Source organism: Ranitomeya variabilis, chromosome 3, assembly GCF_051348905.1.
Source record: "Ranitomeya variabilis isolate aRanVar5 chromosome 3, aRanVar5.hap1, whole genome shotgun sequence".
Lineage (NCBI taxonomy): Eukaryota > Metazoa > Chordata > Amphibia > Anura > Dendrobatidae > Ranitomeya > Ranitomeya variabilis.
This window is the reverse complement of record NC_135234.1, coordinates 400,109,372-400,181,460: the sequence shown is the minus strand read 5'-3', so window position 1 is coordinate 400,181,460 and position 72,089 is coordinate 400,109,372. Positions and strand designations below refer to the sequence as shown.

At 45.3% G+C, this 72,089-nt stretch overlaps 1 protein-coding gene across 1 annotated transcript; it reads left to right on the top strand.

The window, feature by feature from the left end:
• The first annotated feature begins 28,491 nt into the window (after positions 1-28,491).
• Positions 28,492-54,891, top strand: LOC143817700 (protein kinase C theta type-like). Its single transcript, XM_077299188.1, has 11 exons — positions 28,492-28,735; positions 38,500-38,512; positions 52,151-52,280; positions 52,428-52,598; positions 52,787-52,878; positions 53,012-53,074; positions 53,231-53,369; positions 53,466-53,657; positions 53,771-53,899; positions 53,993-54,180; positions 54,394-54,891. The coding sequence occupies exons 1-11, from the start codon at positions 28,492-28,494 to the stop codon at positions 54,458-54,460; spliced, it is 1,428 nt and encodes a 475-aa protein (XP_077155303.1). The 3' UTR covers positions 54,461-54,891.
• Positions 54,892-72,089: the final 17,198 nt, after the last annotated feature.

Here is a 72,089-nt window from a genome sequence, read left to right as displayed (position 1 = left end):
ACCAGAATGATGGAAAGAGAAATGTATGGCGAAGGCGTGGTACAGCTCATGATCCAAAGCATACCACATCCTCTGTAAAACACGGCGGAGGCAGTGTGATGGCTTGGGCATGCATGGCTGCCAGTAGCACTGGGTCACTAGTGTTTATTGATGATGTGACACAGGACAGAAGCAGCCAAATGAATTCTGAGGTATTCAGAGCCACACTGTGTGCTCAGATCCAGCCAAATGCAGCCAAACTGATTGGTCGTCGTTTCATCCTACAGATAGACAATGACCAAAACATGAAGCCAAAGCAACCCAGGAGTTAATTAAATCAAAGAAGTGGAATATTCTTGAATGGCCAAGTCAGTCACCTGATCTCAACCAAATTGAGCATGCATTTCACTTGTTAAAGACTAAACTTCAGACAGAAAGGCCCACAAACAAACAGCAACTGAAAACCACCGCAGTGAAGGCCTGACAGAGCATCAAAAAGGAGGATACACAGCGTCTGGTGATGTCCATGAGTTCAAGACTTCAGGCAGTCATTGCCAGCCAAGGGTTTTCAACCAAGTACTAAAAATGAACATTTTATTTAAAATTATTGAATCTGTCCAATTACTTTTGGTCCTTTTAAAAACAGGGTGGCACATGTTAAGGAGCTGAAACTCTTAAACCCTTCATCCGATTTTAATGTGGATACCCTCAAATGAAAGCTGAAAGTCTGAACTTCAACTGCATCTGAATTGTTTTGTTTAAAATTCATTGTGGCATTGTCTATAACCAAAACTAGAAAAATGTCTCTGTCCAAATATATATGGACCTAACTGTATATATATATATATATATATATATATATATATATATATATATATATATATATATATATATATACACACACACACACATATTTCACCACACCTCCCTCCTTATGAACATGCATGGGGGTTAACTTACAGGTCAGCTCCCGTGCACATATCTGGTTCTGCCCCACCTTGGCGAGATAGGCCATCAGCATTGCCATGATCGACTCTCTTCTTATGCTGAATTGTGAAATCATATTGCTGTAATATCAGACTCCATCTAAGCAATTTCCCGTTGTCCCCAACTACTCTGTTGAGCCAACTCAATGGGTTATGATCTGTTATCACGGTGAATTTGCGCCCATAGAGGTATGATTACAGCTTCTGCAGAGCCCACGCAATTGCCAAACATTCCTTTTCAATGGTGGCATAAGCCACTTCTCTGGGCAGGAGTTTTCTGCTTAGGTAAAGAATTGGGTGATTCTCTCCTTGTTGGTTCACCTGGCTGAGAACCGCACCTAGCCCATAGGTGCTGGCATCTGTCTGCACTACAAACCGGCGAGTGAAATCTGGGGCCTGCATGACTGACGGGTGAACTAACCAATGCCGACTTTAGGGCAGAAAGTGATTCCTCACACTGAGAACTCCAGGAGACAATTTTGGGAAGTTTCTTCCTGGTCAGATCAGTTAACGGTTTGGCCAGAGCACTGTAGTTTGGTACAAACCTCCTATAGTAGCCAGCCATACCCAGGAAGGACAGTACCCGCTTCTTGGTTCGTGGGGTGGCACAGGCTGTAATGGCTTCTACCTTCCCTGGCTCAGGTTTTTGCAGTCCTCCTCCCACCCGGTGTCCTAGGTATTGTACTTCCTGCATGGCTACCTGACACTTCCCTAGCTTAACAGTAAGACCTGCAGTTTTAAGCCTTTGCAACACCTGAGAAAGATGTACGAAGTGTTCCTCCCAAAAATCACTAAAAATGGCTATATCATCAAGATAAGCGACGGCAAAACCATCACATCCTTCCAATAAGTTATTGACCAACCTCTGGAAGGTGGCAGGGGCATTCTTCATATCAAACTGCATCACCATAAACTCAAACAGCCCTAATGGCGTTATAAAAGCAGACCTCTCCTGAGCTTCTCTGGTCAGGGGTATCTGCCAGTATCCCCTACTTAGGTCCATGATGGTGAGGTACGATGCTTTAGCTAGCTGCTCTAACAGCTCATCTATCCTCGGCATGGGGTAGACCTCACATGTAGTCAATACATTTAATTTCTTGTAGTCTACACAGAACCGGGTAGTACGGTCTTTTTTTGGGACAAGAACCACAGGCGAGGCCCAGGCACTCTGGGATTTTTGTATCACCTTGAGGTTCAGCATCTCCTCTACCTGTTCCCTCATGTGTGCCTTCACCTCTGCTGACACACGGTATGTAGACTGCCGTACTGGGGGATTAGTACCAGTGTCCACATGGTGAGCTGCTAAGTGCATCCTCCCAGGCTCCCCTGTGAAGACTTCGGTGAACTCGCTGAGCGACCCATCAGCTCAGACCGCTGACTGTGGTATAGCTCCGGGTTAAACTCTGGTGACTCCAGGGACTCCATGTACTGAGTCCCAGTCCCCACATCTAGTAACAGATCGGCCTCCCCCTCATCAGGCAGGCTACAGACAGGTAAGACACAGGTCTCCCTGTCATGATGAGCCTTCAACATATTCACATGAAATACTTTCTGACGCTTTGCATGTTCACCTCGGTCACCACATAAGTAACATTATTTAGCCGCTTATGTACAGTGTATGGTCCCTCCCATGCAGCCTGCAATTTATTCTGTAACATAGGGGCCAACACCCAAACCTTCTGCCCCTCCTTGTATGCCCTCAGTCTGGCATTATGGTCGTACCAGACCTTCTGGTTGATTTGGGCCTGGGTCACGTTTTCATGGGCCAGGTTGCTCAGTTTTTGCATTCTCTCTCTGAGCCGCAGTACATATTCAACCACTGAGACTCCAGTAGTTCTGAGGTCGTCCTCCCAACAGTCCTTAATCAAATCAAGTGGACCCCTGACCCTCCTCCCATAAACCAGTTCAAAGGGGGAGAATCCAGTAGACGCCTGGGGTACCTCTCTGTAGGCAAACAACAGATGGGGGAGGTACCGCTCCCAGTCTCTCCCTTCAGTCTCCACCAGCATTTTGAGCATTTGCTTTAATGTTCGGTTAAAACGCTTGCAGAGTCCATTGGTTTGGGGATGATAGACGCTGACCACAAAATGCTGTACGTGTATTTTTTCGCAGAGGCTTTCCATCAGATCGGACATGAACTGGATTCCCTGATCAGTTAACATTTCCCTGGGGAAACCCACATGAGGGAACACAGTCTCGCTCCTCCTCCAGACCAGGATACCTAAAGTCTCAGGAAGCTCCCCTGAATCCAGGTCCTGAGCTCCCCCTCCTGGCCTAGATTCAGATGTGTTGAATGTGAGTGCCTTACCAGATAGAGAATCTCCCCTTGCCTCCAAGCGTGACATCACCCTCCCCAAAAGGAAGGCAACATCACTGCAACAACCGGTTACCTGGGGTGTTGCAGTCCCCCCCTCCGTTAATTCCAGTACTCCCAGACTGGAGAAAGAGAAAACATGAACAGCAGGTTACAATAAGACATGCAAAAAAAGGATTTTTGGAATGCTTAAGAACAAGTATAACAAATTAGTATAACTTTGACTTCACTTTATGGGAGGAATTACTTACTTTAACGTTGCAAACATATTTGAACCAATATCTTAAATTTCAAAAATATAAACATGCTATCACAGACTATGCATGCAATTACCCTCTTAGGGTACACTATCATCTCAACTAAAGTGCTCAACTTTTCTCATAACCATCAACTACCTTTTCAGGTATGCTACATCACATGTACTGTATATATTTTGTTCAAAAGTGCAATACTTTAACAGGTCAAAAAGTGCATAGTTTAATCTACAAAACTCTCTAGCATATCAAAATTAATTTTAACTTTCAAACTTTTCTCAACCTTGAGGTAGTGCAATTGTATTATTCAAATTTACATTCAAGTCTATCAATAACATTCTTGAACAGCAGCAACAATGCGAGGGACCCGTTATCAAACATAGGCTTGGGTGGGCTACAAGGCGTGTATCCAGACCCGGTGTTCTGCCACGCCAACGGGTTTTTCTTCAGGTCTCTATAACGAAACTATATTTTAAGGCAACATTTTTTTTTAAACCGTCCCTTTAAGAGCTTCATGTAAAACCAGTAGAAAGCACCTTAAAAAGTACCAACTATTCACAAGAAAGTTTTTGGATCATACATTGTCCATGATCTCACTCTCTCTTTAAATTTTCAAACTTCAAGGAACGGTCATTTCAACATTCAAAAACAATCAATATAACTTTCAAATGGAAACCTGGCCAGGTTGAACGAAAACTTTTAAACTTTCATAACAGTCCACAGTCACATTATTTATTCAGATTTATGGCTTTTTCTTCCAAGGTAGTACCTGTGCATTTGGACGTTTGCCAGGTACCACATAGAGTTTATCAATACTCTGGATAGGAGTCTGGGTACTCCTGGAATTTTGTGCAATTTCAGTTTGTGTGGCTTTTGAGCACACGATGATTGGTGCACTGCTGAAGGCAGGGATAGATGTCACCTTGCCAGGTGAGGATGCTCGTGAGCGAAGCAGGGCTGCTTGTGGTGGCTCAGGGTCACGTGCAGGTGACCTGGTTACCTTTGGAGCACATTTATGCACATGCAGGGCATACCACCCTTTGTCTCCCCAGTGCCTGGTGTAGGTGACGCGTCACTGGGGTAAAGGTCCCTGTCTGGGTGTCCCTCCATTAGATGGGGTTCCACATCACGCCTGATGACAAAGATCTCCAACTGCACACATTGTTCTTTAATGAACCCCCAGCCAGTGTTAATGCGGAAGGCTACCACAGTCCCAATCCTCCGTAGGCCCCTGACCTCATGGCTAGCTCTCCTATTCTGCGCTTTAGCCTGCAGGTCTTTCTCTTTTGCAGCTCTGCGCTGGAGATCCCGCTCTCTGTCCTCCTGCTCCTGCTTGCGTGCCTGCTCCTGGCAATACTCCCTCTGGCTGACAACTTCTAGATGTTCTCCCTCAGCCTGGTTCTCCCTGGTGAACCCAATCAGGTCAGTGCCGACGTGCTTCCACCGGAAGGTCACCCATTCCCCGTACCCATCCTGGGCTCCCCTCGTCGGCTGCATCGGGGCTTCGGCAGTAGGTACTGTCTCCCAGGGCTGCTCCCACTCGAGCAGTCTGCACACCCGGCCAAGTGGTAGGGGTGGTGGAGCATCTACGGACCCTAGCAGGGTGTCCTCGGCTACCGGGGCAGGGTTGGTGTTCTTACCTGCCGCTGCGGCGTCTCCGGTGCTGGGCTCCTCCGCTGCAGGTTGGGATTCCGGAAGCTGGCTGCGCTGCTGCTCTCAGATGTTTGCTGCTGCGCGAAACCAGGGCTGGCGGCACAGCTCCTCCACTTCCGGGCTGAGAACCTCCGGGTTCATCGGTGACGGCGGGGACTCTTCTTCCTCCGATTGGCTGGGACAGCTGTGGGCTTTCTCTTCCTCCTCCGGGTGACCTCTGCTCTCCATCTTGCCAACCAGATCCCCCTTGGCATCTTCCTGTTGTTTCTCTTCCGCCTCCCTCCGTGGGCGGGTTCTTCTCTCTCTCCCGCAATCCCAGACTAGGAGGCGGACCTCTTTCATTGATGGGCATATCTCTCGGACATAATAGCATCTGTGAGGGGTGGCCATAATTTCCATGCTGTTTTTCCAAGCTCCGCCCACGATAACAAGCCCGACTCCTCCTGCACGCCACATAGTTGTTATGATCCGGTGACCTTGGAGCCGCATGAGACTTTCTCTGGAGTAGGTGGAACCTGTACTGACCGCAAACCCTAAACTGACACCGCAACTAGAAGTAGCCGTGGGGTGTACCTAACACATCCTAGACACCTCGACACAGCCGGAGGACTAAATACCCCTATAGATGGAAATGGGAATTCTATCTTGCCTCAGAGCAGAACCCCAAAGGATAGGCAGCCCCCCACAAATATTGACTGTGAGTATAAGAGGAAAGACACACACAGGCAGAAAACAGAATTTAGCAAAAGAGGCACCTCTAGCTAAATAGAAAAGGATAGGACAGAATACTAAGCGGTCAGTATTAAAACCCTAAAAATATCCACAGCAGATCATGCAAAAATTCCACGTCTAACTAAAGACATGGAATGTATATCTGCATCTCCTGAGAATCCAACATGACTGAAAAAATCCAAACACAGTCTAAGCTGGACAAAAAAACCCAATGAATTGCACTGAATTGTAAAGCACACAGCATGTGTGCTGCAGAGACAAAAACCAGAAACTTATCTTAGCTGAATTGGCAGCAGGGCAGGGGGAACCAGACAGAGATGCAAAACCTCCAAGAACAATGGACAACTGGCAAGGGCTAATGGATCCTGCACTCCTAAATACCCCAGTCCGAGCAGCAATCAGCAGAAACACCTGCCCAGGATTGCAACCCAGAGACAACTGCACTACCACAAACAACCACCGGAGGGAACCCAAGAGCAGAATTCACAACAATAGTGCTGTAATGTCGGCGTTTTTGGCGGTATTTCACAATGCACAGTCTCTCAGTAAAGTACAGTTAGGCACTGTCTCTTAGGCGCACATGACCTGATTCCCAGGGTCGGTCCATGCTGTTCGTGATGCCAAAATGAGTCGCCCGCCAGGGCCATGGGGCACTCGGTACTGGTGGTGGATGGTATGGCAATGAAAGAGAACACAGGTTTGCAGTCTTTACCTGGTTTACTGATGGTAGTAGTAGTCCTCAGTCCATTGTACCAAGTGCAGGGATAGCTGTGGTCCGGCCGGCTTGGAGGCACTAGGAGATCCCTCTGCCAGGTGAGGTCCGTAAGACTTTCCAACTTGCGCTATTTAGTTGATTAGGTCCCTGCCGCTTGAAGCTATTGCAAGTCCCCTCTCTCCTGTCCTAAGACAGATGTCTGTATAACAGGCAGTTAGAGCCTGTTTATAGGATCTCAATCATGACCCGGGCTCTAAGGTCACTGCTTCACCTCAGACTCGATGAAGGCAATTGACGTACAGTCCTGTGCCCTCCGGCTCTGTCGCGCGTTCTGGAGAACAACACGACCACAGGCTCCCGGTACCCGGTTTCTGCGCTCTGGCTCCTAGGGTGTACTTCCGCTGTTCCCCTCCTGAGCCTCTTCCCCCTCTGTGCTACTTCCCTCTAAGCTCCTCCACTATTCGACTCTGCTTCATATTCTCGCTCTTTCCAGGGGTAGCAGCTCCCTCGTGGCTGCTCGGCCCCTACTTCTGCAGACGTCCTACTCCTCTCCTCTCTGACTGGCTCATTCCTCCTCCAGACCAGGATTGTTATGAACTGGTGGCCTAGGAGCAGCATGGACGAGCTCTGGAGTAGGTGGCCTCTATACTGACCGCAGACCCTGAACTTAACACATCAACTAGAAGTAGCCGTGGGATGTTCCTGTCACTCCCTAGACACCTCGTCACGGCCGGAGGACTAATTACACCTAAAGAAAGAAACAGGAATACTATCTTGCCTCAGAGAAAATTTCCAAAGGAAAGGCAGCCCCCCACAAATATTGACTGTGAGAGGAGAGGGAAATTACAAACGCAGACTGAAAACATAATTTAGCAAAGGAGGCCACGCTACCTAGAAAGAAAAGACAGGAAAGAGTACTGTGCGGTCAGTATAAAAAATACTACAAAATCCACCACAGAGAATACAAAAATCTCCACACCTAACTAAAGGCATGGAGGGTAACTCTGTGACTCCAGAGCTTCCAACTTGGCTGAGTAAATCTTAACACAGACAAGCTGGACAAGAAAAAACATAGCAATTCACAGAACTATTAAGTCCACCGCATGTGGACTGCAAAAACAGAGCCAGGACTTATCTTTGATGATTTGGACAATCCAGAAGGAGAAACCAAGCAGAGATGTGGATCCCTAGAAAACAATGGCCAACTGGCACTCAATAAAGGAAGGAGCCAGACTAAATAGCCCCGTCCAAAGTGGAAGCAGCTGATGACTGTTGTGAAGGACAAACAGCAGCACTACCACTTATAACCACCGGAGGGAGCCTAAGAGCAGAACCCACAACAGAATACACAACACAGGATTAGTGTTGGGCGATACCGTCTGATACTTGAAAGTATCGGTATCGGAAAGTATCGGCCGATACCGGCAAAGTATCGGATCTAATCCGATACCGATAACCGATACCAATACAAGTCAATGGGACTCAAGTATCGGACGGTATCCCTGATGGTTCCCAGGGTCTGAAGGAGAGGAAACTCTCCTTCAGGCCCTGGGATCCATATTAATGTGTAAAAGAAAGAATTAAAATAAAAAATATTGCTATACTCACCTCTCCGACGCAGCCTGGACCTCACCGAGGGAACCAGCAGCGTTCTTTGCTTAAAATGCGCGCGTTTACTTCCTTCCGTGACGTCACGGCTTGTAATTGGTCGGGGGCCGCCCATGTGGCCGCGACGCGACCAATCACAGCAAGCCGTGACGTAATTTTCAGGTCCTCAATGCCTAATTCTAGGCATTCAGGATTTTAAAATTACGTTCCGGCTTGTGATTGGTCGCGTCGCAGTCACATGGGCGACGCGACCAATCACAAGCCGTGACGTCACGGGAGGCAGGAAACCCGAGCATTTTAAAATTACGTCACGGCTTGTGATTGGTTGCGTGCCGCCCATGTGACCGCGACGCGACCAATCACAGCAAGCCGTGACGTAATTTCAGGTCCTGTATGCCTAATTCTGCATTCAGGACCTGAAATTACGTCACGGCTTGCTGTGATTGGTCGCGTCGCGGTCACATGGGCGGCACGCAACCAATCACAAGCCGTGACGTAATTTTAAAATGCACGCGTTTCCTGCCTCCCGTGACGTCACGGCTTGTGATTGGTCGCGTCGCCCATGTGACCGCAACGCGACCAATCACAAGCCGGAACGTAATTTTAAAATCCTGAATGCCTAGAATTAGGCATTGAGGACCTGAAAATTACGTCACGGTTTGCTGTGATTGGTCGTGTCGCGGCCACATGGGCGGCACGCGACCAATCACAAGCCGTGACGTCACGGAAGGAAGTAAACGCGCGCATTTTAAGCAAAGAACGCTGCCGGTTCCCTCGGTGAGGTCCAGGCTGCGTCGGAGAGGTGAGTATAGCAATATTTTTTATTTTAATTCTTTATTTTACACATTAATGTTGTTTCGATACCGATACCCGATACCACAAAAGTATCGGATCTCGGTATCGGAATTCCGATACCCGCAAGTATCGGCCGATACCCGATACTTGCGGTATCGGAATGCTCAACACTACACAGGATACATAAAGTCTAAGGAAGTTCCCTTGAATCCGGGTCCTGAGCTCCCCCTCCTGGCCTAGATTCAAATGTGTTGAATGTGAGTGCCTTACCTGATAGAGAGAATCTCCCTTGCCTCCAAGTGTGACATCACCCTCCGTGGAAGGAACGCAACATCACTGCAACAACCGGTTACCTGGGGTGTTGCATATGTCTTCTATTTTCATATTATTGCTCCCACAGTTGATTTCATCACACCAAGCTGCTTGCCTATTGCAGATTCAGTCTTCCCAGCCTGGTGCAGGGCTGAAATTTTGTTTCTGGTGTCCTTTGACAGCTCTTTGGTCTTCACCATAGTGGAGTTTGGAGTGTGACTGTTTGAAGTTGTGGATAAGTGTCTTTTATACTGATAAGTCCAAACGGGTGCCATAACTACCGGTAATGAGTGGAGGACAGAGGAGCCTCTTAAAGGAGAAGTTACAGGTCTATGAGAGCCAGAAATCTTGCATGTTTTTAGGTGACCAAATACTTATTTTCCACCATAATTTGCAAAATAAATATTGCCAAATCAGACAAGGTGATTTTCTGGATTTATTTTCTCATTTTGACTCTCATAGTTGTGGTCTACCTATGATGCCAATTACAGGGCTCTCTCATCTTTTTAAGTGGGAGAACTTGCACAATTGGTCGCTGACTAAATACTTTTTTCCCCACTGTATGTGTGGCAAAAAATAATTATTCTGAACCTTGTGAAAACAAATACAAAAAATTAAAATTGTTAACATTTTAGTATTTTGCTTCAATGGAGCTTTCTGAGGGCTTGTGCATTTTGCGGTCTGAGTAGTGATTTTTATTTATATCATTTTAGGATACGTACGTTTTAATCACTTTTTTCTACATTTGTTTTAGGCTTGGCGACAAAAAAATATCAAGGTTAAACTTTTCTTTTTTTTTTCTTTATGGCAATTACTGTTTGGGTTAACTAATTTAATATTTTAAAAGACTGGACTTTCACAGATGCAGCAATAACAAATATGGTTATTTTTATTGTGTTTATTTCTGTATATTTTTTCTTTCTTTTATTAGAACTCTTAGGAGACTTGTATGTATATGAATGTATAGTGAAAATGATAGCCTTCTACAAAGCCCTACCTGTTTCTGGATTTGAAAGCAGTACCAGGATAGCAGTGACGTGCCCCCAGCTGCCATTACAACCCATCGGCACCCTGTGATCACGTTGCACTTAAAGGGGATGTGCCTTTCAGAAAATCTGAATGTGTCTGTATATCATTTTTACAGTGTATGATAGTGGCAACTCGGCATCGCATTGCTGTTTAGGCAATTGTATGAAAGTGTTAAATACCTTTATGTGGCACTGGTATATGGAAGCCCTACTAAGAATGTATGATCATTTTATGAAGGTGGAACACAAGGTTTATCAATGTATAAGGTCAGTCAATTGCCCCTTTTGCCTGCCCTGCTTCCAGTCTTCTTGGTATCCTTCGCAGCTCAGTGTCTTTTTTGATCCGATACAGATGGGAATATTTTTCTTCTTCTGGTAGGATAAAGTTGACAAGCGAGTGGCACCAAATTTGTAGGAGTTTTGCAAAGAGCGACTTTAGACTTCAAATAAACCATCACCACAATCTGTACAATTACCTATACCATCCAGTCACCTGCCTCTCTCGCCCCAGCTGGCAGGAGGCACAGATTAACAACCCTGCAGCTGACATTATAGCAGTCGCATGCATTAACATCAATTTGAATCTTATGGGTCCTGGGGTAAAATAAGGATCTGCACAGCGACGCAAGCTGTGGGCCACTGATAGACTGTGCCGTATAGGTATTGGGGCGCTAGAGCTCTCTGCACTGCAATAGTTTTCAACTTGAAATACGTGTGAGGGCACGTAACTTGCCGAAAATAGCGTTGGCCATAGGACAGCCCCACAGCCATTAGGTCCTGGTTGCATCTTCTTCTGTCACCACAATACATCCCACTATTTAAATCCCTCTAAGTATTCTGGTGGTGGCGCATGTGCCATGACATTCCCGACATCCATGACATGCGCATGCGCCACCCCGGTATATGTGGTGGAGAGTTTCATTAACACTAATGATGATGTCATAATTTTACAAGTCACGGTGTGCTAGGGACAGCTGAGCCGCTCCATAGAATAAGGGACATGCTGGACTTTCAGTATTGTGAGTGACAGTCCAGCCCCCCAATGTGGCCAGGCCTGCCGGGTTTCCTCCAAGTATCACCTGTTCAGGGTGATTACCAGGCTATTTAGCTGGCTAACAATTGTTAGACCATTGCCAGTCGTAGCTTTGCTTGGTTTTGTGGTGCCTTGTGCTTAGAGTCCTGTTATTCTGATCTTTTGGTGCCTGACCTCAGACTTTTGATCGTTCTTTTGTATTGCCTCTTTGCCTTTGACGTACTCTGACCTTTGCTGTTTGACCTCGGACTTTGCTTCTGACCATACTTTTTGCCTTTTGTCTTTCTCTTGCTTTTGATGTGCTCTCCTGGTATTTGACTACCTTGTTTCAGGGCATGAGTAGTGACTCAGCATCAGAGTTGACTGACAGTCGAGGTTAAAGTTCAAGAATTTCTGACTTACAACCAGGAAACTTTCCTGGCAAGGTAATCCCCAGTTTTCCTGCACCAAGAACGGCAACTTAGGCCAGTTTTAACTTTTTAACTTGTTTTTTTGTGTCGAATATCCAGTAGTATTAAAGGAATATTAGCCTGGAATGTGCTGACGGACTTCCTATAAAATTTCTATGTGCAGAATGCCATCAGGATATTATACCCCTATCTCAGGGCACGTACAAAATGCCCTTTAATGTTTATTAAATCAATTTCTTGATTGTAGTATTTCATATAGAAATTGTAGTGAAATCCATCCTGGGGCGGACACTGTACTTCTGGCTCTACTGCCTTCCTCCCTTTTCTGTGCTCACTGCCGTCCTCCAGTCTCTGATGGACAGGTCACTCTTCTCTCAGTGGAGAAAACACCGTGTGCACTGCTATAATAGGTGCAGAGACTAGGTACCCAAATCCTTTACAGATAGAAAGAAGAAGTCTCGCACTCAACTTAAGTATTTTTGCTGATTTTATTTGGTGCTAATGTAGCACTGGGGAAACGTTTCAGCCTCAAATAGGCTTTCGTCAGTCACTACAGTCACATAAACAAAAAACAAAATATAGTACAATATAATACAGTGTATCCAAAAACCAGGTACATTTTAAACAAAACAAGGTATATACAATATAATCAAGGAGCCATTTAGGAGAAATAATGGAGAAAACATTGTATCAGAGCATAACCGTATGCAGTATTCTCGCTCAAAGTACATGATCAACTGTGAATGAGACACATTTATGGGAGAAACACATACCGTATTGTGTCTTTTTTTCTTTTCTTTTAGACACCTACAATTGTTTGTATACCGATCAATGTTGTGCCTACATAAGTGCAATGAGAGAAAGTGAGAGAAACATGGTGTATAACATAGTGGACCGAAGTGATGCGCCGGGTAACATACCAGGTGGAGCAGTGATACTTACAGCAAATTATTGCTTGGTTAGAGCATATGTAAATAGCGGGAACAAAACCACTCAAAGGATTATATAACTCTAAATGGGGAAAGAGGGAGGAGGAATGTGAATACATGCCTATAATTACGTGTTGGATATGATATATTAGAACTAGGTGACCCTATATAGGTAATTGTACCTTTAATGGGCAAGCCCATGTAGAAGGAGACATATATCAGATATGACCGGCTGGGAGATCCGTGGGCTGGAGAAGACATAAGTGAGACTCAGTGGATCTATGAATACCAGGAGCGGTGTATCTGGGGCCCATAGTGTGCACATACCTGAGGAGACGCCGCTGTAGAGTGGACCTGATCCAAGCAGACGCGGTATCCACCGCTTGTCTGGGGACCGTGTTATGCGCGGCGCTGTTTTATCTCCAGTGTGCGTCTGACCGGAAGTGACGTTCTAAGATGGCGGCCGGACCGGAAGTGCCCGGCTCTGTATGTCAGATAGATGCATGCGTTCCACGGTCACCATGGAGATGTGTGCCAGTAAAAACTAGCGGTATTACTACTAAAAGGAACCGTTTGTGTTAGTCCATATCATAAATAGTATTATTTGGAGCTTTCTTATTGGGTGATTTGTATATGATAGGATAATAGATGGAATGTTTTGGTGGTAACGTAGTCTGAGGGCAGATCTACATATAGGAGTAGTAGGTAACCATGGGCTATAGGTATAAGTGTATTTAACCCGGCTAAGAAAGAAAAAGGACTAAAAGGGGGGGGCAGAGGTGATGGAAAAATGGCCTGTTGGCAAAACCTACTGCTGTAAAAGTGGGATACTGTTGGTGTGAAAAGAAAAAAAGACACAATACGGTATGTGTTTCTCCCATAAATGTGTCTCATTCACAGTTGATCATGTACTTTGAGCGAGAATACTGCATACGGTTATGCTCTGATACAATGTTTTCTCCATTATTTCTCCTAAATGGCTCCTTGATTATATTGTATATACCTTGTTTTGTTTAAAATGTACCTGGTTTTTGGATACACTGTATTATATTGTACTATATTTTGTTTTTTGTTTATGTGACTGTAGTGACTGACGAAAGCCTATTTGAGGCTGAAACGTTTCCCCAGTGCTACATTAGCACCAAATAAAATCAGCAAAAATACTTAAGTTGAGTGCGAGACTTCTTCTTTCTATCTGTAAAGGATTTGGGTACCTAGTCTCTGCACCTATTATAGCAGTGCACACGGTGTTTTCTCCACATAGACGTTACCTGTACGTAGTAGCACGCTATAGAGCCATGTCCAATCTTCCCACATTCTCTTATAACGCGGAGGAAACCGCCAGTATCCTCGCTCAATCTAAATTATCAAGTGACTTTCTGCTTATTCCACCTCGTGAGGTTCGTGGACGGGATCTAAAACGAGAACTCAGGTCACACACAAACCTTGAGCTTCATTGTGCTACTCTGTCAGAGTATATACGTGTACAGAGAATCCCGAGGGGACTGAGGGTCCCTCTACGCCCTACGTTATTTAAAGATTCACCTGACTTTTGTACTAAATTTGAGCACATTCTGAATAAGTGTTCCCTAGATCTAATTACTCTTACAGTGGAGCACCTACAACGTGCTATTACGGATTGCGCTGAGAACATTAAAACCATTGAAATTCAGTTGTCTGCCACAGGTTCACCTGAGGATCTAACTTCCCTCAAAGCTGAAATCCAGGACCGGATTACTAAACACAAAAGGGACATTGAGGCCAGAAAACGTAACAAATTCGCAAGGGACGCAGAGGACTACAAGAACAACCGCGTCTATAGATGGCAGGACAACTCAAGGCGCACCAATACTCGTCCCAATCCACAAACATCCTCAGATCCATCCACCTCGGGGTCAGACCACGAATCAGTACCATCTACAGCAGTGTCAAGCTTTCCTTTTTTAGGACAACGACGTTATCCTACAAGAAAACGAGACGGGGACAGAAACACAAGAAGGAATCAAGAAACCCACAGAACCACCCAACCAAAGGTATGGACAATCTAGTTATAAACATCTCCTCCCGCACTTTAAGCGTGGCTGAACACTCACTCTTACAAAAGGGACTATCATTTTGCCCATCCTACAGGTGTCGCACCTTCGAACTTGACATGGACCTTCAGAGGTTTTTTCGTTCCATCAGACTAAAAGCTTATTTCTCCACTATTCCACCAGGTGTGGATACTACCCCTATTGAGAGTGATCCCAAATTGTTATCCTCATCCAGTCTGGGTCTGAGAAATAAAAGTCATTTCAGACCTCCACAATCTTCTCATGCGGTCGAGACCTTTATCCACTTCATACAGGATGCATTTACATCCCTTAGGGGGGACATTGAGAAAGGTAGTCTATTTTATCCACCAAATTTGACAGTAGAAGAGAGGCATTCTTTAAAAAACCTCCAGGGGGATCAGTCTATTATTATGAAACCGGCGGACAAGGGCGGGGCCCTAGTGATCATGGACAAGTCTAAATACCTGGCAGAAATCATGAGACAACTAGGGGACAGCTCTATTTACCAGACATTAGAGAGAGATCCCTCACATGAAATCCGCCACACCATTGAAACCATCCTTCACAAATATACTGATCTAGGAGTCTTAGATGACAAGACGTGCAGTTTCCTGATGAACCCTAACCCGATCATACCTGTGTTTTATACACTACCTAAGGTTCACAAAAATCTGGACAATCCACCTGGAAGGCCCATAGTGGCCTCCACGGATTCGATTCTATCCCCCCTGGCCAGGTATGTTGAACGTATACTTACCCCTCTAATTCAGGCGTCCAGATCCTTTCTATTGGACACAGGATCATTTTTACAATTGATCCGAGAAATTGACACAGTTCCAGTAAATGCTCTTTTGGTGACCCTTGATGTGAGGGATTTATACACCTCAATCCCCCATGAAGAAGGCATCCACTCTGTCCGTCACCTTTTGGAAGGCAATAATAGTGACATAGATCACACCTCATTATGTATCGACCTCCTAAGGGTCATACTCACCTCTAATTTTTTTCTTTTTGAGGATACATTTTTCTTGCAAAAACGGGGGACCGCGATGGGATCGCACGCAGCCCCACCATACGCAAATGCCTACATGGTCCATTTTGAGGAGAGTTGTATTTACCCCAACCCCCTGTTTAAAGAGAATGTCATTATCTGGAAGAGGTACATAGATGACGTCTTCTGTCTATGGCGGGGCTCTGAGGACGTCCTCCATACCTTCCTATCCTTCCTCAATACCTCATGGCCAGGTATCACCTTTACCATGAACAGTCACATGTGGGAAATGAATTTCTTGGATACTATGGTAGTGAAGGATCCGAATGGTTGCCTCAGTACAGATTTATATACCAAAAGCACAGATAGGAACAGTCTCCTACACTACCAAAGTCTCCACCCTCCATCCACTAAAAGATCCATACCTAAGGCACAATACCGAAGAGTAGAACGCATAGTCTCCAATAGCAATATAAGAGAATTACGCACACAGGAAATGACTGAGAAATTTAGGGCCAGGGGTTATCCCTCATCTCTGTTAGAAACCTCCAGAACTACAGTGAGCAGACCTAGGATGGACACATCCCTACGCATCCCCTTCGTACATTCATTTCATCCGTACATGTACAAACTCCACAGGGCAATACGCAGTAACTGGTCTATACTTTCCCAGGCCTTTCCCAAAGTAAAAGAGTTCCAACAACCCTTTCTCCCGTGTTTTAAAAGGGCTCCCAGTTTGAGGGACAATCTAGTAAAAGCGGACATTGGTACCAAAATTACTAAGAGACAGAGCTTCTTTGGCACCCCAAGGGAAGGCACCTTTCCATGTTTAAACTGCGTTCAATGTAACAATGTATTGAAAGGGAATGTTGTTAGACACCCATACTCCGGTAAGGAGTTCAGAATCCGGGGATACTTCACATGTAGCTCGACCTACGTAGTGTACGTCATCAAATGCCCCTGCGGACTTTTATATGTAGGGGAAACGACGCAACCCATCAGGGATCGCATATCCAAGCACAAATCTACCATACGATGCAACAATCTCTTATTACCATTACCCCACCACTTCCATGCATCAGGACACAATATTTCACAACTACAGTTTCAAGTTCTTGAACATGTTCCCATACAACGCAGGGGGGGTAACAGAGTACTTATGCTCAAAAAACGTGAAGCCTATTGGATTCACTCCTTGGACACACTATCCCCGAAAGGACTTAACAGAGACTATGAGATATCGGCATTTATTTAAAAGGTGTTATTCAATAGATTAGGACGATTACTGCATTGTTGTAACTTTTTATGATCTGTTTGGATATGTACTGATATACCTTTTTCTCATTTTATAGAATCGACTATATTGATGATGACTGCCACAGCACATGTCTTCACTGGATCGTACACCATTCACTAAGCCACTTTTCACCTATGTCTACGTTGAAATTCATCTAATCTATCGACACCCTGGTTTATGTATGTGCCACTCATAACACTCGGTTGGTCTAATATGTATCACCCATACATCTGTATGGTCACAATACCACCTTGGCACACCAACAGTATCCCACTTTTACAGCAGTAGGTTTTGCCAACAGGCCATTTTTCCATCACCTCTGCCCCCCCCTTTTAGTCCTTTTTCTTTCTTAGCCGGGTTAAATACACTTATACCTATAGCCCATGGTTACCTACTACTCCTATATGTAGATCTGCCCTCAGACTACGTTACCACCAAAACATTCCATCTATTATCCTATCATATACAAATCACCCAATAAGAAAGCTCCAAATAATACTATTTATGATATGGACTAACACAAACGGTTCCTTTTAGTAGTAATACCGCTAGTTTTTACTGGCACACATCTCCATGGTGACCGTGGAACGCATGCATCTATCTGACATACAGAGCCGGGCACTTCCGGTCCGGCCGCCATCTTAGAACGTCACTTCCGGTCAGACGCACACTGGAGATAAAACAGCGCCGCGCATAACACGGTCCCCAGACAAGCGGTGGATACCGCGTCTGCTTGGATCAGGTCCACTCTACAGCGGCGTCTCCTCAGGTATGTGCACACTATGGGCCCCAGATACACCGCTCCTGGTATTCATAGATCCACTGAGTCTCACTTATGTCTTCTCCAGCCCACGGATCTCCCAGCCGGTCATATCTGATATATGTCTCCTTCTACATGGGCTTGCCCATTAAAGGTACAATTACCTATATAGGGTCACCTAGTTCTAATATATCATATCCAACACGTAATTATAGGCATGTATTCACATTCCTCCTCCCTCTTTCCCCATTTAGAGTTATATAATCCTTTGAGTGGTTTTGTTCCCGCTATTTACATATGCTCTAACCAAGCAATAATTTGCTGTAAGTATCACTGCTCCACCTGGTATGTTACCCGGCGCATCACTTCGGTCCACTATGTTATACACCATGTTTCTCTCACTTTCTCTCATTGCACTTATGTAGGCACAACATTGATCGGTATACAAACAATTGTAGGTGTCTAAAAGAAAAGAAAAAAAGACACAATACGGTATGTGTTTCTCCCATAAATGTGTCTCATTCACAGTTGATCATGTACTTTGAGCGAGAATACTGCATACGGTTATGCTCTGATACAATGTTTTCTCCATTATTTCTCCTAAATGGCTCCTTGATTATATTGTATATACCTTGTTTTGTTTAAAATGTACCTGGTTTTTGGATACACTGTATTATATTGTACTATATTTTGTTTTTTGTTTATGTGACTGTAGTGACTGACGAAAGCCTATTTGAGGCTGAAACGTTTCCCCAGTGCTACATTAGCACCAAATAAAATCAGCAAAAATACTTAAGTTGAGTGCGAGACTTCTTCTTTCTACTCTTCTCTCAGTGACCTATCCATCAATGTGCACTTTTTCACTAATTATTTTATTGTATTCTTTTCTTAGTTTTCACAGCTGTTGTATTTGTGTCACTTCACATTGAATTCAATGAATCTCCTTTTTCAATTGGCATCTCCACTATAACATGGAACCTCACTTGATGTCATCTCATTTGTAGTTGAATTAGTTGCTTTTACTTTTTAATGCACACATTTATTTATATGTATATCACGGTTTTGTATATTGTTTTGTGTAAATTTTAGTGTACTTTAGTGTTTAGCACAAATATTCACACCTTATAACTATTATATTATCACTGTACGAGCCAATTAGTGTCTTTGGATATGATGCCTGCTCTTACAGTGGCTTGTGAAATTATTCACCCCTTAGGCTTTTTACCTATTTTGTTACATTACAACTTGTATTTAAATATTTTTGTAATTTTATTTGTTTGAGATGCATCAGCACTACATAGTCAAAGTTGGTGAAGTGAAGTGAAAAAAAATATAGGTATAAATTAAATTTATGGGATCAAATACCGTATATACTCAAGTATAAGCCGACCCGTTTATAAGCCGACACCCCTAATTTTGCCACAAAAAACTGGGAAAACTTAATGACTCAAGTATAAGCCTAGGTTAGTTAATGCAGCAGCTACTGGTACATTTCAAAAATAAAAATAGATACCAATAAAAGTAAAATTAATTGAGACATCAGTAGGTTAAGTGTTTTTGAATATCCATATTGAATCAGGAGCCCCATATAATGCTCCATACAGTTCATGATGGGCCCCATAAGATGATCCATACAAAATACGCCCCATATAATGCTCCATACAGTTTATGATGGGCTCCATAAGATGCGCCATATTAAAATATGTCCCATATAATGCCGCACAAATGTTGATTATGACCCCATAAGATGCTCCATACAGACATTTGCCCCATACAATGCTGCACAAATGCTGATTATGGCCCCATAAGATGCTCCAGACACATTTGCCCCGTGTAATACTCCACAAATGTGGATTATGACCCCATAAGATGCTCCAGAGATATTTGCCCCATATAATGCTGCACATGGCCCCATAAGATGCTCCATACAGATATTTGCCCCATATAATGCTGCACATGGCCCCATAAGATGCTCCATACAGATATTTGCCCCATATAATGCTGCACATGGCCCCATACAGATATTTTCCCCATATAATGCTGCACATGGCCCCATAAGATTCTCCATACAGATAATTGCCCCATATAATGCTGCACATGGCCCCATAAGATGCTCCATACAAATATTTGCCCCATATAATGCTGCACATGGCCACATAAGATGCTCCATACAGACATTTGCCCCATATGCTGTTGCTGCGATTAAAAAAATAAAAAATGACATACTCACCTCTCAGGCCCCCGGCACTTGCTATACTCATCTTTCCCGTTCCACCGCCGACCGCCGCTGTGTCTTCCCCGTCCTCCGCACTGACTGTTCAGGCAGACGGCGGCGCACACTAATCGCGTCATCGCGCCCTCTGACCTGAGCGTCACTGCAGAGGACACGGAAGACGCACCTGCGCTGACGGTGGAATGGGGAGCAGGTGAATATCGCGCACTGAGTTATACTCACCTGCTCCCGGCGCGGTCCCTGCACGTATGTTCCCCAGTGCCCGCAGCTTCTTCCTGTAGTGAGTGGTCACGTGGTACCGCTCATTACAGTAATGAATATGCGGCTCCAACCCTATAGGAGTGGAGTCAGGTCCATATTCATAACTGTAATGACCGGTACCATGTGACCGGTCACTGCAGGAAGAAGCTGCCGGCGCCGGGGAAAATTCGTGCAGGGATCACACCAGGAGCAGATGAGTATTATTACACAGCTCCGCTCCCCTTCCCCTGCCGACCCCTGGGTATGACTCGAGTATAAGCCGAGAGGGTTACTTTCAGCCCAAAAAAGTGGGATGAAAATCTCGGCTTATACTCGAGTATATACGGTAACTAAAAATTGCTATGTGCTTATGTATTCACCCCTTTTGCTATGAAGCCCCTAAAAAATTCTGGTGCAAGCAATTATCATCATAATTCACATGCTTAGTGACAGGACGTCCCCTGTGTGCAATCTAAGTGTCACATGGCTGTTAGTATATGCACTTTACCTTTTCTGAAAGGTCACGGAGGCTGCAACACCATTAACAAGACGCACCACTAACCAAACACCATGAAGACCAAGGAGATCTCCAAACAACACCACGAAGACCAAGAAGATTTTCAAACAAGTCAGGGACAAAGTTGTTGAGAAGAACATGTCAGGTTTGGGTTAAAAAAAAAAATCTCAATCTCTGATGCTCCCTTAAAGCACCATCAAATCCATTATCATTAAACAAAAAGAACATGATAGTACAACAAACCTGCCAAGAAAGGGCCGCCTACCAAAACTATCTGCCTGGGCAAGGAGGGAATTAGTCAGAGGGGCAGCACAGAGACCAAAAGTAACCGTGAAGGGAATGCAGAGTTCCCAAACAGTGACTGGAGTAGCTTTCCATATGACCACAATCAGCCGTACACTTCATAGAGGTGGCCTTTATGGAAGAGTTGGCATAAAAAAGACTTTACTTACACATAACAATTGTAAGGCCATGTTCACACTTTGCGGCGTCCCTCTGCGGGTTCTCCCGCAGCTGAATTGATAAATCTGCAGGGCAAAACCGCTGCGGTTATCCCTGCAGATTTATCGCGGTTTGTTCCTCGGTTTCCGCTGCGGGATTACTCCTATACTATTGATGCTGCTTATGCAGCAATATGCAGCATCAATAGTAATGTTAAAAATAATAAAAATTGGTTATACTCACCCTCCGATGTCCGGATCTCCTCGGCGCTGCACGCGGCGCTCCGGTTCCAAAGATGCTGTGCCGAGAAGGACCTTCGTGACGTCACGGTCATGTGACCCGGGCGTCATCACGGTCATGTGACCGCGATGTCACCGCAGGTCCTTCTCGGCACAGCAACTCTGACCGGCCGGCCGCGTGCAGCGCTGAGAGGTGAGTATAACATGATTTTTTATTTTTATTCTTTTTTTTACCCCAAATATGGTTCCCAGGGCCTGGAGGAGAGTCTCCTCTCCTCCACCCCGAGTACCACCCGCACATTAACTGCTTACTTCCCGCAACGTGGGCACAGCCCCATGCGGGAAGTAAGCGGTTCAATGCGTTTCTATGGGTGCAGAATCGCAGCGATTCTGCACAAAGAAGTGACATGCTGCGGGTTTTAAACCGTTGCATTTCTGCACGTTTTTTCCCGCAGCATGTGCACAGCGGTTTGCGGTTTCCATAGGGTTTCCATGTAAATGGAAACGCTATGGAAACTGCTGCGGACCCGCAGCATCAAAATCGCCGCGGTTCCGCGGTAAAAACCGCAAAGTGTGAACATGGCCTAAGTCTTGTTTTGAGTTTGCCAAAAGACATGTAGGAGACTCCACAATTATATGGAGGTTAGCTGAGGCCAAAATTGAACTTTTTTGCCACCTAGGTAAATGGTATGTCTGGCACCAAACCATTACCCTAGGAACACTATCCCCACGGTAAAACATGTTGGTGGTAGCATCATGCTGTGTGGATATTTTTAGGTACAGGGAAAATGGTCCGAGTCGAGGAGAAGATGGATGGTCTGAAATACAGGGATATTCTTGAGCAAAACCTTTCAGTCTGTCAGATACTGAGATGGAGGTTCACCTTTCAACAAGACAATGACCCAAAGCATACTGGTAAAGCAACACTGGAATGGTTTAATGGATGTGTTAATGTTTTGGAGTGGCCTAGTCAAAGCGCAGGCCTTAATCCAATTGAGAATCTGTGGTCACATTTAAAGATCACTGTTCAGCAGAAGAAACCATCTAACTTGAAGGAGCTGGAGCAGTTTTGCCTTAAGGAATGGGCAAAAATCCCAGTGGCAAAATGTGAAAAGCTCATAGAGACTCATCCAAAGCGACTTATCCAACTATAATTGCGGCAAAAGGAAGCTCTGCAAAGTATTGACTTTAGGGGGTGAATAGTTATGCACACTGAAGTTGTCAGTTATTTTGTCCTATTTGTTGTTTGCTTCACAATAAAAATAAAACCAAATGTTTGTAGACATGTTTTTTACATGAACTGATGCAAACTATCCAAAAAAGAAACAAACAGTGAATTTCCAGGTAGCAAAATACCAAAAATGGCAAGGGGATGAATACGTTCGCAAGGCACTGTATATGGTATCCCTACAGATTCACCTAGGATTGCTTATACTATAGGCTGTAACCAATCAGATTTGTATGTGAATGTTTTTATTTCATCCTATGGCACGTATCTAATATTCAGACAATTTTTGGCTATTTACATTGTATCTATTATATTCATACATTTTATGATCTTATTTGATCTCTTCTGTCTTTGTCCTATATAGTCGGTATTTGCCATTGATTGGATGCTTCTTTCATATATTTATATACAAGCATTATCTCCAAATCGGTCCTATATTTTTCATACAGTTTTGTACTATCCACACAGCGTTTGCTTTGTGTTCACTTTATTTTAGTATATACTTACCTCCAATATGGTTGCTGTACTAATATTTATACCTAATGGTTCACATTATATGCTCTTTAGGGTTTGTCCTTTTACATATATGCTAGAGGTTCTTGAATTGTAAGTAGCGCAGGAATATCTTGCGCATGCACCTGCTCTCATCTAATATATCGCCGTTATCTTGTGCCCTTGCTTGTGTGGTCACCTTGCTGTAGATCTTAACAAGCACCTGCTTGCGCGCTATTGAAATTTAACAGGGCATTCTGTATGTAATGTATCGGCGTGTGCGTAATGATTGGTTACCCTTTACCTAACAGCTTCTGAGTACTGACGCCTGCGCTCAAATTAGATGCTGTCTAGTTACGTGTCGGCATCTGTGCACTGATTGGTGCTTACTGTATGATGCACTAGCGCCTGCACGATGATTGGTTTATATCAACTTTATTTATATTCTTTGTTTGCACATGTGCTGTTTGCACTTCCGAACGCCAAATCCCTCCATAGATCCACCACACCCTATGTCCTCCACACTTAGTAACATTTATTTACATTATTAAATTATTTCTAGTGATGTATTACGGACAACCTTTGACTATACAACTAACTTTACCCCTGAGGAAGCCACTGAGCAGGTGGCGAAACATGTGGGGACTTTTCATACTTTTTTGCCTTTATTCACAGCTCCTTTTTATATTCGGTCCTCACTTGAATTTGTGTATTACAGCAGTGACCATTATGGTTCTTATTCTGATAAAATACTTGCATTAGTTATTTGTAATGAGTTGCATATCAAATGCATGATACTGGTTCCATTGTTGGTGTACTGATGCAATTTATTATTAATTCATTCCTTTGGGAATAGATATTTTTATTGTTTCTCACTTATTTGCCAGCTTTTTTCTGGACATCTATTCTTTGGTAATTTTGTTGTTGGTCATCAGTAGGCAGATAAGGTTAGATGTTTGTCCTATTTAGACACACCTATTCCGTATCTATATAGACTATTGGCTGTGTTATATGTTTTTAATATTTATGTCTATGATTTGTCCCTTGTAATAAAGATTACATTTTATCGTGATCCCATTGTATACACACTTCTTGTTCTCTGGTTTCTTTACGGCATAGTAAGTGTGTGTTTGGTTGATCCCAATATATCTGGTAGTGCCCTCAGTATTCTCTCTCTCACAATCTTCTTCTCTAGGTCTAGTCTTCTTTTTGGACATTAATAAAATCCCTCCCTGAGGCAAAGTAATCACTGACTATATGTTATGGCTATTAAACCAGCCATTGTCAGGAATTGAAAGTCCTCCAACATCCTGACCAAGACAGAAGTTATATCAGCCCTAAATATAACTATCACATATGGGAGAATATTTGCCTACAAACACCATAATGCTCCTCAGTTCCAGAAAGACTGGTATTTATGGTTGTCACGCACCTAACTCTTTGGGTATGTTTCCACGGTACGTAAACGCTGCTTGTTTGACGCTGCAGCGTCAAACAAGCAGCGTCCAGATGTTCCAGCATAGTGGAGGGGATTTTATGAAATCCCGTCTCCACTATGCGTGGAAACCCGCACGCGGCGGCCCTGTGACTACGGACATGCTGCGCGTCTTTTCAGAACGCAGCATGTCCGTACACCTTGCGGGGACGCAGCGTCCCCGCAAGGCATATCACAGGGCCCTATGGCGAGGGGTGCGATGATCCCGGATGTGTACTGTACACATCCGGCATCATCGCGTCCCAGAAAGGGGGCGGGGCTTAGCGCCGAGCGGCGATAACGCTGCCCCTCCGGACCGTGGAGCCATACCCTTAGGATACTTTTTTGGCAAACTCAAGTTTAGTCCCAGAAAATACAGTATATCTCTGTGCCCCCTTTCCTTATTCCCTCCCCCATTGCTATGTTTTGTCTCCCATTACATTTTTTATGGTTATTTTATACCTAATAATCCTGATTGTAAAGCAGCTATTGATGGTATAATTCATTGTGTCTTTGTTATAAAAAAAAAAAGTTACAAATATTTTAATTTGAGAAAAACAAATAAAATTTCAACTTTTGTAGCACAAGTTATGATGAATTTGTCTTTAGGTCATCTAAAAGCTTCAACTCATCCTAGCTCCACACACCTATCTAAAAGTAGATGGAGCTGGTTAAGACTGGTGTAAAAATGACAGAAATTGTAAAACTTTTGCGCAACTTTGAGTTGCCTAAAAATGTAGCAATGTTTCATGCACAAAGTTCTTGATGAATCCGGGTCCAGTGTGTACAGATTTTCATATTACTGAGATAGAAGATGATAGTTGGTGCTTATATAGTTCTATGGAGATGGGAGGAGCTAGAGGCTGAGACAGACATTTTGCTGCAAGTCCTCCTAAAATGACAGTTTCAGTTTAAATTGCTCTGCTAGAATGACAACGGCTTTGTGATTGGCTGCTATGGGCAACAAAGAGTTTCTGTTACAAATATTTTACTGTATTAACAAATATTTTAAATATTACACTGAGACTGCCCTGACCAAACTTACGAACGACTTACTTACAGCCAAAGTTAACAGCCAAATAGCCAAAGCTAACAGACAATTCTCTATACTCCTCCTTCTAGACCTGTCCTCTGCCTTCGACACAGTTGACCACTGCCTCCTACTACAGATCCTCTCTTCCTTTGGTGTCAAAGACCTCGCCCTATCCTGGATCTCCTCCTAGCTTACCAACTGCACATTTAGCATTTCCTACTCCCATACTACCTCTTAATCTGGCCTCCTCTCTTTTGGTGTCCCTCAAGGCTAGGACCCCTTCTCTTCTCAATCTGTACCCTTGGCCTGGGACAACTTATAAAGTCCCATGGCTTCCAGTACCATCTATATGCTGATGACACTCAGATCTACCTCTCTGGCCCAGATGTCACCTCTCTAGGCTACTACTAGGCTTGCCTGGATGCTGTGCATCTCCATTGTGTGAACAGCGCCACATACAAGTCTTTTATGTGCAGCAATGTGCCAAGCAGCCACCCCCTCCATTAATTTGGTAGGTTGTGAGTGGCTGCTTCATCGGTTATGCTGCACCTGTGTTTTTTCTACCACATGGGTCCACTGCATCCTGAGAGTGCATTTGTTTGGTGGCCTAGGCAGGTAAGCATCTCTGCCTTGTTTTGCTGTATTTTCTATTTTTGGAGGATCTTTGAATCCTCTTTTTGTGCTTTTGCTGTTTAGAGTTAGGACTCATGAGCATGGGGACCCTTGACGCGGGTCATGAGCTTCCGTATTTTGGCCAAAATATTAACTAATACCTCACATAGAGATTTTTTTTTTTTTATGTGTTTTTTGCACTTTTTTTCCAGGGTGCAGTTGGGCCCATTTTTGTCTTGTAAACTGTGGTGTCTGTTCACATGGGGTGCATTTGGATAGCGCTGGGCAGGCCCGCCTGATCTAATAGAAGGGTGTCACTACTAGGCTTGCCTGGATGCTGTGCATCTCCATTGTGTGAACAGCGCCGCATACAAGTCTTTTATGTGCAGCAATGTGCCAAGCAGCCACCCCCTCCATTAGTTTGGTAGGTCGTGAGTGGCTGCCTCATCGGTTATGCTGCACCTGTGTTTTTTCTACCACATGGGTCCACTGCATCCTGAGAGTGCATTTGTTTGGTGGCCTATGCAGGTAAGCATCTCTGCCTTGTTTTGCTGTATTTTCTATTTTTGGAGGATCTTTGAATCCTCTTTTTGTGCTTTTGCTGCCCAGATGTCACCTCTCTGCTCTCCAGAATCCCAGAGTGTCTATCAACCATATCCTCCTTCTTCTCCTCTGTCTTCCTCAAATTCAATGTGGACAAATCTGAACTAATTAGCTTTCCTTCATCTCGCACAACTTCCCTACCTGATCTATCTATCACAATAAAATAATTTACGCTTTCCCCTGTCCCAGTAATCTGCTGCCTCAGAGTAACTCTTCACTCTGGCCTGTCCTTCAAACCGTACATCCAAGCTCTCGCCACCTCCTGTCGCCTCCAGCTCAAAAATATTTCCAGAATCCCTCCTTTCCTCAACCCTCACTCTACCAAAATGCTTGTGCATTCCCTAATCATTTCCCGCCTTGACTACTGCAATATCCTCCTCTATGGCCTTCCTTCTAACACTCTTGCACCCCTCCAGTCCATCCTTAACTATGCTGCCCGACTACACTCACTATACTCCTGCTTCCCTTCTTTGCAAATCCCTTCACTTGCTCACAATTTCCCAGCGTATCCAGTTTAAACTACTAACACTGACCTACAAAGCCATCCATAACCTTTTTCTTCTGTATATTACCGAACTAATCTCTCAATATCTTCCCTCACGTAATCTCCAGTCCTCCCAAGTCCTCCTTCTCTCCTCCACGCTTATTCGCTCGTCACCCAATCGCCTTCAAGACTTCTCCCGAATATCCCTCATCATCTGGAATTCTGTGCCCCAACACGTCCGGTTATCCACCACATTTGGATCCTTCAAACGGAACCTGAAAACCCATCTCTTCAAAGAAGCTTACAACCTGTAATGACCGCACGGCCACCTCAACACCATCGGAGCTACTGCAACCCCCGACCTACTGTCTCCTTCCCCATAATCCTGTAGAATGTAAGCCCGCAAGGGCAGGGTCCTCTTCGCTCTGTATCAGTCTGTCATTGTAAGTTTTTTTACTGTAAGTGATATTTGTGTTTTGATGTAACCCCATCTAGTGTACAGCACCATGGAATTAATGGTGCTATATAAATAAATAATAATGATAATATTTAACATTATTTTTTGTAATTGATAAATTGTGCAAAAAATAAAAAAATAAAAGTACAAAAAATAAATAAACAATGGGAAATAAATTTCTTGTATGGAAAAAGTTTTATTTTTATGCAATATTTTCAGCAGACACAGATTATGATGAGACCTTATAACTGTTGATAAACTCAGGCTTATTATCCAGGCTGATGATGTCACTGGAAACTCTGTTATGTAATGTGACCTTTAGAGTATGATGATGTCACAATTGCCTTTGTTGTGATGTCATGGAATACTCATCAAACTGCAGCTGCAGCCTGAATATCGTCCATATGTTTTCATCACTTTGTGGGTGAAGGCGACTTTTACTTGCGCTTAGCAAATTTTGGTCTTTTATCAAATATAAGACTGTATAATAGAAGGCCTGTTAGAGGAGCAGTTCCAGGCACCATTTTGGAGCGTTCCAGAGGAGGACAGGACCTTCCTCAGCCCAGACTGACATCTATGGAGCTGAATATGGAGATTTGTAGGAAGAGAAAGGGAAAGAAAATAGATGAGGTGCCAAAAAAGAAGAGGACAACGGAAACATCTGAGAGTGAGAAAGATGGTGCCAACCAAAACATCATCAAGGCTTCAAAAAGACCTGGAAGCCCGATACAGGAGAGTTCCACAAACAAGAGGAAAAGGGGAGAAGCAATGGAGGACAAAACTGATGCTGGATCCAGTGTGTCCCCCAGTACTGACACTGAGCAGCTGACAGGTGAGGGCAGATCTAAGACAGCGAGAGCCAATATTCCCCACTTTTGGAAAACCCCACATAAGTAACCATTTCTCATCTTAACCAATTTTTGTTTTTGTGCTATAACTTTTTTTCACCCTTCTAAGTTTGGTAGCTTTATTATTTTCCCTTTGACATAGCCATGAGGGCTTGTTTTTTTTGCAGGACAAGTTTTAAAATACACAATTAATTTTAAGTACAATGTACTGAAAAAAGGGAAAAATTCAGAATGCAGTGATATGGTAAAAAATGTGTTTCCGCCTTTATTTTTGGGCTTTCGTTTTTTTTGACACTTTATATATTATACTTATGACAATGTGATACTTCAATTTTTCTTTTTCAATACATTTTTAAAAATGCCTACATTTCTGTTATGTTTCACTCAAGATGGGGTGCAGAGTATACATTAGTGAGAAAAAAATGAACTTTTGAATTTACCAAATAACTGCAATGAAACAAATAGGGAAAAATTTAAAGGGGTCTGAATACTTTATGTACCCACTGTATAGCAGTATAATGCACCCTATAGTCATCCATAACAGTATAATGTATCCCATAGTTACATATAGTAGTATAATGTACCCCATAGTCATATAGTAAGATAATGCACCCCATAGTCATCCATAATAGTATAATGCGCCCCATAGTCATCCATGATAGTATAAAGCATCCCATAGTTATATATAGTAGTATAATGTACCCCATAGTCATACCTAGTAGTATGATGCACCCCCATAGTCATATATAATAGTATATTGCACCCCATAGTTATTCATAGTAAAATATTGCACCCCCATAGTCATAAAGTATAATGCACACCATAGTTATATATACTAGTATAATGTACCCGCATAGTAGTGTAAAGCACCCCCATAGTATAATGCACCCCCATAGCTGTATAATGCATTTCCATAGCAGTTTAATGCACTCCCATACAGTATAATGCACCCCCATAGTAGTATTATGCACCCTTATAGCAGTATAATGCACCCAAACAGTAGTATAATGCAGCCCCATAGCAGTATAATGCATCCTCATAAGACTATAATGCACCCCATAGCAGTACAATGTAGCCCTATAGCAGTAGAATGCACACACATACCAGCATAATGCACACCCATAGCAGTATAATGCACCCCCATAGCAGTATAATGCAGACCCATAGCAGTATAGTGCACCCCCATAGTAGTATAAGGCACTCTGATAGTAGTACAATGCACCCTCATAGCAGTATAGTGCACCCCCATTGTAGTATAAGGCACCCTGTTATGACCCCAATGGCGAGGGTCTCAGAGGAACGTGGAAGTCTGCAGAATACAAAAATCCAGCTCATAGGGCAGTGGTAACTGGGTTGACCATATATCTACTCCTAACGCCAACACTAGAAGTAGCCGGGGATCATTCCTACGTTGATTCTAGATGACACGCGCCAGCCGGAGAATCTAGCTACCCCTAGTAGAGGAAAACAAAGACCTTTCTTGCCTCCAGAGAAGGGGACCCCAAAGCTGGATAGAAGCCCCCCACAAATAATGACGGTGAGGTAAGAGGAAATGACAAACACAGAAATGAATCAGGTTTAGCACAGAGAGGCCCGCTTACTGATAGCAGAATAAAGAAAGGTAACTTATATGGTCAACAAAAACCCTATCAAAATCCACACTGGAAATTCAAGAACCCCCGAACCGTCTAACGGTCCGGGGGGAGAACACCAGCCCCCCTAGAGCTTCCAGCAAAGGTCAGGATATTGATTTGGAAAAGCTGGACAAAAATACAAAACCAAAACAAATAGCAAAAAGCAAAAGGCAGACTTAGCTGATATAACTGGAACCAGGATCAGTAGACAAGAGCACAGCAGACTAGCTCTGATAACTACGTTGCCAGGCATTGAACTGAAGGTCCAGGGAGCTTATATAGCAACACCCCTAACTAACGACCCAGGTGCGGATAAAAGGAATGACAGAAAAACCAGAGTCAAAAAACTAGTAACCACTAGAGGGAGCAAAAAGCAAATTCACAACAGTACCCCCCCCTTAGTGAGGGGTCACCGAACCCTCACCACGACCACCAGGGCGATCAGGACGAGCGGCATGAAAGGCCCGAACTAAATCGGCCGCATGAACATCAGAGGCGACCACCCAGGAATTATCCTCCTGACCATAGCCCTTCCACTTGACCAGGTACTGAAGCCTCCGCCTGGAGAGGCGAGAATCCAAGATCTTCTCCACCACGTACTCCAACTCGCCCTCAACCAACACCGGAGCAGGAGGCTCAGCAGAAGGAACTACAGGCACAATGTACCGCCGCAACAAGGACCTATGAAATACATTGTGAATAGCAAATGACACAGGAAGATCCAGACGAAAAGATACAGGATTAAGGATTTCCAATATCTTGTAAGGCCCAATAAAACGAGGTTTAAATTTGGGAGAGGAGACCTTCATAGGAACAAAGCGGGAAGAAAGCCATACCAAATCCCCAACGCGTAGTCGGGGACCCACACCGCGGCGGCGGTTGGCAAAGCGCTGAGCCTTCTCTTGTGACAACTTCAAGTTGTCCACCACATGATTCCAGATCTGCTGCAACCTATCCACCACAGAATCCACCCCAGGACAGTCAGAAGGCTCCACATGACCCGAAGAAAAGCGAGGATGGAAACCAGAGTTGCAGAAAAAAGGCGAAACCAAGGTGGCGGAACTAGCCCGATTATTAAGGGCAAACTCAGCCAACGGCAAGAATGTCACCCAATCGTCCTGATCAGCAGAGACAAAACACCTCAAATAAGCCTCCAAAGTCTGATTGGTTCGCTCCGTCTGTCCATTAGTCTGAGGATGGAAAGCAGACGAAAACGACAAATCAATGCCCATCCTACTACAAAAGGATCGCCAGAACCTGGAAACGAACTGGGATCCTCTGTCTGACACAATATTCTCAGGGATGCCGTGCAAACGAACCACGTTCTGGAAAAACACAGGAACCAGATCGGAAGAGGAAGGCAGCTTAGGCAAAGGAACCAAATGGACCATCTTGGAGAAGCGATCACATATCACCCAGATAACGGACATGCCCTGAGATAGCGGAAGATCAGAAATGAAATCCATGGAGATATGTGTCCAAGGTCTCTTCGGGACAGGCAAGGGCAAGAGCAAACCGCTGGCACGAGAACAGCAAGGCTTAGCTCGAGCACAAGTCCCACAGGACTGCACAAATGACCGCACATCCCTTGACAAGGAAGGCCACCAAAAGGACCTGGCCACCAGATCTCTGGTGCCAAAAATTCCCGGGTGACCTGCCAACACCGAGGAATGAACCTCGGAAATGACTCTGCTGGTCCACTTATCCGGGACAAACAGTCTGTCAGGTGGACAAGACTCAGGCCTATCAGCCTGAAATCTCTGCAACACACGTCGCAGATCCGGAGAAATAGCTGACAAGATAACTCCATCTTTAAGAATACCAACAGAATCAGCGACTCAAGGAGCATCAGGCACAAAGCTCCTAGAAAGAGCATCGGCCTTCACATTCTTTGAACCTGGTAAATACGAGACAACAAAATCAAAGCGGGAGAAAAACAATGACCAGCGGGCCTGTCTCGGATTAAGGCGTTTAGCAGACTCGAGATACATCAGATTTTTGTGATCAGTCAAGACCACCACACGATGCTTAGCACCCTCAAGCCAATGACGCCACTCCTCAAATGCCCATTTCATGGCCAACAACTCCCGATTGCCCACATCATAATTTCGCTCGGCAGGCGAAAACTTCCTAGAGAAAAAGGCACAAGGTTTCATAACAGAGCAACCAGGGCCTCTCTGCGACAAAACGGCCCCTGCCCCAATCTCCGAAGCATCCACCTCAACCTGAAAGGGAAGTGAGACGTCAGGCTGGCACAAAACAGGCGCCGAAGTAAACCGGCGTTTCAACTCCTGGAAAGCCTCCACGGCAGCAGGAGCCCAGTTAGCTACATCGGAGCCCTTCTTGGTCATATCCGTCAAAGGTTTCACAATGCTAGAAAAATTAGCAATAAAACGACGGTAGAAGTTAGCGAAGCCCAAGAACTTCTGAAGACTCTTAACTGACGAGGGCTGAGTCCAATCAAGAATAGCTCGGACCTTGACTGGGTCCATCTCCACAGCAGAAGGGGAAAAAATGAACCCCAAAAAGGGAACCTTCTGTACACCAAAGAGACACTTTGAGCCCTTGACAAACAAAGAATTTTCACGCAAAATTTTAAAGACCAACCTGACCTGCTCCACATGCGAATCCCAATTATCAGAAAAAACCAAAATATCATCCAGATAAACAATCAAAAATTTATCCAGATACTTCCGGAAAATGTCATGCATAAAGGACTGAAAAACTGAAGGCGCATTGGAGAGCCCAAAAGGCATCACCAAGTACTCAAAATGACCTTCGGGCGTATTGAATGCGGTTTTCCATTCATCACCTTGCTTAATGCGCACAAGGTTGTACGCACCACGAAGGTCTATCTTGGTGAACCACTTGGCACCCTTAATCCGGGCAAACAAGTCAGACAACAGCGGTAAAGGATACTGAAATTTGACAGTGATCTTATTTAAAAGCCGATAATCAATACAAGGTCTCAAAGATCCGTCCTTTTTTGCCACAAAAAAGAATCCCGCACCAAGAGGGGAAGAAGACGGACGAATATGTCCTTTCTCCAGAGACTCCTTGATATATGAACGCATAGCGGTATGTTCAGGTACCGACAGATTAAACAGTCTTCCCTTAGGAAACTTACTGCCTGGGATCAAATCTATAGCACAGTCACAGTCCCTATGAGGAGGCAGTGCACTGGACTCAGACTCACTGAAGACATCCTGATAATCAGACAAATACTCCGGAACTTCCGAAGGCGTAGAAGAAGCAATAGACACAGGCAGGGAATCCTCATGAATACCACGACAGCCCCAACTAGACACTGACATAGCCTTCCAGTCAAGGACTGGATTATGGGTCTGTAACCATGGCAGCCCTAAAACAACCAAATCATGCATTTTATGTAAAACCAGGAAACGTATCACCTCGCGGTGTTCAGGAGTCATGCACATGGTAACCTGTGTCCAATACTGCGGTTTATTTGCTGCCAATGGTGTAGCATCAATACCCCTAAGAGGAATAGGATTTTCTAATGGTTCAAGAGTAAACCCACAGCGCTTAGCAAATGAGAGATCCATGAGACTCAGGGCAGCACCTGAATCTACAAACGCCATGACAGGATAAGATGACAGTGAGCAAATCAAAGTTACAGACAGAATAAATTTAGGTTGCAAATTACCAACGGTGACAGGACTAACAACCTTAGCTATACGTTTAGAGCATGCTGAGATAACATGTGTAGAATCACCACAGTAGTAGCACAAGCCATTCCGGCGTCTATGAATTTTCCGCTCATTTCTAGTCAGGATTCTATCACATTGCATTAAATCAGGTGTCTGTTCAGACAACACCATGAGGGAATTTGCGGTTTTTCTATCACATTGCACCGAATTAGGTGTCTGTTCAGACAACACCATGAGGGAATTTGCGGTTTTGCGCTCCCGCAACCGCCGGTCAATTTGAATAGCCAGTGCCATAGTATCATTCAGACCTGTGGGAATGGGAAAACCCACCATAACATTCTTAATGGCTTCAGAAAGGCCATTTCTAAAATTAGCGGCCAGTGCACACTCGTTCCAATGTGTCAGCACGGACCATTTCCGAAATTTTTGGCAATACACTTCAGCCTCGTCCTGCCCCTGAGACATAGCCAGCAAGGCCTTTTCTGCCTGAATCTCAAGATTGGGTTCCTCATAAAGTAAACCGAGCGCCAGAAAAAACGCATCAAGATCAGCCAATGCCGGATCTCCTGGCGCCAGCGAAAAAGCCCAATCCTGAGGGTCGCCCCGTAAGAACGAAATAACAATTTTTACTTGCTGAGCAGAATCTCCAGATGAACAGGGTCTCAGGGACAAAAACAATTTACAATTATTCACGAAATTCCTAAACTTAAACCTGTCTCCGGAAAACAGTTCAGGAATCGGTATTTTAGGTTCTGACCTAGGATTTCTGATAACATAGTCTTGTATGCCCTGCACACGAGTAGCCAGCTGGTCCACACTTGTAATCAAGGTCTGGACATTCATGTCTGCAGCAAGCATAGCCACTCTGAGGTAAAGGGGAAGAAGAAAAAAAAAGAAAAAAAAAAAAAAAAACTCAGAATCTTCTTTCTTATAATCCCTCTTCTGCAATGCATTAAACATTTAATACTGGCCTGGCAAACTGTTATGACCCCAATGGCGAGGGTCTCAGAGGAACGTGGAAGTCTGCAGAATACAAAAATCCAGCTCATAGGGCAGTGGTAACTGGGTTGACCATATATCTACTCCTAACGCCAACACTAGAAGTAGCCGGGGATCATTCCTACGTTGATTCTAGATGACACGCGCCAGCCGGAGAATCTAGCTACCCCTAGTAGAGGAAAACAAAGACCTTTCTTGCCTCCAGAGAAGGGGACCCCAAAGCTGGATAGAAGCCCCCCACAAATAATGACGGTGAGGTAAGAGGAAATGACAAACACAGAAATGAATCAGGTTTAGCACAGAGAGGCCCGCTTACTGATAGCAGAATAAAGAAAGGTAACTTATATGGTCAACAAAAACCCTATCAAAATCCACACTGGAAATTCAAGAACCCCCGAACCGTCTAACGGTCCGGGGGGAGAACACCAGCCCCCCTAGAGCTTCCAGCAAAGGTCAGGATATTGATTTGGAAAAGCTGGACAAAAATACAAAACCAAAACAAATAGCAAAAAGCAAAAGGCAGACTTAGCTGATATAACTGGAACCAGGATCAGTAGACAAGAGCACAGCAGACTAGCTCTGATAACTACGTTGCCAGGCATTGAACTGAAGGTCCAGGGAGCTTATATAGCAACACCCCTAACTAACGACCCAGGTGCGGATAAAAGGAATGACAGAAAAACCAGAGTCAAAAAACTAGTAACCACTAGAGGGAGCAAAAAGCAAATTCACAACAGCACCCCATAGCAGTAAAATGCACCCCCATAGCAGTATAATGCACCCCCATAGCAGTATAATGCAGACCCATAGCAGTATAGTGCACCCCCATAGTAGTATAATGGACCCCCATAGCAGTATAGTGCACCCCTATGGTAGTATAATGCACCCCTATAGCAGTATAATGCACCCCCATAGTACTATAACACACTAACACACCCCATGATAGTATAATGCACCCCCATAGTAGTATAAGGCACCCCCATAGTAGTATAAGGCACCCTCGAACATATTTTTCCAGTACGCTGAAAACACTCAGGTAGCACCTGAGAATGCTCAGTTAACATACTATCCAAGCACGTTCGATAATCACTAATTGCTAACTAAATTTTTTACTAATATCAGTCTGGTTTTACATGTGCTGTTTTGTGTGAGACCAAAAGAACACAATTGCTAAATATAATTATTTTTTTATTTCTTTGTTTTTAATGGGGAAAAAGGTGGTGATTACAATTTTTTTTCATATTTTTAAAACGTTTTAAAATGATTTTTTATTCTCCTTAAACGGAACCTGTCACCCCGTTTTTTCGATATGAGATAAAAATATCGTTCAATAGGGCCTGAGCTCTGCTTTATATTAGTACCTTTATTATCCCCTGATTCCCCTTTGCACCTTTGCATAGAAAATTCCTTAGTAATCTCGCTGTTTTCGTCTGTCAATCACCCCAGTCCGGTCCGATGGGCGGGGTTCAATCGCCGATTCTCCCCACCTCTGGCTTTTCACTACGAATCTTCTTCCCGGTGTTGGCATTGTATTTAGCGCCTGCGCATTAAAGTGTCATCTTGCGCCTGCGCAGTTATGCCTTGCCCAAGTGTGGGCAAAGCATACAACACATTATTGCGAATGCGCCGGCTTTTCACTGTTACCTCTGTGCCCTGGAAGTCTGGATATGCTAATTGTGTTGTCCTGGACGCCGAAAAATGTTTCCCATCCAGGACATAACGCCGTAACCTACTGTAGCGTAAGTTTTCTGACAAAATCGCTAATCTATCTATCTCTCTATTTCTTTACATCTATCTCATTCCATCTAATGGTATTCCTTCTAACTTTCTGATTCCTTCTTTATATCTATTTATCTAGCTCATCTATCTAAGAGCAGAGTACATACAACATACACCCTACACCATGCAACATACACCCTGCAACAGACGCCATGCAACATACAACATGCTACATACACCCTGCAACAAACACCATGCGACATACACCCTGCGACATACACCCTGCGACATACACCATGCGACACACACCATGCGACACACACCATGCGACACACACCATGCGACACACACTATGCGACACACATCCTGCAACACACACCCTGCAACACACACCCTGCAACATACACCATGCAACACACACCCTGCAACACACACCCTGCAACACACACCCTGCAACACACAGCCTGCAACATCCACCCTGCAACATCCACCCTGCAACATCCACCCTGCAACATCCACCCTGCAACATCCACCCTGCAACATACACCATGCAGCATACACCATGCGATATGCGACATGCAACATACCACATGCGACATAGTACATGCGACATGCAACATACCACATGCAACATGTGACATAGTACATGCGACATGCAACTTACCACATGCGCCATGCAACATACTACATGCGCCATGCAACATACTACATGTGAAATGCAACATACCACATGCAACATGCTATTTACAACATGCAACATATTGTACATACATACTGAACATGCAACATACATAACATACATATAGTACATACATACAGTACATATAGTACATACATACAGTACATACATACAGTACAGACATACAGTACATTAAACATAGAGTACATACTCACCTTCACCTTGATCCCCGAAGCCAGTGTCACCTGTGACAAATAATAAAATAATAAACAAACACTATACTTCCTGATCCGCAGAAATCTAATTAAAACGAGTGTCCCATGACGATCTCCCTTGGAGAGCAGCAGCATCAGCTGACGTGACCGCTCTCCAGGGGCTCCAGGAATACAATGATGGAAGGTATCCTTCCACAATGTATTCCCCACAATGTATTCCTACGCTCCTGTGAGGCGTACATACATAAAGTACAGACATACAGACATACAGTACATACATACAGTACAGACATACAGTACATTAAACATAGAGTACATACTCACCTTCACCTTGATCCCCGAAGCCAGTGTCACCTGTGACAAATAATAAAATAATAAACAAACACTATACTTCCTGATCCGCAGAAATCCAATTAAAACGAGTGTCCCATGACGATCTCCCTTAGAGAGCAGCAGCATCAACTGACGTGACCGCTCTCCAGGGGCTCCAGGAATACATTGATGGAAGGCAGCTTTCCACAATATATTCCCCACAATGTATTCCTACGCCCCTGTGAGGAAATAGTCCCTAGTCTCACTTCTGGCACTGCTGTGTGGGAAAAATCCCAGGCAGCTTTGCCATAAAGTGAGACTCTGAACTAAGGTAACCTCAGTGATACACAGCAGGAGCCATTGTCTCCTGTCAGTGTGTCACTGAAGGTCTGCTATAGAGCAGTGACATCACCCGATGTCACTGTTCTATAGGGGAGATCGTCTTGGCACACTCGTTATTAATTGGACTATGGCGGAAAGTAAGTATGCGGTTTCTTTATTATTTTTACGTTTTTTTTGCAGGCCCTCAAGTATGGTAAGTATGGCGAAATTAAGAATAATAAAATATTTTTTCTGGCTGTGTCTTTATTTTTTTTACACTTTCACTACAATAGGATTAGTAACGGATAGCCGTCTTATTGACGCCTCTCCATTATTAACCGGGCTTAATGTCACCTTACATTAGCAAGGTGACATTAACCCCTTATTACCCCATATCCCACCGCTACTCGGGAGTGGAAAGAGAGGGGCTAAGTGCCGGAATTGGCGCATCTTACAGATGCGCCATTTCTGGGGCGGCTGCGGGCTGGTATTTGTAGCCGGGGGGGCAAATATCCCCTCTCTAGGCTATGAATATCAGTCCGCAGCTGTCTGCGTAGCCTTTCTGGCTATAAAATATAGGGGGACCCCACATCATTTTTTTTTGGGGGGGTACCCCTATTTTAATAGCAAGTAAAGGCTACTCAGACAGCTGCGGCCTGATATTCATAGCCTGGGAGGGGTCATGGGTATTACTCCTTCCCAGGCTACAAATGTCTGCTTTCCCCCTCTGGTGCAGAAAATTGCGCGGGAGCCCACGCCACTAAATGTTTCTTACTAAACATCGACCTTGCTATTAGAGATCTATGCATAATCTATCTATAGATATATTTGTCGATATATATATCTATAGAAACATAGAGATATCTATCCATATATCTATCTAACGATCCATACATCTATCCTGATATATCTAGAGATAGATATATGAATAGAGAGACCTATGCATCTATAGACCTAACTATATGTAGATCCAGTGGCGTAACTAGAAAGTTATGGGCCCCGATGCAAACTTTCAAATGGGCCCCCCCATCCATGCAAAAATATATTCCACCCAAATTAAGATTTTCCCTATTCATTTTGCACACTATAGCTTTATTGCAAAGTTGTATAGTGTGACCTCAGTGGCGTAACTATCCTGTGCCCCATCCTGGTATATATCTGTCCCCCGTACTGCCATTGTTATGTAATTTATAAAATAAAATAAACCATTATACTCATCAGGGGCTTACATAGAAATCATGGGGATCCATATAAGAGGTATAATGCACCCCTATAGTACTCCTTATAATATAATGTACCCTCATAGTCCTCTATGTAATATACTGCACAGTTCAGTCATCCATATAGTATAGTACACTCTCCATAGTCCTCCATATAGTACAATAGTATAATACACTACTCATAGTCCTCCATATAGTAGTATACACTCCTCAGTCCTCCATATAGTATAATACACTCCTCATAATCCTCCATATATTAAAATACACTCCTCATAGTGCTCCATATAGTGTAATACACTGCTGAGTCCTCCATATAGTATAATACACTGCTCATAGTGCTCCATATAGTATAATGCACCCCTCATAGTCCTCCATATAGTATAATACACTCCTCGGTCCTCCATATAGTATTATACACTCCTCATAGGCCTCCATATATTAAAATACACTGCTCAGTCCTCTATATAGTTTAATACACTCCTCATAGTGCTCCATATAGTATAATGCACCGCCATCGTCATCCATGTCATACAATTCACTTCTCATAGTATAATGCACCCCTTAGTTCTTCATATAGTATTATGTATTCCCCATAGTCCTCGATACAGTATAATGCAGCCCACATATAGAACAATGCAGCCCCCACAGAGTATAATGCAGCCACCCCACAAAAGTATAATGCAGCCCCACCATGCAGGGGAGACAGGCACAATGGTGACACAGGGGGGCTAGGGAGCAAGGAAGACAGGCACAAGGGGACACATGGGGGCTAGGAGGCAGGGGAGAAGGGCACAAGGGGACTAGTGGGCAAGGGGGACTGACACAAGGGAGACTGACAGAAGGGGACACAGGGGGACCAGTGGGCCAGGGAGACTGACAAGGGGACACATGGGGACTAGTGGGCAAGGGAGACTGACACAAGGGGACACACGGGGACTAGTGGGCAAGGAAGACTGACACAAGGGGACAAGGGAGACTGACACAAGGGAACACACAGGGACTAGTGGGCAAGGGAGACTGACACAAGGGGACTAGTGTGCAAGGGAGACTGACACAAGGGAACACAGGGACTAGTGGGCAAGGGACACTGACACAAGGGGACACACGGGGACAAGGGACACTGACACAAGGGGACACATAGGGACAAGGGATGCAAGCACAAGGGGACAAGGGAGACAGGCACAAGGGGACACACAGGGACCAGTGGGCAAGGGAGACTGACACAACGGGACACACAGGGACAAGGGACACAAGCACAAGGGGACAAGGGCGACAGGCACAAGGGGACAAATGGAGAAAGGGGAGAAGGGCACAAGGGGGCAAGGGAGACAGGCACAAGAGGAAATAAGGGGACTCCTAGGGCAGAGTAGATAGGGACACACGGGGAGACGGAGCTGCAAGGGGACAGGGGAAAATGGGGGGAGCCTTGGGAGCAAGGAAGAAGGGGGCACATGGATTATGAGGACAGGGTAGATGGGGAACACACGGTGAGAAAGGGGACAGGGGACACTTGAGAGCAGGGCAGACAGGTCACATGAGCGGCTGCTAATGACAGGAGGACAAATGCAGATCTGAGGTTTAAGGGACCCTTCGGCAGCAGGAGGAGGAGGACGCAGCAACAGATTGCAGCTTTTTAGGTTTAGGCACTCAGCCACTCACTCAAGCAGCACCAGCAAACTTCGTTCAGTCTTTCCCCTTGGTGTGGCTGAAGGACCTGTGGATATGTAGCGCCCTCACTGCCGCAGGGCCGAGGGGTACCCGGTACCGGGCCTCTGAGTCTCTGCTCTGGGGTTGTCACGGTGGCTAGACCCGGTTCGTGACCCTGCTGAGGGGTGTACAATAATAGATGTGGAGGTATGGTGCTGATGTTATGGTGCGGTGTAGTGCCGGTCGCGGTCAATAACGAGGACACCAGGTTGCAGTCTCTTTACCTCTTTACTGAAGGCTTCTGAGTCCTCAATCCGGAATACGGTTAACAGGGCTGCGCAAGTCCGGCCGGTCCGATGGCACCTCCAGAGTTCCCTTTGCAGGTGGAAATCTGTGCCTACCTTCCTGCGCTTGTGTTGTGGTCCTCCCCTGCTGTGCTTATGGGATTAGTACCCCACAACTGTTGTGTCTGTTTCTCGTGTTCCCTCACAACTCGATTCTGATGTTCTCCCTCTACGTCCCCCTGATCTTACGGTTAGGACGCACCCGTATGACGGGAGGCTCGGAGCTCTTCCGGGACTCTTGCGTCGCCCCACTCCTGTTGTTACCCCCCTGTGTCTTCCTGGGTCTGGGTGAGACAGCCCGCCTGTAACTGACTGTCCTGCCGTGGGTTTGAAGTTTGGCTTGGAGCTCTATACTTCCTCGGCGTTCCGGCCACCGGTTATGCGCCTCAATAGGATGTTGCCTCGTCTTACAGCACGACTCCTACTGGTATTCTCCTTGTTGCGTTGATCTCGTTTCTCACTCAGCACAATAAATCTCGCTTCTTATCCTTTCCTGGGGTACCGCCGCTATATCGTGCAGGCGCGGTCCCGTAACGTTCTTCTCTGTTTGCTAGGCCTCTGTCAGGATCCCACCCCTGACAGGGACCCCTCTGAATCTTCCCCTACAACACCCTCTGCCACAAGGTGTTGCCTGGTTCCAACCCAGTCAGCTTTCTGTCTAACTTCCTGCCTAACCCCCAGTTTTACCAGACTGTGAGGAGTGGCCTAAAAAATAGAACCCTTAGCTCCCCCTGGAGGCCAGACTGTGAAATGTATTGGTGTCTGTGATACCTGGTCAGATGAACTCCTTCAGTGCCATCAGACGTACCATAGCCCCCCTTAGCGGCGGAGCTTCAGTACTGCAACGACCAGGACTCTGGGGCGCTGCAGATACGCCTCTCTCCAGTCACAAGGTTGGATCACATGACCGCATTAAATCCATCTTCCCCATGTAACTGGAGGACCTGCGGTGACGCCTCCCTGCTGCGGGTCACAATGGTTGGGTCCTTCTCCTTCACTATTGCTTGCTGGACGGACGGGCCCCTAACAGTCCGGGCCCCGTCGCAACTGCGACCGCTGCAACCGCTATAGTTACGCCCCTGTGTAGATCTATGTGTCTATCCATCTCATTCATTCTTTCTATCTATCTGTCTCTGTGTGTGTAATGGAGTGTGGGTTGGACAAATGTAAAAGAGGAGGTTGGACAACAATGACCTCCTAACTTTTTTTTTTAGTTTTAAAATTAGTAATGTGCGACCACTAAAATGCTCGGGTGCTCGGGTCGAGCAGATTGGAATACTCGGGTACTCGGCCAGAACAACGAGCTCAATGTAAGTCTATGGGAGACATGAGTATTTTTACCGTGATCCCCCCCGGGGGTCCTTTTATGGTCTAAAAACGTCTGAAAATGATGGAAACACTGCTCAAATGACACAGGGACCTCATGGGGATCGCCCCTGAAAGCATTCCTGACTCCTAGTTTACAGCCTTAATCATTTTATTCCGAGATTCACGCCATTTTTTCCTATGCCACAAAAGACACATGAAAACGAAACCAAAAAGGGTTTTGCTTGGAAATATGTCAAGGTACATCCTTTGCAGGTTAATGACTTGCCTGTAAGGCCAGCTATTTCACCCCAGACCGAAAATTTCCTCTCCCACTTAGGCTTAGTTCAGACGCTGCGTTTTTGAAGCGTTTTCAACTTTAACAGTGCTTTCAACCACTACAAATGCATTCACTGGGAAATCTCATTGTAACACTTAACAACCCTAGCTGGCCATGTGGTGTGTGACACGTAAGCAGACCCATCTTGTTTCATTTATGAAGGAGGGACTCTTAAAGTCACAGCCTATTTTTACTGGTGCATCAGGTGGCATTAATCTTCTTCTTAAAGGGCCATTATGAAACAGTGGGTCTCCTAAGCTGTTGTAGCCTATGCTGTGAGTGGATGGGCTGCCAAGAATTACGACGCATCACAATACCCCTGTCATAAGATGTCCAGGGGGGACTCCTGAAAAAGTGTTGCGTTGAATTCAAAACCTGCCCTGCTACCAATTCATATGCACCCCAATAAGCCTTTGAACCCACATACTGGATGGGCCCCTGAAAATCCACTTCACAATATGCATTTTGTGCTCCATACTCCTTGGTTTTACACATTGGCGGCAAGGCCAGCCCTGCTGCATAGCCAGTCATATGCACCCCATTAGGCCATGGAACCCACATAGTGGATGGGCCCAGGAAAATCCACTTCACAATATGCATTTTGTGCTCCTTACTCCTTTGTTTTATACATTGGCGGCAAGGCCAGCCCTGCTGCATAGCTAGTCATCTGCCTCCCATTAGGCCTTGGAACCCACATACTGGATGGGCCCAGGAAAATCCACTTCACAATATGCATTTTGTGCTCCATACTCCTTTGTTTTATACATTGGCAGGAAGGACAGCCCTGCTGCATAGTCAGTCATATGCACCTCATTAGGCCTTGGAACCCACATAGTGGATGGGCCCAGGAAAATCCACTTCACAATATGCATTTTGTGCTCCCGTACTCCTTGGTTTTACACATTGGCAGCAAGGCCAGCCCTGCTGCATAGTCAGTCATTTGCACCCCATTAGGCATTAGAACCCACATAGTGGATGGGCCCAGGAAAATCCACTTCACAATATGCATTGTGTGCTCCATACTCCTTTGTTTTATACATTGGCAGGAAGGCTAGCCCTGCTGCATAGTCATATGCACCCCATTAGGCCTTGGAACCCACATACTGGATGGGCCCAGGAAAATTCACTCTTATTTCTTAATGGTATGATGGTACCTACCCTCTTTGCACAATTATTTACAGGAGAATTTGGCAATTTTAGTTGACATGTTTTTAACAGTAAGGTTCAGATATGGCTTTAAAAAAGGCAAATACTTGCAATACAAGGCAATTTTATTGCAAACTACAAAATTGAAGGAATAGTATGATTGAATAGTGTGAGTGCGTAAATTTTTGTATGTGTTAACATACACAGGTTAATAAGTACATATAAGGATTAAATAAATATAGTGATTACGTGTATGTGAAGATTAACTACATACAGTATAGTTAGATCATCACCAAGAGGCTTTTAAACACAATCTGTCTGGAATATCAGAGAAGCAACACCAAGACAGAGAACCCCTGGGAGATTACCTAGAATGCATAGGAATCCTCAATTATGCAGGTATCAGCACACTGTACATGTACAGGTACCTCAGTTTGGCATCTGTCTTAGTCATGTTTCTCTGGTCTTATATAGTGAATAACACTATGTAGTAACTCTAGTTTCACCCACACCTTCAAGTGGCCACTTTTCAAGGTTGGATGAAACTGAGATATCATGGAGTCATCAGACGAGGAGCCATAAACCCCTAGAAAATAAGTCACAAGGATTTAGATCAAACCACCACTGGCATAGTTTCAGTAATAGACTAGTGCCATCACAGCCCCCCTTGACCAAACTTCACCAGTCTATAACAGTACAAACACGTTCACCCTGGTGATCTAGTGGCAGTTATTCAAGAGACATTGCAGGAGACCGAGTTAAGAAGCAGGCCCAAATAAATGTCATGCCCAATTCCACAATGTATTGTCCTTTTTGGACTTAAAAATATAGTGCCATCACAGCCCACTTGCCCAAAATTCACCGGCCTATAACAGTATTGAGCCCGAGCACCCTGGTCATGTCATCGGAGATAAGGAAGAGACATTGCAGGAAACAGAGTTAAGAATTAGGGCCAATGTAGTGGTGTGGGTCTCTGAGACTTTTAATGCAGTGCATGATCTGCCAAACAATTCCCCAGTGGGGGTACCTTTTTAAAAAATACACTAGTGCCATCGCATGCCCCTAGCCCAAACTTCAATGGCCTATAACAGTACTGAGCACGTTCAACCTGGTGATCTAGTAGCAGGTACATTTAAGATTGCAGGAGACCGAGTTAAGAAGTCAGCCCAATGTAATGTCATGCCCAATTCCCCAATGTAGGGTCCATTTTTAAAAAAATTAAAGAGTGCCATCACAGCCCCCTTGGCCAAAATGCACCATACAGAGCACATTCACCCTGGTGATCTAGTGGCAGGTACATTTTAGATTGTAGGAGACCGAGTTAAGAAGTAGGCCGAAAGTAATGTCATGCCCAATTCCCCAATGTGGGGTCCATTTTTTTTAAACAAAAGAGTGCCATCACAGGCCCCTTGGCCAACATGCATCGTACAGACCACGTTCACCCTGGAGATCTACTGGCAGGTACAGGTCAGATTGCAGGAGACAGAGTTAAGAAGTCATCCCAATGTAATGTCATGCCCAAGTCCCCAATGTAAAATCCTTTTTAAAAAAAATAAAAGAGTGCCATCACAGACCCCTTGGCCAAAATGCACCGTACAGAGCATATTCGCCCTGGTGATCTAGTGGCAGGTACATTTTAGATTGCAGGAGACCGAGTTAAGAAGTCGGCCCAATGTAATGCCATGCCCAATTCCCCAATGTGTTGTCCTTTTTTTTAAAAAATAAAAAAGTGCCATCACAGCACCCTTGGCCAAAATACACCTTACAGACCACGTTCACCCTGGTGATATTTTGGTTTTGGATGAGGAGGATGAGGATAAGGAGGAGGATAAAAACAAGCAGTCCAAATCTGGCAGCGTATACCCATGTGTGGTTGTGAAGAGGTGCATGAGAATACAACTCCCCAAAAGAGAGAATGTATTTGAGGTTATGTTTTCACTTTTTGGTGTACAGAAATCTTTCCCAATCCAGGCCTTGTTCATTTTGTTAAGAGTCAGCCTGTCAGCATTTTCAGTTGACAGGCGGATGCGCTTATCTGTGATAATTCCACCAGCGGCACTAAAAACCCTCTCTGACAGAACACTAGCAGCAGGGCAGGCCAGGACCTCCAAGGCGTAGAGAGCCAGTTCATGCCACGTGTCTTGCTTGGATACCCAATAATTAAAAGGCACAGAGGAATCGCGGAGGATGCTTGTATGATCTGCAAGGTACTCCCTCACCATCTTCCAAAACATTGCACTTCTTGTGACAGCACCCCTTGCCTCTGTGCCGCCACGATGGGAGGGTCTGAGAAAACTATCCCAGAACTTGGCCATTGTTCCCCTGCCTGAGCTGGATTGTACTTCTGTCTCTCTCGCTTGGAGTCCTTGGTTGTACAACAAACTCTGACATCTGCTGCCAGCGTTCTCACATGGGAATTTTCTAAGTAATTCCGCTACAAGGGCCCTGTGGTACTGCAACATATTAGTACACCTCTCTGCCTCAGGCAGAAGAGATTGAAAGTTCTCCATGTAGCGTGGGTCTAGAAGTGTCACCAACCAGTAATGAGTGTCACCCAAAATTTTGATAATCCAAGGGTCACGTAAAATGCAGCGCAACATAAAGTTAGCCATGCGTGCCAGACTGCTAACAGGCAAGACTTCCGTGTCCTCACCAACAGGACGACTGACCATGCTGTCCTCCTCCTCATCCTCCTCCTCCCTGTCCTCAGGCTATCCCCACTGAACAGAAGCTAATACAGATGTGTTTGCAGTACCGTCTATAGTGCGTGAAAGTAGCTTCTGTTCTTCCTCCTACTCCTCCTCATTGCCTACCAATTCACATTGAGAAGACATGAGGCTGGGCTGAGTGTAATCCCCCTGTGTGTTTCGTTGCTCCATGTCCTCATGCTCTGCCTGCAATGCATCCTCTTTGATTGTCAGCAGAGAGTTTTTCAGAATGCTGAGAAGCAGGATGCTGATGCTAATTATGGCGTCATCACTGCTCACCATCTTGGTGCAGTCCTCAAAGTTTTGGAGGATGTTACATATGTCTGACATCCATGTCCACTCCTGAGGTCTTATGTGTGGAGTCTGACCTGAAATTCAACAGCCTTGTTGATGTTGGTAGTCAACAACTGCCCTCTTCTGCTCACAAATCCTTTCCAACATATGCAGCGTAGAGTTCCAGCACGTGGGGACATCACACAACAGTCGGTGAGCTGGAAGCTGAAACCGCTGCTGAAGCACGGCAAGGGCAGCTGAAGCTGTAGCTGACTTTCTGAAATGGGCAGACAGACGGCGTACTTTCACTATCAGATTCGGCAGCTCCGGGTAGCTTTTCAGAAAACGTTGAACCAGGAGTTTAAGCACATGGGCCATGCAAGGTACGTGTGTGAGCTCACCTTGCCTCAGAGCCGCCACCAGGTTACGGCCATTGTCACACACAACCATGCCTGGCTGTGAGTTCAGCAATGTCATCCAAACATCTGACTGCACTTTCAGCGATGTCCACAACTCTTCTGCATTGTGTGGTTTGTCACCTATGCAGATTAGCTTCAGCACAGCCTGTTACCACTTGACTGAGGCAGTGCTGCAGTGCTTCCAACTTCTGACTGATATGTTGATTTCAGACACGGAGGATGAAGAGGAGGAAGAGGTGCAGGAGCTGTAGACTGTGGGGACAACCCTGATTGACGTAGGGCCAGCCCAGGTCCGACTGGGTCCCGGCTTCCACTATGTTAACCCAGTGTGCCGTCATTGAGATGAACCGTCCCTGCCCACAAGCACTTGTCCACATGTCCGTGGTTAGGTGGACTTTCCCGGTAACAGCATTGTTGAGGGCACGGCTAATGTTGTTGGACACATGCTGGTGTAATGCCGGTACAGCACACTGGGAGAAATAGTGGCGACTGGGGACCGAGTACCTTGGAACGGCCACCGCCATCAGGTTGTGGAAGGCTTCTGTCTCAACAAGCCTAAAAGTCAGCATTTCTAGCGCAAGCAGAAGAGAAATATTAGAATTGAGGACTGTGGCCTGTGGGGCTGGGTATTTCCGCTTGCGTTCCAAAGACTGGGTTATAGACAACTGAACGTTGTGCTGGGACAAGGACATGGACACGCTTGCTGATGGTGCTGCTTGACTGTAGGCCACAACAGGTGCAGGGCTAGAGGCATCTTCACATGCACCGTATACTGGGGATTGGCTTCTACGCAAAACAGTGGAAGAAGCAGTGGTGTGACCAGCAGGCAGTGGTCCTGGAGCCTGGGGTTCGGCCCACAAAGTCGGGTGCTTTGCTTGCATGTGCCTGATCATGCTGGTGGTGGTCAGGCTGGATTTTTTGCTACCCCTGCTGATGCGGGCATGGCAGGTGCTGCAAATAGCCTGTTTGGGGTTATCGGTAGAGTCTTTAAAAAATAGCCAGACTCGGGAAGATCTCACAGGTGGAATGGCAACTTCACTCATGTTGGTGTTACGGGTCTTGGATGCACGCCATCTGTCTGTGGCCACCACACTGCTTCTTCCTGCCCATTGGGGGGATATGCCTCCTTCCCCATTTGTGCTGCTGTCCTGCCTATGCATGTCCTCCTGCCAGGTTGGGTCAGTCACTATGTCATCCACCACCTCGTCTTCCACATCTGCACCCTGGTCCTCCTCCTGACTTTCTGGCAATTGTGTCTCATCATCGTCCACCTCTTGTGACACTTTCCCACCATCACCTTCGTGTGACCGGGGCTGGTCAAAGCTTTGGGCAGCTCTACATGCGATCTCATCTTTCCCCACTTCAAGTTGACCGGCAGAGATTTCTGAATCTTGAAATGGAAAACTGAACAGCTCTTCAGAGTGTCCAAGTGTGGGATCAGTTGTCTCAGGGAACTCGGCATGGTGGGAGGAAGGAGGATCAGGGTGAAGAATATCCTGGCGACACTCACGGCTACTCAGACTTGACCTTGTGGAAGACAAGGTAGTGGTGGTGGCTAAGGCTACGTTCACATTTGCGTTCGGCGCCGCAGCGTCGGGCGCTGCAGCGTCGCCGCATGCGTCATGCACCCCTATATTTTACATGGGGGCGCATGGACATGCATTGCATTTGCTTTTTGTGACGCATGCGTCGCTGTGGTGCATGCGTCGGGGCGCAGAGGACGCAGCAAGTTGCAGTTTTTTCTGCGCCCAAAACCATGCAAAAGTGGACGCATGCGTCACAAAACGCTGCGTTGTGCATGCGTTCACATTTGCGTTGTGCGTTGCGTCGCCGACGCTGCGGCGCACAATGCAAATGTGAACGTAGCCTAAGTGACTGGAAGCATTATCCGCTATCCAACCAACAACCGTTTCACACTGCTCTGGCTTCAATAGTGGTGTGCTGCGGTCCCCCAGAAACTGGGACAGGAAGGTCGAGCGAGAAGATGTGGGTCTTTGTTGTTGCCCACTTTCACGTTGCCCACGGCCTTGTCCTCTGGATGCACCATCAGCATCACGTCCACTTCCACGTCCCTTGTCTTAACCATTTTAAATGGACTACTGCACTATTTCAAATGCTCAACACAAATGTCTTTATTACTAGCGAAATAATATGTGATCAGTATGCCTGCAAATCTAAGATTTTTCAAACCCAAACTCCAGGCAGGCCACAGCCAGACCTAACAGACTGTATCCATTTTTTTTAAAAAGTTATTTTATGCTAAATAGCGCTGTATAGAATTTGAGTATCACACAGCCACAAAATAAGTACACCGGCCTCCAATGCCCAAACTTAGTGCACAGAGATATATGACGGCTGTAACGGAAATACCACACTGGCAAATCTGTGGCCTTTGAATTTTTTGGATGCTAAATAGCGCTGTTTAGAATTTGATTATCACACAGCCACAAAATAAGTACACCGGCCTCCAATGCCCAAACTTACAGCACAGAGATATATGACGGTTGACGGCTGTAACAGAAATACCACACTGGCAAATCTGTGGCCTTTGAATTTTTTTGGATGCTAAATAGCGCTGTATAGAATTTAAGTATCACACAGCCACAAAATAAGTACACAGCTTCCAATGCCCAAACTTAGAGCACAGAGATATATGATGGCTGTAACGGAAATACCACACTGGTAAATCTGTGGCCTTTCAATTTTATTTTATGCTAAATAGCGCTGTATAGAATTTGAGTATCACACAGCCAAAAAGTAAGTACACCAGCCTCCAATGCACAAACTTTGAGCACGCAGATACAGTATACGACGCCTTTTTCGATGAATTTAAAACACCAAAAAAAGAGGGGGTCTGAAGGGTAGCACACACAACTATGCTACGTATGCCTGACAAACTATAAATTTTCAACAGGCAGTTATGGAGCTTTCAGAAGGATGTAGTGGGACCAATGGATGCATATACAGTGCCTGTAGGCCTTGCACTGATGTGGATATGATGTGCCCTGCCTGCCTAGCGCTGCAATATCGGGACCCACGACTTAGCCCTAAAAAGGACTTTTGGTTTCTGAGGAGTTGTGGATGTAAGAGTTGCAGACCTACACTAACTCTAAAACCACGATTCTGACCCTATCTCGGTAGCAGCTCTCCCTACTCTCGCTGAAACAGGAACAGAATGCAGCGAGCAGGGTGGCAGCAGATCTCTTATACTCGGGATGATGCTGTGCGGCCCAACCAATCACTGCATGACCACAACAAAGATGGCTGCGGCATTTCATGGCCTGGCAGACAATCCCTGCACCATGATTGGGTCTCTAAACTCCGCCAAAACTGCTGGGTGGAGACAGCAGTTACCGCCGAATAATACCGAACATGCTCGCTGCTCGCCGAGTACACCGAGCATAGTGATACTCGGGTGAGTAACGAGTAGTGGCGAGCACATTCGCTCATCACTATTTAAGATACATCTTTATTTAGGTTTCACAAACGCTTTAAAAACTGTCTAAAAAAAAAAAAATAATCAAAAAAGCGTTAGCAAGGCGCCCAAAAATGCATCAAAACTTATCAAAAACAAAGCTGCATTTTCTGGCAGCAGATGCAGATTTTGTGCAACCAAATCTGAAACGTGTGTACACAGCCTAAGACTCTTTTTGTATTTATATATTTTTGTCTATTTTTGGTGCTATTTCTTCCATAGTTACTTTCTTGCCAACATTGGTTCATAAAGATTGGTTATCTATCAGTAACTGTTATACCTATAAAGATTGGCTAATTCTCAGTTGGATGTCGCATGTAGTATGTTGCATGTCGCATGTGGTATGTTGCATGTCGCATGTGGTATGTTGCATGGTGTATGTCGCATGGTGTATGTCGCATAGTGTATGTTCCATGGTGTATGGTACATATTGCATGGTGTATGTTCCATGGTGTATGTTCCATGGTGTATGTTGTATGTACTCTGTTGTTAGATAGATTACATAGAAAGAAGGAATCAGAAAGTTAGAAGGAATAACAGAATGAGACATATTGATGTAAAGAAATAGATAAATAGATAGATAGATAGATAGATAGATAGATAGATAGATAGATAGATAGATAGCTAGCTAGCTAAGTGATTTTGTCACGTTATGTCCTGGATGGGAAAAGCTTTCCAGCATCCAGAACCACACAATTTGCATAAACACTCTTCCGGGGCACAGAGGTTAGCGTCAGAAGCTGGCGCATGCGCAATGATGTATTGTATGCTTTGCCCACTGTTGGGCAATACATACTGCGCATGCGCTAGAAGCTAATGCACTGCGCAACCGCAAAAAATGAGCGTGATCTGTGCTATTCACAGATCCGCGTCTGACACGCCGAGGAGCAGGGGGAGAGACAGCGATTAGGCCATCGGACCGGGATGATTGACAGATGAAAACGGCGAGTTTACTAAGGTGTTTTGTCTGCAAAGTTGGGGAATCGGGGGATATAAATGTAGTAATGTAAAGCAGAGCTCAGGCCCAGCTGAATCATCCATCATTGTGACTGGACTGGAGAGCTTCACCTCCCACAAAATAATTGGAGAAGGCGGATATGGTAAAGTAAGTATTAGGAATTGTTGTCACGTCTTCCTCATGCGTGTAATGTGAAGCAGTAATATGACTCCAGGAACATCACTGCTTCATATCTTATCATGTCTCATGGCAGGACAGTACTTTTCTCTAGTTCTAATCTTCTCTATCCTACAGGTCATGTTAGCCACACATCAGGCCTGCCAACAACAACTGGCAGTGAAGATGGTGAAGAAGAGGCTCCTACTTAAGGACACAAGTGTCAACGTCCTGATAGAACGTCAGGTCCTGGAGATGACAAGGAAGAGTCCATTCATTACTCGGGCTTTGGCCACCTTCCAGTCCCAAGTAAGAGGCTCATAATCGAACAGCTCTGAGCTTTCTATGTGTTCGATGAATGACTATCTATGTGCTAATATTTCTGCAATGTTCTTCTAGGTCACTACCATAGTATTACATGTATTATAAGAATACATCCAGTGCCCCATATCTAGAATATACCAATAACCTCTATTAAATCCTCTGTTTTATCACAGGACTATGTCTTCTATGTCATGGAATATCTCAGTGGAGGAGACCTTAGACACATCATGGCAACAAGTTCCCCATTTCCCATTCCAGCCACCAGGTAAGGCATAATGTAAACGTATTAGATGAAGACGCTGGTTGTCAGAAACATCTGGTTTTATGTCATTATTAGTCTCTTAGTTTAGTGGATGAAATGTTGGTGGTTGATTATTTTCTATTTTTTTTCTCATCAGATTTATTGCGGCTGAGATAATTTGTGGCCTGCAGTTTCTCCACTCCAGAGGAATCATACACAGGTAAGTGCAGAATGTCTTCTTCTGTGTAGACTTGGTATAATTACTCCTATACCCTCATACTCATGCCCCCTGTAGATAGTATCTATGGCCATCATTTGTTCCCCAGCCCAACTAATCTAATAATTATGGTATGTTATAATTTATTTCCTTTACCAGAGATATAAAACCAGAGAATATCTTACTGGACAGCATCGGTCACGTGAAGATCACTGATTTCGGTCTTGCCGTTATGAACATGTTTGGCGATGCAAAGACTTCAGGTTGGGTAGGGAGTCTTTTATACATGGCTCCTGAGGTGAGGAATCATCTACATATTGCTGCGTACAAGCTTGGACATTTCAATGTCTTCTGCAGTCTGGACAAAGTGCTTATTTTCTTCATGTCTTCACAGATTCTTCTAGAGAAGCCCTACAACATGGCAGTGGACTGGTTCTCTACTGGTGTGGTAATATATGAGATGGCAACTGGCAGATATCCATTCTATATAGGTAAATTGGTTTACACCATCATAGAGGCACTGATCAATGCTGATCCCGCCTTCCCAAAAGGACTAGACCCCCAAGCCAAATCCATCATAGAGGGGGTGAGTATAAACGCACATCTCAGTAATAAAGGGGATAGATATAACGAAAAACATAACAATGAAAATGAAAAACGACTGTAGACTGAATAATTGTCTTCATTATTTGTTTGCAGCTCTTGAATAAGTCACCAGAGAGAAGGCAGGTAGCTGTGGACAACATTAAAGCTCATCCATTCTTTATGGAGATCAACTGGACAGATATAGAAGGAGCCAGAGCGCGTCCACCATTCCAACTACCACCTGTAAGTATATCACCCAGAGAAGATGGTGGAAGCTGTACATTTCTATTGTGTGTATTCTTTATGACCACAGGATCTTGTGTCTTCTCTCTGCAGCCACCTGTGATGACATCAAATATAATGAAAGATATCCTATCCTTCACTGAAGCCATTAAACCACCAATAGCTGAAACAGATCAAAAACTCTTTTGTGGATTCACATTTGCCAGTGATGGATGGAAGGTCATAAAGAAGACACCAAAACCTGTAAAATCTAATCGAGGACGTGCAATACCCCATCTCAGGTGAGTTACTGTAAACGGGGCAGGAATTAGAGCGCTTTTTAAGACTCCCCTTTTATACTGTGAAAATGCTGCAGAGTGTAGTATGGAAACCTCTTCCTGACTGCTGCGAGTCCACAGGGCAATCCTCGAGGCGTTTTCATATTAGGATAACCCCATGTCATATGTCTTATTGGGATATAAGAATTATTTGTAACCTATTATCTCTCCTGGCAGAACATTTGGCGGTATTGTGAAGGAAACCTTCCACAGGATCTGGAGGAGAATAAAACGCTGGAAGTGAACAGCTTTGAAAACTGCTGTTCACTAGTTCCTATTCCACCATCACCGCTAGGAGGGCCGTGACCTGCAGCCATACCCAATCCTTTTCCCTGCTATAATCCGGGCTGGGAGATATTCTCGATTATGGCAATCTGCAGTGTCCGAATACAAGAAGAAGCTGGAGACCATGAAAATCCTACAAGGAGTCAATAAAATGACCGTGGACCAGCGCTTCTAGATGACATGTTGCCTCGTGCTCCCAGGGAAGGGCACTTATCCTTAGGACATGGTTCCCTAGAGGTTTTCCCCACAGGGGTTTTTTCCTCTCCTGAGTGCCGACGGATAAACACAACAAGAAAATGGCAACGTGTCTTCTGCCCTCGGTGGAGCTCACACCAACAAGTAGTGGTATAGAGGACATTTACCAGCAATAAACTGGACAATTCACCATCATGTGCTAGTACTAGATTTATTTTATATACAAGTGGAAAAGAATTTTAGCTTATACCCCTTTAGAACAAAGTGTGATGTGTTGATACAATTTATGTAGTTTTAATTGGTACCATTTTGGAACACACAAGACTTTTTGGTTCATTTTAAATCTGTTTAAGTTTTCTAAATCTGTTTTTGAAAGGCGGGATGAAGAAAGAAAAGTTTCTGGTAGAATTTGAGTTTTTTAAGCATTAATTGTGCAGTAGAAATAATTTAGAAATGCAACAGTTCAGGTTGTTACAGATGCAGCAATACAAATTCTTATAGATAAAGGTGTAAAGTGCAGGTACACGTCAGGGCTGATCACCTGGTCACTATGGGTCACTGCATCACTCTTCCTTCCACCAGTTATGATAAATTTACCCCTTTACTGTGTTATAGTAATAAGAGCTCAGCCAGGGAGTAGCACCTCAGTGTAATTGTGCCTTCAGTTCCCACATTTCCATACGACAAAGCCGCCCGTTCCTAGGGTGACGCTTCCGGTGGCTACCAGGTGTATGGCCTTGGCCACTGCTCTCTGTTCAGCTGCTTCCATTGGTGCACATGCAGGGACCTCTGAATCATCCACCACCATCTCCTGGAGGATGATCGGTCCAGGGGAGCTGCCATCATATACAGTAAAGTAGAAATGGGTTTGCTTGGTATTAAAAGGCATTAGGTCTTCTTGACATCAAAAAAACCTCACTAATGGCAATCTAGTGGCTCTAACTTTGACCCAGAGTAATAAGCACTTAGCCACAGAAAACTGGGGCCTTTCTGACCCATCAGATTTCTGCAATTGCATCAGGCCCTCTAACTACCCAGTACCCAGGGAAAAGTGCCTTACCCTATACACAACCTGTCTCACCCTGCCTGACAGCGGAGGTTGGCACCCTGTATCCTGCGCACTGGCGCCCCCACTCGTCGGCGGCTCTCCCTCTCTGCCCTGAATGTCTCTATCGGTGGCAGGGGAGTGAAAAAGATGCAAAATAAGGGTGAAAAGAAAGATAATGAAGGATTAAGATCTGTTTATACAATCTATATTTAATCTGAGTATGTGGACTCTGGCGCCGCTCTGAGTCTTATGGACTGGTCCTTTGCCAGGCGCTGTGGGTTTGATTTAGAGCCTCTGGAAGTCCCTATACCTCTGAAGGGTATTGATTCTACACCTTTGGCTTGTAATAAACCACAGTTCTGGACGCAAGTGACTATGCGTATGACTCCAGACCATCAGGAGGTGATTCGCTTCCTTGTGTTGTACAATTTACATGATATTTTGGTGCTTGGATTACCATGGTTACAGTCTCATAACCCAGTCCTTGACTGGAAGGCTATGTCTGTGTTAAGCTGGGGATGTCGGGGGGCTCATGGGGACACTCCTATGGTGTCCATTTCGTCATCTATTCCATCTGAGATTCCGGCATTTTTGTCTGATTATCGTGATATTTTTGATGAGCCTAAGATTGGTTCACTCCCTCATCACAGGGATTGTGATTGCGCCATAGATCTGATTCCTGGCAGTAAATTTCCAAAGGGTCGTTTGTTTAACCTATCTGTACCTGAACATGCTGCTATGCGCGAGTATATTAAGGAGTCCCTGGAAAAGGGACATATTCGTCCTTCTTCATCACCTTTAGGAGCCGGTTTTTTCTTTGTCTCTAAAAAGGATGGCTCTCTGAGGCCTTGTATTGATTATCGACTCCTGAATAAAATTACAGTCAAATATCAGTATCCGTTGCCTTTGCTGACTGATTTGTTTGCTCGCATAAGGGGGGCTAAGTGGTTCTCTAAGATTGATCTTCGTGGGGCGTATAATTTGGTGCGAATTAAGCAGGGGGATGAGTGGAAAACCGCATTTAATACGCCTGAGGGCCATTTTGAGTATTTGGTAATGCCTTTCGGCCTTTCTAATGCACCTTCGGTCTTTCAGTCCTTAATGCATGATATTTTCCGTGAATATTTGGATAAATTTATGATTGTTTACTTGGATGATATTTTGATTTTTTCTGATGACTGGGAGTCTTATGTTCAGCAGGTCAGGAGGGTTTTTCAGGTTTTGCGGGAGAATTCTTTGTGTGTAAAGGGTTCAAAGTGTGTTTTTGGGGTTCAAAAAATTTCCTTTTTGGGGTACATTTTTTCCCCTTCTTCTATTGAGATGGACCCTGTCAAGGTTCGGGCTATTTACGACTGGACGCAGCCTACTTCTCTGAAGAGTCTCCAGAAATTCTTGGGCTTTGCTAATTTTTATTGTCGATTTATAGCTGGTTTTTCTGGCGTTGCTAAACCTCTGACGGATTTGACTAAAAAGGGTGCTGATGTTGCCAATTGGTCCCCTGCTGCCGTGGAGGCCTTTCGGGAGCTTAAGCGCCGCTTTTTGTCTGCCCCTGTGTTGCGCCAGCCTGATGTTTCTCTTCCCTTTCAGGTTGAGGTCGATGCTTCCGAGATCGGAGCGGGGGCGGTTTTCTCGCAGAAAAGTTCCGACTGCTCGGTGATGAGACCTTGTGCGTTCTTTTCGCGAAAATTTTCGGCCGCCGAGCGAAACTATGATGTTGGTAATCGGGAGCTTTTGGCCATGAAGTGGGCATTTGAGGAGTGGCGTCATTGGCTTGAGGGTGCCAGACATCAGGTGGTAGTTTTGACTGATCACAAGAATTTAATTTATTTGGAGTCTGCCAGGCGCCTGAATCCTAGACAGGCACGTTGGTCGTTGTTCTTTTCCCGGTTTAATTTTGTGGTCTCGTACTTACCGGGTTCTAGGAATGTGAAGGCAGATGTTCTTTCTAGGAGTTTTGAGCCTGACTCTCCTGGGAATTCTGAACCTGCTGGTGTCCTTAAGGATGGAGTGGTTTTGTCTGCTGTCTCTCCAGATTTGCGACGTGCTTTGCAAGAATTTCAGGCGGATAGACCTGATCGTTGTCCGTCTGGTAGACTGTTTGTTCCTGACGAGTGGACCACTAGAGTCATTTCGGAAATTCATTCTTCTACTCTGGCAGGTCATCCGGGAATTTTTGGCACCAGAGATTTGGTGGCTAGATCCTTCTGGTGGCCTTCCTTGTCTCGAGATGTGCGTGTTTTTGTGCAGTCTTGTGATGTGTGTGCTCGGGCCAAGCCTTGTTGTTCTAGGGCTAGTGGGTTGTTGTTGCCCTTGCCTATTCCGAAGAGGCCTTGGACGCACATCTCTATGGACTTTATCTCGGACCTCCCTGTTTCTCAGAAGATGTCTGTCATCTGGGTGGTGTGTGACCGTTTTTCTAAAATGGTTCATTTGGTGCCATTGCCTAAGTTGCCTTCCTCATCTGAGTTGGTCCCTCTGTTTTTTCAAAATGTGGTTCGCTTGCATGGTATTCCGGAAAACATCGTTTCTGACAGGGGTACCCAGTTCGTGTCTAGATTTTGGCGGGCAGTCTGTGCCAGGTTGGGCATTGATTTGTCTTTTTCGTCTGCATTCCATCCTCAGACCAATGGCCAGACGGAGCGAACTAATCAAACTTTGGAGACTTATTTGAGGTGTTTTGTGTCTGCGGATCAGGATGATTGGGTTGCCTTTCTGCCGTTGGCGGAGTTTGCTCTTAATAATCGGGCTAGTTCTGCCACTTTGGTTTCTCCTTTCTTTTGCAATTCAGGGTTTCATCCGCGTTTTTCATCTGGTCAGGTTGAATCTTCGGATTGTCCTGGAGTGGATGCGGTAGTGGATCGGTTGCATCAGATTTGGGGACAAGTGGTGGATAATTTGGAATTGTCCCAGGAGAGGACTCAGCAGTTTGCTAACCGCCGTCGTCGTGTTGGCCCCCACCTTCGTGTTGGGGACTTGGTGTGGTTGTCTTCCCGTTTTGTCCCTATGAGGGTTTCTTCTCCTAAATTTAAGCCTCGGTTCATCGGTCCTTATAGGATTTTGGAGATTCTTAACCCTGTTTCCTTTCGTTTGGACCTCCCGGCATCTTTCGCTATCCATAATGTGTTCCATCGGTCGTTGTTGCGGAGATATGAGGTACCGGTGGTTCCTTCTACTGAACCTCCTGCTCCTGTGCTGGTGGAGGGTGAATTGGAGTACGTGGTAGAAAAGATCTTGGACTCCCGTATTTCCAGACAGAGACTTAAATATCTGGTTAAATGGAAGGGCTATGGTCAGGAAGATAATTCTTGGGTAACTGCCTCTGATGTTCATGCCTCGGATTTGGTTCGTGCCTTTCATAGGGCTCATCCAGATCGCCCTGGCGGTTCTTGTGAGGGTTCGGTGCCCCCTCCTTAAGGGGAGGGTACTGTTGTGTATCCGCTTTTTGGGCTCCCCTGGTGGTTGCTGGTGGTACTGGTGACTTGTTTGCACTTTGCTGCTTCTGTTCACCTGCTTCCATCAGCGTTTGGGAGTTTCCTATTTAGCCTTGCTCTCCAGTCATTTCCTTGCCGGTCATCATTGTAACCAGAGCCTTCGGTTGCATGTTCCTGCTACTAGTCTGCTGATCAGCTAAGTGGACTTTGTCCTTTTGTTTTGTATCTTTTGTCCAGTTTGCAGTTTTTGCATTTCTCTGTAGCTGGAAGCTCTTGCGGGCTGAAATTGCCACTCCTGTGTCATGAGTTGACACAGGAGTCTTAAAGTAATTTCAGGATGGTTTTTGAAAGGGTTTTCAGTTGACCGTGAAGTCCTCTTTTGTATCCTTCTGCTATCTAGTAAGTGGACCTCTCTTTGCTATTTCTACTTTCATACTGTGTATGTCTTTTCCTCTTAATTCACCGTTATTACATGTGGGGGGCTGCTATCATCTTTTGGGGGATTTCCCTAGAGGTAAGTCAGGTCTGTTTCTTCCTCTACCAGACGTAGTTAGTCCTCCGGCTGGCGCGTGGCATATAGGAAGCCGTAGGTATGCTCCCTGGCTACTATTAGTTGTGTGGTAGATTTAGCTCACGGTCAACTCGAGTTTCCATCACCCGAGAGCTCGTTCGTTATTTATATGTTTCTTACGTTCCCTTGCCATTGGGAACCATGACACAAGGGATACATAGTGATGTTATTTTAATGTCAATTTCCTCTTCCCCCTCTTCTGAAGTTCCTGAGTTTTTGTCGGATTTCCAGGATGTATTTGATGAGCCCAAGCCCAGTTCCCTTCCTCCTCATAGGGACTGCGATTGTGCTATTAACTTGATTCCTGGCTGTAAGTTCCCTAAGGGACGACTTTTCAATCTGTCTGTGCCAGAGCATGCCGCCATGCGGAGTTATGTTAAGGAGTCTTTGGAGAAGGGGCATATTCGCCCGTCTTCGTCACCATTGGGAGCGGGATTCTTTTTTGTTGCCAAGAAGGATGGCTCCTTGAGACCCTGTATTGATTATCGTCTTCTCAATAAGATCACGGTCAAATTCCAATACCCTTTGCCTTTGCTTTCTGATTTGTTTGCTCGGATTAAGGGGGCTAGTTGGTTTACTAAGATTGACCTTCGAGGGGCGTATAATCTTGTTCGTATTAAACAGGGTGACGAATGGAAAACAGCATTTAATACGCCCGAAGGCCATTTTGAATACCTTGTGATGCCATTCGGGCTCTCTAATGCTCCATCTGTGTTTCAGTCCTTTATGCATGATATCTTCCGGAATTATCTTGATAAATTCATGATTGTATATTTGGATGATATTTTGATTTTTTCTGATGATTGGGAGTCTCATGTGAAACAGGTCAGGATGGTATTTCAGATCCTTCGTGCGAATGCTTTGTTTGTGAAGGGGTCTAAGTGCCTTTTTGGAGTTCAGAAGGTTTCTTTTTTGGGTTTCATTTTTTCTCCCTCGGCTATAGAAATGGATCCTGTTAAGGTCCAGGCCATTCATGATTGGATTCAACCCACATCTGTGAAGAGCCTTCAGAAATTTTGGGGCTTTGCTAATTTTTATCGCCGTTTCATTGCTAACTTTTCTAGTGTGGTTAAGCCCCTGACCGATTTGACGAAGAAAGGCGCTGATGTGATGAATTGGTCCTCTGCGGCTGTTGAAGCCTTTCAGGAGCTTAAACGTCAATTTACTTCTGCCCCTGTGTTGCGTCAGCCGGATGTTTCTCTTCCTTTTCAGGTTGAGGTTGACGCTTCTGAGATTGGGGCAGGGGCCGTTTTGTCTCAGAGAAGATCTGATGGTTCTTTGATGAAACCGTGTGCCTTCTTCTCCAGAAAGTTTTTGCATGCGGAGCGTAATTATGATGTCGGCAATCGGGAGTTGTTGGCTATGAAGTGGGCATTCGAGGAGTGGCGACATTGGCTTGAGGGAGCCAAGCATCGCATTGTGGTCTTGACCGATCATAAGAATCTGATTTACCTCGAGTCTGCCAAGCGGTTGAATCCTAGACAAGCGATGGTCCCTGTTTTTCTCCCGTTTTGATTTTGTGGTCTCGTATCTTCCGGGATCTAAGAATGTGAAGGCTGATGCCCTCTCTAGGAGTTTTTTGCCTGATTCTCCAGGAGTCCTTGAGCCGGTTGGTATTCTCAAGGAGGGAGTGATTCTTTCTGCCATCTCTCCTGATTTACGGCGGGTGCTTTGGGAGTTTCAGGCTGATAAACCTGACCGCTGTCCAGTGGGGAAACTGTTTGTTCCTGATAGATGGACTAGTAAGGTAATTTCTGAGGTTCATTGTTCGGTGTTGGCCGGTCATCCTGGGATTTTTGGTACCAGAGATTTGGTTGCTAGGTCCTTTTGGTGGCCTTCCTTGTCGCGGGATGTGCGTTCTTTTGTGCAGTCCTGTGGGACTTGTGCCCGGGCCAAGCCTTGCTGTTCCCGTGCTAGTGGGTTGCTTTTGCCTTTGCCGGTCCCTGAGAGGCCCTGGACACATATTTCCATGGATTTTATTTCGGATCTTCCTGTTTCCCAGAAGATGTCTGTTATCTGGGTGGTTTGTGACCAGTTTTCTAAGATGGTCCATTTGGTACCTTTGCCTAAGTTGCCTTCCTCCTCTGATTTGGTTCCATTGTTCTTTCAGAATGTGGTTCATTTGCATGGCATTCCGGAGAATATTGTATCTGACAGAGGTTCCCAGTTTGTTTCTAGGTTTTGGCGGTCCTTTTGTGCTAGAATGGGCATTGATTTGTCTTTTTCTTCAGCATTTCATCCTCAGACAAATGGCCAAACTGAGCTAACCAATCAGACCTTGGAAACCTATTTGAGATGCTTTGTGTCTGCTGATCAGGATGATTGGGTGACCTTCTTGCCGTTGGCCGAGTTTGCCCTTAATAATCGGACTAGTTCGGCTACTTTGGTTTCGCCTTTTTTTTGTAAATTTTGGTTTTCATCCTCGTTTTTCTTCAGGGCAGGTTGAGCCTTCTGACTGTCCTGGTGTGGATTCTATGGTGGACAGGTTACAGCAGATTTGTACTCATGTGGTGGACAATTTGACGTTGTCTCAGGAAAAGGCTCAACGTTTTGCTAACCGTCGTCAAGATAGCTTTCTGTTTCCATCTTTAGGGGTAGTTAGTTCTCAGGCTGTGACGAGGTGTCTAGGGAGTGACAGGAACATCCCACAGCTACTTCTAGTGTTGGTGTTAGGATCAGGAACTGCGGTCAGTACAGATACCACCTCCTCAGAGCTCGTCCCATGTTGCTCCTTAACCACCAGGTCATAACAGGTCACATGACCGTGATGACGCCGCGGTCACATGACAGTGACGTCACAAAGGTCCTTCTCGGCACACCATCTTTGGAACTGGACCGCCGAGTGCAGCGCCGAGGAGATCCGGACATCAGAGGGTGAGTATAGCCAATTTTTATTATTTTTAACATTACTATTGATGCTGCATATTGCTGCATATGCAGCATCAATAGTATAGGAGTAATCTCGCAGCGGAAACCACGGAACAAACCGCGATAAATCTGCAAGGATAACCGCAGCGGTTTTGCCCTGCAGATTTATCAATTCCGCTGCGGGATAAACCCGCAGAGCACACCGCAAAGTGTGAACATGGCCTTAAGATCGGCAACATCCTTCTGAGGTGCGTAGCCGGTGGCCGGAACACCGAGGGAGTAATAAGCTCTACGCATTACTTTGAAACACGGCAGGACAGTCAATTCCAAGTTGGCTGCCCAACCTTTACACCTATGAAGACAACGGAGGCAAATTGTGGGAGAGGGGCGTCACTAGGGTCCCCCTAAAATAGCTCCAGGCCTACCCCGTCATACGGGTCATCCTAGCCATACCATCTGGGGGACGGAGAGAGAACATCAGATACATCCAAGAGAGTTGTGAGGACTATCCCGTGGTGCTCAGCAGGGAAGTACTACAACACACAGGCGCTAGTAGGAAGGCTACTGATTTCCACCTGCAAAGGGAACTCTGGATGTGCCTGCGGACCAGCCGGACTCAGTCAGCCCTGTGAACAGTGCTCTGGACTGCGGACGCTGAAGTCTTCAGTAAAAGGTAAAGAGACTGCAACCTTGTGTCCTCGTTATTTACTGCGACCTACCATCACCACCTACTCTACCGGGAAGCCCTGGGGACATACTTCACCTGTGGGAAGGTACACCATCTAGCTGCTATAACATCACCTCAGCGGACCCCTCAGCAGCGTCGGTCATCCTGACCGAATACCACAGGTGGCGTCACGAACACCGTACAAACTTCACCTTTAATTGGACGCCCCTCAGAAGGGCCACGGACCGGGTCAGGGACCCGGTACCAAGTACCCCATTGCCCTTACACGTGGGGACGCTCCATAATGATGTTAATAAATCCATTCTCCATACACTGCTGCGTCCAGTCTATAAAGTCAGAGGATACATATAACAGACAGACCAGCATGAAGCACACCTTGCAGCCGTGAACTCTCCACCCCGTCACTGGGGATTTCTCCATTTTCATTGATGGGAAAAGTGTAGAGAACAGTTTCACAATCTTTCCTAAAGGTAAAATATCATTGATGGCAATGTGCGGGCCACCATTGTATTACAACATTCAATATATTCTATATTATTATGTAGCTTGTCCAATTTGTTCTGCTTTACCATGGCAGGGGCCACGTCTGGCATTGAGATGCAGTGAACGATCATTTAAGGGGTTTTAATGGCAAAGAAAATTCATTTTTAAGATGACAAAGTTCCCTGACTCCATCCATTCCCTCAATTGTCTTTATTTCTTGCTGCATCAATGATGTCCCAACCCAGAGACCTCCCACTATGGATTATCTAATCTTGGAGAGACCCTTTATGTATTTGCATTGTCCAGGAAATAACTGTTTTCCTTCTGATTATGAAATTATTGGTTTCCTTGGTTGTATGGTGCTGCATGGTGGGCTTACTGCTCTCCCTCCATTAATATGGTAGTTCTATAGTTACAGGATTTTTCTAGAAAGAGCGCCACACTTGTTCATTGGCCGTGACTGGTATAGCAGCATCTACTTGAATAGGGCTGAGAGAATACGAGACATAACCCATGGACATGAGTGGTGCTGTTTTTGGAAAAATGTGGAGACTTTTATAAAATTTTAAAAGGGTTACCTGGGACTATTTTATTTTCTCATATTGGCCTAAGAACTCACAGGCAGGTAATGTTCTGCTAGGCGCTGGCTGAGATTGGTCACGGACCTCTCCTGCCGGTGATTCATCTGCTTCTGCTTCATTTGACCTCATGTCAGCAGAGCAGCTATTCCTCTTGTGCTCTGCTCTGTCGACAAGGAGTCACTGCCGACATCTTGCTGATTCCCCGCCTAACTGTGGGGAGCCGACTGTCAATCAGCATGACGTCCGCAGTCACGTCCTGTCAACAGAGCAGCACAGAAGAGGAATAGCTGCTTTGTTGACGTGATGTCACCGGAAGCTGCAGAATTACCGGAAGCTGCGCAGAATTGCCGGCAGGCATGGTCACCGACTGAACCGGCAGAGATCAGCGTTGGGAGAAGTTATTATAGAAGTGAAGGATAAAGTTGCCAGTGTCGTCGCAGCCATTAGACCATACAGCTTTCCATTCATTATGCAAGTTATTTGTTGCACAGTGTTTAAGGTAAGCACAAGCCTGATGGAAGGAAGCACAAAAATCATGAAAATTGTAGAAAAACTAACTGGCATGATGGTGAAACATTGAGCCAATCATCCATGCCTCCTCGTCATGTTGAATCTCAGCCAGGATCTTTTGGGCCCCATTCTTCTGAGCTATCAGCACCGCTCCTATACCACAGGTGAAGTTATAGACCAGATCCTGCTCAGAAATTTCTCCTACCTCGTGCAACCAGGGGAAAATGGCCGGGATCTTCCAACAGAGGGCGTCTGGGATCCACATGTAAAGAATGGGAACGTTATAAAGTTAATGACAGATGGCTCCCAACCTCAAGACCGAGATATTAAAGCTCAAGAGACAGGATTTAGTCAACAAAAAAGATATTCTCTGGGTTCTCTGTTTTCAGGAATTGCAATTTTGTTAAAAGCGTTCCCAGATGACCAAATAACTATATAGGTTCCCCCTGATTGGATTCCCAGTGATCAGCTTTCATAGTCTCGCTAGCTTTGGTTGCCATATTTATTTCTTTTGCACCAGATACATGTTAGTGATGAGATGTATCGTTGGCTACAGCTATCAATTGCTTCTAACTGGAATCCATTTATTTATTTATTTATTTATTTTTATGGTCTTCAGCTCAATCTTGAGCCATTACGACTGGATGGAAGAATAAATAAATAAAGTTTATGATAACAAGAAAAAATGAAGCCGCACAGCCGCTTATACGTGAACGAGGGACGTGAAGTCCACTCACGGTGTCTCTAAGAACATGTGCCTCTAGGAAACTGGAGGTGCTCGCAAAGAACAAAGTCAATGTAAATGCCAAAACTGAAGAAGAAAATGCGGCAGCACTCACCAGTACGGTGCAATGACGATCCTTTATTGTACAGACAGGATAAAAAATGACGTCTTCACGGCATCGGGGGTGTATACAAAGGAAGAGGTGAGCAGGGTCGTCCCCTGCTCACCTCTTCCTTTGTATACACCCCCGATGCCGTGAAGACGTAATTTTTTATCCTGTCTGTACAATAAAGGATCGTCATTGCACCGTACTGGTGAGTGCTGCCGCATTTTCTTCTTCAGTTTTGGCAAATAAATAAAGTTTACTCATACCCAATTCCTTCACAGCATCAATGGTGTACCTTACCTATAATGACTTTTCCCCTACATGACAAATACAAATATGAATGATTGGAGAACATTTGTGGGTGACCTTAATGTAAGATTCCCTAATTGTGTGGCTGAAATCCTGGAAGATACCCAACATTAATACTACATTATGCCTGGTGCAGGGAGGATTCTCTGTTAATTTTTCATAAACAGCATTGTAACTCCAAGCGGGGTAAATGTCCTAATTATACAACAGATGAAAAAAAAGAAGAGGAAATGCTAGGACTAATGTAAATACAAATAATGTAAGTCTTTATTGAAAGTATGATTAAAACAAGAAAAAGCTATTGGAAGCGTACTGTCCCCTTTGTACCAAGATTTATTTCAAAGAATCTCAGATATCCGTAGAATTAAATATACGACAGCCTCATTAAATGCTAACATACAGCTTTTTAAGACTATATGGGCTCCTTGGGACTACTTTTGGGCCCAATATAATGGTTGATTTGTTCAGAACACTCACAATCCATATACCAGACCCCTATGTGTTTCTGTCCTTTGTCTTTAGTTAGTTGTTTCATATCATCTAGATCAAAGATGATATGGTGGTAACTTGCTCCTCATAGCATCATTGCATCTTCTGTACTGTTCCTATTGAATATGATAATGGTCCTATAGGGGCTGCATGTAGCTGATATGTTTGTATGTCTGGAAGGACCTAATTGTTAAATGTTAAGCTCCTTATATTATTGTAAAGAGTTGATCTGCTTTACCACCTCAGCCACCTTTGTAAGTAGAGATCTGACCCTTCGTTAGGAGACAAGCTTGTACAGTATCATGTAAATGTTTGGGCACCCCTGGTCAAAAGTACTGTTACTGAGAATAGTTAATCAGGTTGAAGATAAAATTATCCCAGAAAGAGCTAAAGATGACATATTTCCTTTGTATTTTAGGCAAAAAAAAATATTGTAACTTTTTTACATTTTAAAAATTACAAAAAGGTAAATGGGCCGATGCAAAAGTTTGTTCACCCTTGGAAGTTTGTATGCTTAGATAACTTTGACCAAAGTTTCAGACCTTACTTATGGTTTGTTCACTACCATCATTAGGAGAGGCCAGGTGATGCAACTTTCTCAGCTTTATAAAGACCCAGCCTCCTCTAACATTGTGCCAAAAAAACCAGCAGCCATGGATTCTTCTAAGCTGCTGCCTAGCCCTCTGAAACTAATGGAGGCGCACAAAGCAGGAGAAGGCTATAAGCAAATAGCAGAGTGTTTCCAAGTTGCCCTTTCCTCACAGAACTAGAACAATGGATGAAAATCCCTCAAACGAGAATTGGAAGACTCTTGGCTGGCTACAAAATGAGTTTACAAGCTGTGATTCTTTCAAAAAAGGTGATACTAGGTACTAACCATGCCCAAACTTTTGCACAGGCCCATTTTCCTTTTTGGAAATTTTAAAATGTAAAAATTACAATATATTTTTTTGCCTACAATACAAAGGAAATGTGTCCTCTTTAACTTTGAGAGATTTTGATCAACTTGCTTAACTGTTCACAATAAGTCATATTTTCTTATGCCAGTGTAAATGGCTTTTCAAAGGATTTGTGAAATGTTTTCTGTGTGACTATTTTAGTCACTTATATAGCACCATTACCATATTTTTTGGTCTTGCATTCCTAATTTGCTTACCAGGGTGGAGATTGGCAGCGCTGGTGGAGCGAGGTCACAAAGGGTGTTCGGTGGTCCAACGATGATATGACTCCCATCCCAGATTGGTGAGGTGGTGGTACGGGGACTCCGCCGATATTTTGTGAAAGCCTGGAGCCCCCACATATCCATTGCTGCAAAGCTGTGGCCTCCGGAAAAATGGCCGCCGGAGGCGGTGCATGCGCAGATTGAGATCTCAGGAGAAGAGTTTTCGGCAGCCATTTTCCCGGAGGCCATAGCATCGCAGCAATAGAAGTGCGAGGTCTTTGGGCTGTCACAAAATGTCGGCAAAGCCACCACACCACCGAACCTGCCGCACCAGCCTGGGATGGGAGGGATATCATCGCCCTGCAACTTCAGACCACCGCAGAATCGCCCGACTCCTGCTGCTGCCACACTAATGGTAAGTACATTCTGACTATAAGGCGCACCCTTGTTTTCCCACCAAATTTTTTTTGGGGGAAAAAAATGCGTCTTGTAGTCCGAAAAATACGGTAATTCTACAGCTGTTCCTATTGGGGCTCACAATCTAATCTTGAGTTGCATGTGAGGCTGCAGAGTCTCCATGGTGCAGAAACTCCTGAATGTTCTGGTAACAGGATTTCATCTAGGAGCTTTTGTACTATGTTCATGTTCTCGCGCAGCACTGATACATACAACTTTGTAAATGCAGATAGTAAAGCTTTTATTCATAAGTTATTTGGAGTTGCTGGTGTATCTTTTATACTGTCATTACATTTCAGTCACTTTCCTGGAGAAGCCATGCAGCCCCCTGTGTTATTTGCACAAATTCAAGGGCAAATGTCAAACATCGATCAGTTTCAATCACTGATGATGGGAATAACACAGGAACCTCTACTTAGTCAGGTATGCTCCATAACTCAGCAGTGTTGTGTTTGCATGTGACCTTTACACTGTAGATTTTTTATCTATGTTTTCTGGCTGAAGAATGTGCATCATATTACAGTAACAGAATTGTTAATGGATTTTACCAAAACGCGTGAATTCCTGTTTCCGAAATTAAAGGGATATTCTCAAGTTGTCTCCTCAGCAGTTAAAGGGCGATGCAATTACCTTAGTTTTCTTGCTTCCTGGTTTCTAGTAGGGTGGGCTCTCCTCTGAATGACAGCTTTGAATACAAATGTATTATTAATAGAACTATAAAGCCCAGCACAAGTTCTTCATAACACTTTCAGACATCAATGGTGTGCTTAGTCTAAACTGTTAGGGTATGTGCACACGCTGCGGATTCACAGTGGATTGGCCGCTGCAGATTCGCAGCTGTTTTTCATGCGTTTACAGTACCATGTAAACCTATAGAAACCAAAATCCGCAGTGCACATGCTGCGGAAAAAAACTCGCAGAAACGCTGCGTTGTTTATTCCGAAGCTTGTCAATTTTGTGCCGATTCCGCAGCGGTTTATACCTGCTCCATAGTAGGAATGCGCAGGTGTAAAACAACCGCAGGTGAAAACCGCGGTAAATCCGCAGTGCAGTTTTACCAAAATCAGTCTGGAAAAATCCGCAATACTTTCCGCAACGTGTGCACGTAGCCTTATCCCTGAATTTACACAGATAACTAAACTTTGAACAAGCACACATCTCAATAGCCAGAGCAGAGAGTTGTGATTAGGAGATGTGCTCTGGAAGCTACCAGGCTGGTGAACTATAACTGCATATTTTCAGGAGAGGAGGGAGGTGAACAGATAGCTGCTGGCTGGGATATTAAGAGTTGACCACTTCCCTGGAATGTAAGTGCAGCGCCCCAGAGTCCTGGTCGCTGCAGTAACGTCGCTCTGCCACTAAGGGGAGTGATGTTACGTCTGATTGCACTAAAGGAGTTCACCTGACCAGGTAACACACACACTACACTTCACACTCCGGCCACCAGGGGGAGTGGTTCTATCTAGTAGGCCACTCCTCACACTGGTAAAACTGGGGGTTGGACAGGAAGACAGCGAGAAGTAACAGGGAAGAGCTAGAGAGAGGACCTGTCAGGGATGGATTCCTGACAGATTCCTAAGAAAGGACAAAAAGTGAGAAAACGGGAATACAGCAAAGAGGCAATAGGACCAGAAGGAGTCGTGCTGTAAGATTGAGGCAACATCCTTCTGAGGCGCAAACAGTTGGTGGCTGGAACGCCGAGCAAGTAAGAGACTCTAAGCATTACTGCAAACCACGGCAGGATAGCCAATTATAGGTTGGCTGTCTCACCCAAATCACCTAAGCAGACAAAGGAGGCAGCTGTGGGAGAGGGGCGACTCTAGGGTCCCGGAAGAACTCCAGGCCTACCCCGTCATACGGGTGCATCCTAACCATGTCATCTGGGGGACGGAGAGAACGAACATCAGAGACAGACAGAATCAGTTGTGAGGACTATCCCGGGGTGCTCAGCAGGGAAGGACTAAAACACACAGGCGCTAGAAGGTAGACGCTGATTCCCACCTGTTAAGGGGACTCCTGATGTGCCTTCGGACCGGCCGGTCTCAGACAGCCCTGTTAACAGTGCTCTGGATTGAGTACCTCGAGACCTTCAGTAAAGAGGTAAAGAGACTGCAACTCTGTGTCCTCGTTATTCATCGCACCCCACACCCCAACATCATCACGTTCTATCTTCACTGGACACCCCTCAGCAGGGTCACGGACTGGGTCTAGCCACCGTGACCACCCCAGAACTGAGACACAGATGCCCGGTACTGGGTGCCCCTCGGCCCTGCGGCAGTGGGGGCGCTCCAACTTGGCGTCACGAACAGGATCTACTTAAGCCTGAAGAATCAGGTCATGTGTGCCTTGGAACTGTGATTTATTGTGCTTGGACTGTGACTTATTGCAAAGACTGTGAATTGCTAATTGCCTCCAAGAGTTCCCGCCACAATTCGCCATTGCCGCGCACGGAGGGAGGAGCCTTAGCTTCGTGGGAACCGGTCAAGAGAAGCGCGGAACGAGGAAGCGCGGTAAAGTGCCAACTCCGGAAGAGGAACTCCGACCTCCAGCAGGTTGAAGGGACAGCCATGTCCGAGTCTGGAGGAGCGGAGGCGGCGGTCGCAGCCGTGGACACAGGGGCAGCTCCGGTCCCCGCAGCGGACGTAGCCGCGGCCCTAATACCACCACCGGTTGCCGCAGAACCCGCTGCCCCCATTAGCCAGTCGGACACTGCCACTACCACAAAGGCCATAATGCCCTTCTCTATGCCGTACCTGCCCGGAGCGGCCTGGCTCCCACGATACTCCGGGGAGTCGCATACGTTCACTGACTTAGAAGAAGGGATCTGCAGCCTGCTTGAGTTCTATCCCCTGACAGAGCCTCAGAAGGTTCATATGATAATCGGCCAACTCTTCGGGGCGGCTCTGAGAGAAGTGAAGTCCTGGCCTGCCGCGGATAAGGGAACGGCACAGCAGGTTTTTGCAAAGCTTAAAGCCAACTTCGATACTCGTACTGCTACAGAAATTAAATTGACTTTCTATGGATGCAAACAGAGACCGCAGGATAGCTTACGGGACTATGCCCTTAATCTCCAGGAGGCGCTGCGGGCCATTAAGCAGAGTGACCCCGGCAGCATGCAAGATGAGGATAAACTCCTGAAAGAGCGGTTCATTGAGGGGCTCCTGTGCAGCCACCAAAGGGGCCAATTACACTTCTTGGCCATGCAGAATCCAGACTTGACTTTTGCGCAATTCAAGGATAAAGCTATCCAGGCGCTGCAGGAGCGACAGCCCAGCCGTGCAATACCACCCAGGCATCCCGCTCTCACATACCACCAGGAGGTGGCACCGGATGCCCCAGTCGCCGCCGAGGCCGACGCCCAGAGCCTAGAGGACGACTCCCCTGCAGGACTCCACCTCCAGATGCAGGAGCTGACCAAGAGCGTTGATGCCCTAGCCCGGACGGTGCAGTCCCTACAGGAGGCCCCCAAGGAGAAGATCCAGCTGGCCTCCAGACCAGAAGATGTTCCCTGGATGCGACAGAGGAGGACTCCGCCGACCAGAGGCCGGGACGACGATCGCTTCCATCGGGACGGACGACCCATCTGCCGCCACTGTCACCAGGTGGGCCACCTGGCAAGGTACTGTCCTTTAAACGAGCAACCCCTGGGGCAAAGGGCCAATCCCCAGGAGTAGGACGATCAGGCCCGCAGCATTGGAGAGCCAAATACGTTGGAGGGCGGCCAGTTCTTCCTGTTGTGATCGACGGTTTCCCCATGAACGCTCTGCTGGACACCGGTTCTCAGGTGACGACTATGCCTTACGTGCTTTATAAACGGTATTGGGAGGACACCGATATTACTCGTGGCCCCGATGACGATTTCACCATGATAGCCAGTAATGGTCAGCCGTTGCCACAAGTGGGGTATAAAGAGGTCACCATCAAGGTGGGGCAGGTGGAATTGAAGGCCCAAGGGATTGTAATCGTT

Coding starts and splice junctions, on each gene's coding strand:
- LOC143817700 (XM_077299188.1), top strand. CDS start 28,492: ATGGAGATTTGTAGGAAGAGAAAGGGAAAGAAAATAGATGAGGTGCCA. Junction 52,281..52,427: donor GAGAAGGCGGATATGGTAAA/GTAAGTATTAGG, acceptor TCTATCCTACAG/GTCATGTTAGCCACACATCA. Junction 54,181..54,393: donor CGTGCAATACCCCATCTCAG/GTGAGTTACTGT, acceptor CTCTCCTGGCAG/AACATTTGGCGGTATTGTGA.